At 38.0% G+C, this 72089-nt stretch overlaps 1 protein-coding gene across 1 annotated transcript; it reads right to left on the bottom strand.

Annotated features, from left to right (window-relative positions):
• Nucleotides 1–25199: 25199 nt before the first annotated feature.
• LOC149222448 (long chain acyl-CoA synthetase 4-like) lies at nt 25200–28889 on the bottom strand. Its single transcript, XM_089383112.1, has 4 exons — nt 28775–28889; nt 27525–27692; nt 27231–27341; nt 25200–27121 (listed from the first exon to the last, which is right to left on the bottom strand). The coding sequence occupies exons 2-4, from the start codon at nt 27633–27635 to the stop codon at nt 27002–27004; spliced, it is 342 nt and encodes a 113-aa protein (XP_089239238.1). The 5' UTR covers nt 27636–27692; nt 28775–28889; the 3' UTR covers nt 25200–27001.
• Nucleotides 28890–72089: the final 43200 nt, after the last annotated feature.

The raw sequence follows: 72089 nt of genomic DNA, 5'->3' as shown, positions 1-72089 counted from the left end.
ATCATTCAATATGAGAGTGTGTTTGATTTTTTTGGACCACTTTGGGTAGTTCTTATTACCAGTCATCACAATGCCAACAATGGATATGATATAATGCATTTTCAACAAAGTTTTGAGCTTCAAACCATGATTTGAGTAGGGATCAAATTCACTATAATAATTAGGTTATTATCATAGAATTTATCTTGACTCCAAAGATAATAAACCCTTAAATTTTTTATAGTTTCTATTGGAAATGCTTCTTAGTCCATGTATAGTCGTCATATTTTTATGAGTAAATGTATCTAATGAAGGGTAAAAGGTGAATGCATGAGTGATTAGTTAGAGCAGGTACCACTGCTCCAACCACATCTTCAATGTCTAAATATGCATGAAGATTTAATGGAAAGACGGTTGGAATTTCTTCTAGAAACTCCTTTCTTCTTTGTGTGTATATGTTTTCTTTTTGTTGCTATGGTGTAGCCTAGGATTGTAAGTTAGGCTTACAACATGTGGCATCGTTTCCTCCATCCGGCTGGGTGACAAAACCAATAAAAGACGGAGTGGGTTGAACCTGAAAGAAGAAAAAAGAATGAACTTGCATGAAGAAAATGAAGACGATTAATCTACGTGTGAAGATATACTCAAGAAATATGTTGTCTAAGAAAATATTTTCTTCTTGAAAAAGTGTTTGTGAACACTAAAGCTCGTTAAAGATAAATAAAGTTCACAATTTCTTTTAAGGATATGTTTGTGGAACCTAGATGTTGTGTGTAAAACATTGATATTGTATTGAAGCCCACTTCGACTTTAACTATGCATGTTGTGAACCTGCAAATGAAGGCAAGTAAAGCAAGGGTAATAGCTGTAATGCAGCATAGTCCCTACCTCTGCCACTAATTAATTAATTAAAGGTTGTGTAGAGCACAAAGAAAACTATGCACAATAAAATCTCTCCACATTATGAAAGCTCTCCGCATAAATATCTCAAGCAGCGAGACCATCGTTCTTTGTGACATCATTGTCTCTTCAGAATGCATGGCAAGATAAATTTTCCAGACTTGTTAACCAAACATTAAAGGAAAAGTCATCCTTAAATGCTAAATACTCTGAACATTTCCTGCAATTTGGTCAGTCAATTTGCATTGAATAGTGCAAGGCATTGAAAATGAAGGTTGAACCCATGTAATATCCCTTTTGGGAATTTTTTGGTATTTTTTCTGATAATTTCCTTTATAAAATTTTATGCTGAATTTTTTTCCAAAAACCCACAATATTACACCAAAATGCACTAGTAAATAGGAACCCAAAAATTATACAAGCACGGAAAATACATTGATAATTTGCAGAAGTAAACCCAAAAACTCAAATAACATCAGAAAATGCAGCATAAGGAATGAATCAACTTCATTTATTATAATATAACACGCATAGTACATATGGAAATATCTATGACAAAATAGAAAATATGATAGCTGAGTGGACCTCCAAATATTCTGTTGTTGTTCTAATCTTGATCTCTCAAAACTCCACAATGGCTACACTCTCCCTCCAACAACAACTGCCACTGAATCAACTAAAAGACAATAAAGCACCAATTGAGGACCTGAATGATCCTCACTCCAATATCCCTGAAGATCTATGAAACTACTAGATGAAGTCTCCTGAAGGAGAGTTGGGTTTTCGTCCAACACTCAATAACATACCCGAGGGTTTCCGTCCCGGGGCTAGAGAAGTTGGGAACTAGGTTCTCCAAACTTCATCAATAGAAAATATCAACAATCCAAGATGTCCCCCAGTGACCTCCCCCTCCTCTTTTATAAATTTGATTGACCCCTCTAGAACCTCCTATTTCATTATTATTTTAATCATTGAGCACATTTCCTTTTTTCTATTTCAATTAATATATATGCACATCTATATGTGTGTGTGTGTGTGTGTGTGTGTGGGAAAATGGTAAATTGGCCACCATGCCTCGTCAAATCACTAGAAATCACTTCTAACCATTCCAACAAGCTATTACACTTAGGTGTTCCATCAAGTATTCCTCTCGGAATGCCACTTTAAGCGTAATTAATTGAGTTAGGCCCAATAATAACCTTGTTTTTCGAAAGTTGTCGGAATGCAACGAAAGGAAAGGAAAGATGTGCAGATGATGGAATATGCCAATCGAATACCATCAGATCCCATAGAAACTCCTCAAAACCCCATGAAATATCTCCAAAATCCAATGGGCCCACTAATGAAGTAAACATGCACTTGTGACCTATCTGCCTCCAACCCTGAAAGTCCATCCTAACCATGTCATAAGGAACACTAGAAAAAGGAACATCTCAAATTCTCCCACCCCAACATTGTTTGCTCTCAAGCAATCCAAACTCGTGGACCGATTTGGTGGCCCAATGCAACTAAGACCCAATGCCCAGATCCCATACAATCCTTTGGGTGATGCTATGCCTCAGTGTCAACCCACCATGATCAGAGCCCTTAATGCCCGGATCCCAAACTAATGTCTGACTGAACCTGTCATCAACAAAATCTCCTGGATCCCAATGCCACCAAGAACAAGCATCAATGCTTTGTCGCTCTCACTGTGCTATAGCTCCGACTATGAATGTTGCTCTATTAACTACGTACCAACTCATCACCTCTCTATAGTCCATCCCTTGGCATAGGCCAAGGTCAGTCCCACTATGTAGACGTAGGCCTGAAGTACTAGAAATATGTTGGTCTACCTCCTACCGCCAATTGGAGCATAGAGAACTCCTCATGTCTAAGAGTCCTTACTGCACTATGCTCTCGACTGAGAATATAGTGCCACCAACAAGATACCAACTCATGATCTCTCACCAATCCATCACGTGGGAAGGATTGGATGGATGTGCACCTGTATATGGTACAATTCCACTATATTGCACCATGCTCAACTCATGCAGCTTTATCCAACTAATCAACCAGATATGTCTCGGAATCCCTGCCTCTCTCCCTATAAGTGGGAAACTCGTGCTGTATGCCCTGTCTATGTACTCCTAAAGAGGGTTGCTACCTGGAAATACTATAGTTTTTCCAGCTACCACTACATCCACCTACAACTCGTCAATGGGTAGGCCCAAAGATGGGTGCATCACTATCTCCAAAAGATCCTCCCTCATCTGACTTAAAACTCCATGCTCCACTGGTCCACTCGTCACCTACAAAACCGCCCTGCTAGGTCTCAACACTTCCTGATGACCAATGTTTGCAATTACTACCTCCCTGGTGGTTGTCTATACATTTTTCTGCTCCTCATCAATGGCTAGCCCCAAGGACATATGCTCATCCTCCTCCATCATGGGCTCAACATGAGCCACTAGCTAACTATCCAAATATGGCCCATCATGCGCACTGTGCTCCACTACGTGTTGCTCATGCTGAATGGGAACAAGTCGCTGCTCATCAAGCTCTTCTACCAAACATGGCTACATCTCTGAGGTGCTGTAAAAAACTCCCCATGTCTGGGTAATGCTCCTTAGAGGTGTCCTTGTAAGAACTCATGGACTCAACTATACAATAAGAATCCTCATCTTCAAATTCAGAAGGAGCCATCTCATCGATGTCATTGATGCACGAGTGGTCAGGTCCCCAAGGTTCCTTGCAAATGAAGAAAAGAACTTTCCTCCTCAACTCATTCTTGTTGCATGATTGTTCACCACAAATCCTTTGCAACTCCTCCTTGGCTAGTTGCCTCCTAAAGAAACTCATGTTTTGCCAAACCACCCCTTTGGCTAACTCATAGACAACTAGCGAGACAACTTGAATATTCCTCCAAATGGTTAACAATTTCATCTGTAGTTGTTTGCGAATGATGTCACCTTCAACTAGTAATGAAGATAAGATATCTCGCATGTTGTATTTTACCTCCTTAGAGTAATTGTCTGTAATGTTGGTGAAGAAGGGTTGACACATCTGAAGGATGAAATCATCCTGGTCTAGATCAAGCATGGCTACATAGGATTTGATTTTGGTCATAATATCTAGGATCACACGCCTTCTATCAAAGTTTGAGCTCTAGGTGTCATGCAACCCTGAATAACACTCTACAATCAATTGAAAGACCCCCTTCAAGATGTCATCATTGTAGGGGCGTAAGGGTGCTACTATCCTCAAAATATTGTTGAAACGAGAAGAAACTATAAGCTTGACTCTCTCACCAGATGCTCCAAGAATTTGGGTTGTACCAATGCAAGCATAGTTGTTTCCAGAGCCCAATTTAAACTCCAGTCAGATTGACCCACCTTGAAAAGATAAGATTCCAACTCTTCTAGTGTGAGATCATCTCCTGATCTTCCAGCAGATTTAGCCCTTAAATCTGACCCAAGTAGGAAAAGCCAATTCCCCACTTCTTTCTCCCTTTGTGAATCCCTCAAATGATTCCGTTGGAGCATATTATGCACTTTCCTAGAGAAGGGTTTGTTGTTCTATTTGAGTGAATGGTGTTCCACGGAGCCAACTTATGCTTTGTTCAATCTTATCAATTTATTTAGGAGTTCTGTGATATCCTTCATGGTTTAACCCAATGATGACATGAGGTTATTGTTTTCTGAGTTTGTCGAATTTCTCAATGGGGTGTTTTGACTAATAGTTCTATGACAAACAACTGTGGAATAATAATGCTCCAGAATGTTATCAACTGTCTTATATTTCTCCCGGAAATATAAATGATACCACTATCAAATCCCCCTTTAGAAATTCCCCCTAATAACCACCATTTTCTGAGTTTTTAAAAAGGGGTTTTCAGTGATGTTTATTCTCCATTCAACCAGCTTCAGAAATTTAATGCAACATACGTTATACAACAACACCTACATGATAGACATTTCAAAGCTTGAATATACATCGAGCAGAATTAGGAAGATAGAACATGGTAGCTAGCAGTAGCCAACAATATAGGCACAGACACACCAGCACTGTGAATGGATTTCGTGACCCTTCAAACCATAGATCTTGACTTGATGATGTCCACAACCCAATTCAGCCTCTCTTGACAAGCTGCTATAGGTATCTCAAAAAGCACACGAGCTGCAATTAAATTCAGCCTCAATGGACAAGCTGCTACAGGTATCATAAAAAAGAATGAAGCAATCTGCTCCTCAAGGCTGCTTCGGTTCAGTGTGGGAATAAGAAGTTCGGCCTCCAGTAGTAACGAGACTTACGCTCTCTTGCCAGAACTTAATCCTGTCATTTACTTTTCCCAAGCTCGAGTTCTAAAACAGAGAATAATCTTCGACCCTCCACGAGAGGACAATAATTCAACACCCTTGATCCATCAATAATGCATAAAAATTTCGTCAAAAACTGCTCAAACTAGTGCGGCTGCCCCTCTGACAATCTTCTCGTCCTAAATGGAAAATTCTCTGGAAAGACTTGTGGTAATGATATTAATTCCTGCGAACCCCCGGTGAAGAATAATCTGAAGTGCCAAGGCTATTTGACCTCCACTTTGAAATAATATGCCACATCTCTTCAGCCACGCTAAATTAATTTGGGCATTTGAAAAGAATTAAATCATGGCCATAGTAATAATATATTTCGACTTGGAATATGAACGTGGGCCATAAAAAAATAAATATATATTTTTATTGAAACAATAATCCGCTCCACCAAATGTAAAATTTGGCCTTCATAATATTTACGACCCCTTTGATAATTTGGGCAAATAATAAAAAATTGTCCCTACACAATATGCAAATTAATAGTTGGGCCTCTGAAATTTGATTACTCACACACTTTATAAAATATGAGTAGACTATTCATTAAATTTTTAATTTTTGGCCAAAAATTTCATTTAACAATTTAAAATAGAAATTGTTGAATATTTAATAAATCATTGGCAATTTCACATGGCTTGTGGAAAGAAATCTTCAACAATTTTGATCTATTTTGGTAAGGGGAAATTTCCGAAAACTAGTTCTCCTAAAACCTTTGGTTTTCTTTGAAGTTTTTTTGTAATAAACCCTTAGGCTCACAGGATGCACAACTCTGATACCACTGTAATATCTCTTTTGGAAATTTTGTGGCATTTTTCTGCTCTGATACCACTGTAATATCCTTTTTGGGAATTTTGTGGCATTTTTCTAAGAATTTTCTTTATAAAATTTTATGCTGACATTTTGGCCCAAAACCCATGAATTTACACCAAAATGCACCAGTAAATAGAAACCCAAAAATTATACAAGCACGACAAATACATTGATAATTTGCAGAAGTAAACTCAGAAACTCAAATAATATAAAAAAATGCAGCACAAGGAATGACTCAGCTTCATTTTTTATAATATAGCATGCAGAGTACAATTGGAAATATCTGAGACAAAATAGAAAAGATGATAGCTAAGTGTACCTCCAAATATTCTGCTGCTATGTTGATTTTGATCTCTCAAAACTCCACAACAACTGCACTCTCCCTCCAACAACAACTGGGACTGCATCAACTGTGTTGAAGATAATGGAGAATATCCTAGAATAGGTAGAGTTGCTTCACGTAACCTCGGGATAGGAATTAGTTTCTATTTCTTAGGATGCTGTTCTAACTTCCCTAAAACCATGTATTCTATTTAATGTGTAATGTGCATGAACAATATAAAGCATTCTGCAAAGCCAGACTCTCCTGGTTCAGACTCTCTTTCATAGAGCTGACCAATGGGTTTTATTTTAATACAAACATTGCCATTTTTATCATGGTATCAGAGCGTCAAGGCTGAGGAACTTGTACGCTGGCTGGTGGGTGGTTCGTTGAACCAAGATCATCGCAGTTGTAAGGCGAATAACTGCGACGATTCCGAAATCGCCGCTAGTTATGAGTGTACCTCTACGACGAGCTCACTGTAGCTCCTCCGCACATATTTTATTCTTTTATCATCGCAGGAAAGACGTGTACAGCTGCGACGACGTCGCAGAAAAGACAGGCAATTCTGCGACGATCGTGGAAGCCAACAACAAGGCTGTGGATGCGTGGGAAAGCCAAGAACAAGGCTGTAGCTGTCAGAGAAGCTGCGTGGGGAAGCCAATAACAAGGTTGTAGCTGAAAACAAAAGGTTGTCTGGAGGCTGAGAAAAAAGCCACGGTGATCTGCACGTGTGCTGCAAGATCAAACAACATTGAAGATCAGTGATCTGTCTCTGTCATAGATCTGAGGTAAATTTAACATCTTTTACCTATCGAAATTTTTTTTTTTCCTAAATCGCCAAGATGAATAATAATATATTTGAAGCATGCATGAACGAGTATAACAAGCTCGATGGTTCCAATTATGCAAATTGGAAATTCAAGATGCAGACTCTGCTAGAAGTGCAAAGTGCTTGGTCGATCACGAACGGGGATGAGCCGAGGCCCGCGGCTGGATCAACATCGGTCCCAGATTGGGAGAAACGAGAAAGTAGAGCAAGGACAATGTTAAAGATGTCAGTGAAAGACTGCATTATACCGCACATCAGAGAAGGTAAGTCAGCTAATGAGATCTGGGGAATTCTGAAGGAATTGTACGAGATCAGGAATTCAAATCGTCTTCTGTTCCTCAAGAGTAAGATCATATCCATGAAGATGGAGGAGAATGAAACAATTGCTTCATTCGTAGCAAGGATCAAGGATCTGAAAACCAAATTATCAGATATTGGTCATACAATGGACGATACAAATCTTGTAACCATTACAATGAATGGTGTCACTGATGATTATCAGATGTTCATCACTGGGATAAATGCCAGAGAGAAGATCCCGCATTTTGAAGAGCTGACAGGTATACTGATGCAGGAAGAAGAGAGGAGATCGACTCTGAAGCCCCAGAGTGTCGATCTTGCATTGATGGCGAAGAAGAACTTCTACAAAGGGAAAGGAGGTCCACAACAGCAAAACGGAGCAAGTTCACATAAACGGCCAAATCTGACTCAAGGTATGCATCCCAATAAAAACTACTCTGAAACTAAATGTTTTTATTGTGGAAAATTGGGTCACATTGCCAGGGAATGTAGGAAAAAGAAATATCATGAAGAACAACAGAAGCCGAAAAGACATGCAGGTCATCTCGCGAATGGTGATCAGGTGCAAAATTTAAGATTGTTCATGGCAGATCGTGATGAAAATGTTGATGCAGACATCTGGTATGTAGACTCAAAAGCGTCAACACATATGACAGGGAATAAGCACTAGGTCGAGGATTTTTAAAAAAATCAACAAAGGCGCACAGATCTACCTAGGTGATGACAGAAGCCATCAAATCAAAGGGTGTGGGAAAGTTTTTGTTATTCTACCTGATGGTAATATCAAACAAATTTATAATGTAATGTATGTGCCTGGTATAACAAAGAACTTGATTTCTGTATCTATGATTACAGATCAAGATTTGAAAGTTGAATTTTTAAAATCTAACTGCTACATTAAAGATCTGCTAGATGGCATGAAGACAATTGCTACAGGGATCCAAACAGGAGGTCTGTACAAGTTGGATGTGAGACCTGCACCGGTTCAAGCATTGACAACAACGAGCCTAACTACAGAAGAGCTTTGGCATCAGAGATTCGGCCACATCAACTACAATGATTTGCTGTTATTACAAAGGAAGGAAATGGTAAGAGATCTTCCTATGCTAAAGCAAGTACATAATGACTATGATGCCTGTACTTTAGGAAAAATGCATAGAGAAAAATTCCCTATTAAAGTTGAAAAGAAACAAAGGGATATATTGGAATTAGTGCACACAGACCTTTGTGGTCCCATGCAGACAAAATATTTAAGAGGTGCACTATATTTTCTACTGTTTATTGATGACTGTACGAAGTTTTCTTGGGTGTATTTCTTAGAGTCATACATTCGAATACTTTAAGCAATTTAAAAATATGAATGAAAGACAAACAAGGAAACAGATAAAAATTCTCCGCTCTGATCAAGGGGGAGAATACAGGAAGGATGAACTCATCAGATATTGTGAAGATCATGGAATTTTGCAGCAATTTACAGTACCCCATACTCCACAGCAGAATGGAGTAACAGAAAGAAAGAACAGAACACTGGTGGAATGTGCCAGAAGTATGCTTAAAGGTAAGAATCTTTCAAATGGTTTTTGGGTTGAAGCAGTGAATACTGCAGTTTATTTAAAAAATAGGAGCCCTACAAGAAGTCTTGAGTCTAAAACTCCTTTTGAGGCACTATATGGATATAAGCCTGCAATAAAACACTTAAAGATATTTAGATGTAAAGCATTTGCCCACATACCAAAGGAAGATAAAAGAAAATTAGACTTGAAAGCCATCAGAGGTACTTTTATAGGGTATTATTCGTCATATAAAGATACAGATTATTTAATCCCTCTACTCACAAGATATTTGTTAGTAGAGATGTTAAATTCCATGAGAAAAATAATGAAAAACCTGATGAGAACTATGATGGATGGGACATTCCGTACTTTGAAGAAGAAGAAACAGAGAACAATCTGGGTCAACAACAAACAAAGGCAGAGGATGAACAGCAACAACAGCAGCAACAATAACAGCAACAGCGGCAGTAGGAAGAAATAAGGTTTGAAACCACTACCCCACCACTCAGGAGATCAAGTAGGAAAGCTCAAATGCCTGCAAGATATAAAGAAAATGCTTTTATAACTAGTATGATGAATGTGGTTGGACCGTCTAGTTATAAAGAAGCAAATGAAAGTAGTGAATGGAAAACAGCCATGGAACAAGAATATGATTCAATAAACAGAAATAACACTTGGGAATTGGTAGAACTTCCTAGAGGAAAACAGACCATAGGTTGCAAATGGTTATATAAACCGAAAATTAATGCAGATGGAACTATAGAAAAACTGAAAGCTAGGTTGGTTGCAAAGGGGTACTCACAAAAAAAAGGGATAGACTATGAAGAAACCTTCGCCCCTATAGCTAAATTGATCACTATCAGAATGTTAATTGTTTTAGCTACTAAGAAACAATGGATGATGCACCAACTAGATGTAGAGTCTGCGTTTTTGAATGGAGAACTAAAAGAAGAGGTTTATCTAGAGCAACCAGAAGGATTTGTCCAGAAAGGAAAAGAACATTTAGTCTGTAGATTGAAGAAAGCACTTTATGGACTAAAACAAGCTCCCAGGTCATGGTATGATAAAATTGATTCATTTTTTCTACAAGCTGGCTACAATAGAAGTAAGAATGACCCTAATCTTTACACCATGAAAGATGAACAAGGGTGTGTAGCGTTGATTTCATTATATGTAGATGATTTGATAATTACAGGTGATGCTACATATCTAATTGATGAAATCAAGCAACAGATGTCACAGATGTTTGAGATGAAGCACCTTGGTGAACTCAGATACTGTTTAGGTCTTGAAATCTGGAGAGATTCAGGTCAAACATTTCTATCCCAAGCAAAGTATGTCAAAGGCCTGTTAGAAAAGTTTAGGATGGATCAGTGTAAGCCTGCACCGGTACCATTGCAGTAGAACATCAAATTGCAGTGTGAGGATGGCTCAAAAGCAGCGGATGCAACACTTTACAGACAGCTGGTTGGGAGTCTAATCTACCTAACCACCACTAGACCTGATTTGGCTTATGCAGTCAGTGTGCTAAGCCAGTTTATGTCTAAGCCACTTGAAAGCCATTGGAATGCAGCGAAGAGTGTTTTGAGGTATCTACAAGGTACTGTAGATTATGGAATTATTTACACTGACTCTTCTGATGTTAGATTGGCAGGATTTGCAGATTCAGATTGGGCAGGAAATGTAGATGATCGCAGATCTATAACAGGTTATGCATTCAGCCTTGGATTCGAGGTGATCACATGGAGCAGCAAGAAGCAAAACACAGTCTCTTTGTCCTCAGCGGAAACAGAGTATCAAGCCATGTGTGCAGCAACGTGTGAGGCAGTTTGGTTGCGGAGATTTCTCTAGGATGTTGGGGAAGAACAGACAGACGCAACAACAATCAAATGCGACAATCAGAGTTCAATCAAGCTTGCCAATAATCTGGTGTTTCACAAAAACACTAAACATATTGATACTCAATTTCACTTTGTCAAGGAGAAAATGCAATCTAAAGAAATTCATCTGGAATATTGTAATACATGTGATAATGTTGCAGACATTTTCACTAAGCCTCTTGGAAAAGTTAAGTTTCAAATGTTTAAGGAGACGTTAGGCATATATGTGAACCCATTCTCCATTAAGGGGGACTGTTGAAGATAATGGAGAATATCTTAGAATAGGTAGAGTTGGTTCACGTAACCTCAGGATAGGAATTAGTTTCTATTTCTTAGGATGCTGTTCTAACTTCCCTAAAACCATGTATTCTATTTAATGTGTAATGTGCATGAACAATGTAGAGCGTTCTGCAGAGCCAGACTCTCCTGCTTCAGACTCTCTTTCGTAGAGCTGACCAGTGGATTTTATTTTAATACAATCATTGTCATTTTTATCAAACTGAAAGACGATGAAGCACCAATTGAGGACCTGAATGATCCTCACTCCAATATCCCTGAAGCTCTATGAAACTCCTGGATGAAGTCTCCTCAAAGAGAGTTGAGTTTTCATCCAACACTCAACATCATAGCCTAGGGTTTCCGTCCTGGGGCTAGAGAATTTGGGAACTAGGTTCTCCAAACCTCATAATAGAAAATATCAACAATCAAGGATGTTCCCCAATGGCCTCCCCCCTCTTTTATAAATCTAATGGACCCCTCTAGAACCTCCTATTTTATTATTATTTTAATCATTAAGCACATTTCCCTCTTTTTATTTCAATAAAATTGTTCTTTTTAACGTGGAAAAATGGTAAATTGGCCACCATGGCTCCTCAAATCACTGAAAATCATTTCTAACCACCCCATTTTATAGATCCTCTCATTCAGGTTCCAACTAGCTATTACACTAAGGTGTTTTATCAAGTATTCTTCTCGGAATGTCACCTAAGCGTAATTAATTGAGTTAAACGGAAAAATAACTTTGTTTTTCAAAAGTTGGGTAATTAATTGAGTTAGGCCCAATAATAACCCTGTTTTTCAAAAGTTATCGAAATGCAACAAAAAAAAAAAAAAATCAAAACAAAACAAAAAAAACAAGTTGTGCAGATGATGGAATATGCTAAGCGAATGCCATTAGATCCCATAGAAACTCCTCAAAACCCCATGAAACATCTCCAAAATCCCTTGGGCCCGCTGATGAAATAAGCCTACTGTCCTGCTCCAACCCAGAGAGTCCACCGTAACCATCTCATAAAAAACACAAAAAAAATAAACATCACAACCCAAAAACAAACAAGATATGTGGATGATAAGTGAAAACCAAAATCATAACAGAGTTCATATGAAAAATCCACAAAAATGCAGACATTCTTATAAAATCATGGATGGAGACACCCTTACGCTTACACTATCCAAGGAGACAATCCAGTTGGTAGAATTCATGTGACTGTTTTTTATAACAACGTTATGATTCTTCTTTGAATAACATATTAGGTTTTGTGCGGAATCGACATGGTACACCAGCAATTCAAGTAGTTGACTGTTAGAATTGTGACCTCTGTAATGGTGATAGACACCCTTATATTGATAACAATTAATGTTTTTCAGTTATTTTAATCATCCTATCCTTTAGTTATTTTATTTCAGAAATGTGCTCATGCCTGCCTGGAAGTATTATTAATTATCTCATTAATAATACTTGTGTTATTGCTACATATATTCTTTAATTATTTTGGAGAAAATTTTTTGTGCAAATATTCATTATGCAGAAGAGTATTGTGCAGAAATTCAGCTCACTGTGTAGACCTCCGCACATTGAACTTTTGCAGTTAAATGCAGATTCTCACATTAGATTTTAGAATTTAATGAAGTGATTTTTTTTGGAGACCTCCGCACATTGAACTTTTGCAGTTCAATGCAGAATCTCACATTAACTTTTAAAATTTAATGAAGCGATTTTTTTTAGGAGACCTCTGCACATTGAACTTTTGCAGTTCAACGCAGATTCTCACATTAACTTTTAAATTTTAATGAAGTGATTTCTTTTTAGCAGAATGTGGCCAAGAGAGTACGCCACCTTAAGCTTACATTATCCAAGGAGACAGTACGATTAGTAGACTTCATACCACTACGTTATGATTATTCTTTGAATAGCATATTAGGTTTTGTGCGGAATCGACACCAATAATTCAAGTAGTTGACTGTTCGAATTGTAACACTATGAGCATAATCAAATTTAGAAAAGCATATAGCAAATGTAATGGTACAAAGCAATGCTGGCGAAAATAGGAAATCCATTACATGGAAAGAGACATGATGCCTTGACCCTCTTACGCATCATAAATGTTCTAGAATGGAAAGCTTATCCTCAACCTGATAAGCAAACAAAGGAACTTGACTTGGAATTGAGGCCCCACACACTTCCATCATATCTAACTAAGACAAATCACCTTCAACTCTCCAGTCAAAAATGTGCATTAGCTGATCCCAACTCTTCATTGCATGGGGATGTCTGAACAACTCACTCATTGGCCACTCATTTTCTGAGATGCTCTCCAAACTACCTGTGATCATGTCGTGAAAAAATACAAATTTAATCAATGCAAAATATTGAAAGATTTAAGTTTAAGAATGAGGATCATAAATGTTAATAATATGGCCGAGGTCGATGAGACATACAAGCACAACACCCCTGACAACTTCCCATGTGATTTTTGAGTTAGCCTCAACTTTCTCGAGCAACACATGGACAAAATATTTAACATAAGGCTCTTCCTCTTTCTGGTGATTCAAGGTCGAGGCCATGCTATGAACAAGGTGGTCATCTATTATTTTCTTTGCAAATTCATTCAATATTAATTTTGAAAATTCAAAAATAAACTTTCGTAATTATGTTTTTATTGGTGCAAGAATGAATTATTTGTTGGGCTTGGAGTATGCTTTAAAATTCTTTCTGTTTGGCTAAGAGCTCATTTTAGTAAGGAAACAGGTTAAGGGCCCAAGACCCAAAGGCATGTGGCAGGAGTGAAACCTTGCCCTTTTAAGACCATCGACTTAGGTCACGGTGGTTTTCCTTGAATAAGGATGATGAGTCAGCCTGCATTCATGGATAACAGCTAGAGATAGATGTCCTCACTGCTAGTTTGACCACTAAATTATGATAGATTTTTCCACCTATAAAAAAAATGAATTATTAGTAGTATTCAAAAATAATTATATTTCTCATATAAAAGAGCTCATATTCAAGCTGATTATATTACAGGATGATGAGTTCAGACTAACCCAGATGAAATTATAAGCATAATTTATAGATGATATATTAAGAAGGCAGGTTGTTGCTACATAATGGTGCAAGAATTCACATCTATCTAGCTTTCGGATTGCCCGGAGGCCCTGTTGTGGGGTATTATGCACTACCCAAAAATGTTCGATGAGGAAGAAAATCGGGGTCTTTTTAAACCCGTTACTGCAGAGGAAATACATGGCATCCTTCTCTCTTTTCATGGCAATAAGAGCCCCAGACCAGACGGTTGGACCGTTGAATTGTTCACTCATTTTTTTGATTTGTTTCAGTCAGACCTGGTTAACCTCGTCGAGGAATCCCGGGTTCTGGGTACTGTACACCCCCTTCTAAACTCCACTTATATTGCTCTCATTCTGAAAAACCCATTACTCATACCTTCTCTGACTTCCGACCCATTTCTCTCTGTAACCTCGTCTATAAAATCATCTCAAAGTCTATTGCAAACCACCTGAAACCCATTCTCTCATCTTTCATCTCCCCACAACAATTTGGTTTTCTCAAACATCGCCAGATCCATGATGTTGTTGCTACGGCTCAGGAATGTCTACATTCCATCCACTCAAAGAAACTTGGGGCAACAATCATGAAGGTGGACCTCAAAAAAGCTTTCGATTGCCTGGACTGGGGATACTTGAGATTGGTCCTCCATAAAGTTGGTATACAATCCCCAGCCATTGAATGGATCATGGCCTGTGTTACAAATGTTCAGTTTGTTGTTATCATCAATGGATATCCGATGACTTATTTCAAGGCGGGTAGGGGCCTTAGACAGGGTTGTTCGCTATCTCCTCTCTTATTCATTCTTGCTTTGGATGGTCTGAGTCTACACATATCAGATGTTGTTGCCACCGGACATTTTCTTCCTCTTAAAATAGGGAGAAATATTCGAATCTCTCATAGCTTTTTTGTGGACGACGTGCTTATCATGGGGCTCCTCAATAGGTTTGCATGGCTCCACCTATTTCAAATTTTTAATAGATTTGGAAATGCTACTGGCCTCAAAATGAACCAAAGCAAATCGGCTATTATACATGCACAGGGGATTTCTCATATCACTAACTATATTGCTAATTTGTTTGGTATTGCTTCTGAATGTATTTCTGTTGGTTTAAAATATCTTGTTTGTAATATTCCTAACCCAGAATATTCCTCAAACCCCAGCAAAAACTCCAACGAAATATGTGCAAATGATATAATAACCCAGAAGTGATAAAATAACAGTGAAACAGCGTACAATAATGCAAACCAGACATATAAGCAGATACACAAGAAATGCAGCGAGAAATGCTAAGCCATTTTATTATACTGAGCAATAAATGAGTACAAGAGGTGATTAGACATATGGCACCTCGACTTGCACAAGGAAAGTGAAGAAATACTCTCAGAATGACAAGAATGGCCTCTCTGCGTGGATGCTACTGCTGTGCTGTTGTTGCTGCTAGAAAACAAATGATGATTTGGGGTTGCTCCCCTCCTCAGAAAAAGCTGAAACTCTGGATTCGGGCTCTACTCAAGAAACCCAGAAAAACCCAGAAAGCTTTCCTGGAATGGCCTCACACTGATCTGCGTCCCAGCTGCTGGGAAACTGTCATGCTGCTGCTGCTGCTGGAAATCGAATGAGGATTTGGGGCTGCTCCCCTCCTTAGAAAAGGCTGAAACTCTGGAATCGGACTCTACTCAAAAAACCCAAAAAGCTTTTTTAAAATCGCTGACCCCGAAAATCACCCCCTTGGGGTTCTGCGCAATTCCTCAAAGACGCTGATGAAACTGCTGTTGAAATGCTGATGAAACTGCTACTGAAATGCTGATGAATCTACTGCTGGAATGCCAATGGAAATACCTTGCCCGAGCAGGCACTCGAAGTCCCCAAGGGCTAAGGGTGAGATTTCAAAACGGAGACACTCAATGCACTAAACAGTGCTGCAGACTAGCTAAACAGCCAGTGTGCTCTAAGTCGAAATGACTATCACAAATTCTCATAACCAGAATGATCCAAAATGAGGGGGCTCCTCTCTATTTTATATTCTCTGCCTCTCACAATCCCTAGGCTCACCTCCTCCTGCGTGATTCCCCTCTTTCCATGTGTTCTTCCCTCCTGCGCAGTCCCTCCATGTGTCTGCGTGGGCCCCATTTCTACATCCCCCTTTGGCCCCCTTGGTTCCCCCTTAAGTCACAACGTTGTGCTACCTAGGAAGTGAATTTTTATTCTAAAGTGAGTTATGTTCCCCCTTCCTCACTTTTTATTTACAAATAACTATAGAAGGCAAAAATCGAACAAAATCGAATATTCCAATTAGCCATAGCTAATTAGGAATATTACAGTCTCCCCCGGCAAAATGTTGCTTGTCCTCAAGCAACTGAAGTGATGGATGCTGCAAGATCTTCTCACTCTCCCAAGTGGCATCCTCATCCGGCAAATTCTTCCACCTCACCAAGAATTCCCGGACCGTCCTGCTCCGCAGTTGCCTCTCCCTAGTATCATTGTAGCCTCCGGCTGCAATACCAAATGCCCCTCGTCATCCATGGGTGGTAGCTCATCTGTCATTGTCACCTGCTGCCCCAATGCCTTCTTCAGGCATGATACATGAAAAATGTTATGAATCTTGCTGCCTTGGGGTAGCTCCAACTCATATGCAACCTGTCCAATCCTGCGTATCACCCTGTATGGCCCATAAAAGCGGGGCTTGAGCTTCTCAGCCCCCTTCTGCTTCAGCGATGACTGTCGGTATGGCTGTAATCGTAGGTAGACCATGTCCCCTACCTCGAACTGCCTCTCCACCTGACCCCTGTCGGCATACAGCTTCTGCTGGTTCTGCGTTGTAGCCATGTTATCCTTGAGAGCTCGAAGGACATCCTGACTCTCTTGGATCCAAATCTTGGCTCTAGGAGCCCTGCTATCACCAAACATCACGTCGACAAAAGATAAAGGATGATACCCATATAAGGCATAGAATGGTGACATACCAATGGACATGTGATGCGAAGTATTGTAGCAGTACTCCCCTAGATGCAGCCACTTCAGCCATGCTTGCTGCTACCCACTGACATAGTTACGCAAGTAGCCCTCCAGCCACTTGTTAACTATCTCCGTCTGTCCGTCCGTCTGTGGGTGATAGCTGGTACTTGGTGTCAACTCCGTCCCCACCAATTGGAAAAGCTCCTGCCAAAACCCGCCCATGAAACGACTGTCCCTATCACTAACGATGGTCTTAGGAAGACCATGTAGCCTAAAGATCTCCCTGAAGAACATCTCAGCCACCTATGCTGCTGTATAGTGTGCGGATATGGTAAAGAAATGTGCGTACTTCGTCAGTCGATCAACGACGACAAAGATGCAATCCTTGCCATGTACCATGGGCAACCCTGTGATGAAATCCATCGAAATACTCTCCCATTTCCCCTCTGGAATCGGAAGACGCTGCAATAATCCTGCAGGATGGCTCATCTCTCCCTTGTTCCTCTGGCAAACATCGCACTCCCGGATGTGTTGGAGTACATCCTCCTTGAGGCCCTTCCATGAGAACCTCTCCCTAATGGCCCTGTAGGTTTTGGTAAAACCCTGATGTCCTGCCAATGGGGAATCATGTGATGCCTGGAGTATCTTCTTCTTGAGCTAAGACCCCTCAGTCAAGAAGATCCGGTCCCTGTAGTAGATGATCTCATTGACCACCCTATACCTGTCATCTGCCACCTGCCCATCCAGAACCTCACATGCAAATCTGTCCTTGGAGTACTCTACTAAGAGTCGAGCCCTCCAATCTGTATCCAAGCTCATAAGAGACGACGTGGCTGGTCTACGTGAAAGGGCATCTGCTACCACGTTGTTCTTACCTTTGACATACTCAATGTCAAAGTCATATGCTTGGATCTTACTGATCCACTTCTGCTGCCTCTCCTGTAGCTGCTTCTGCTCCAAAAAGAACTTGAGGCTGTTGTGATCAGTCCTCACCCTGAACCTATTGCCTACCAAATACTGTTGGTACTTAGCCAATGCATGCATGATGGCCAGCATCTCCTTGTCGTATATGGAATACAACCTCTCGTGTGGAAGGAGCTTCCAGCTCTCAAATGATATAGGGTGACCTCCCTGCATCAATACTGTGTCGATCCCCTCTCCCGACGCATCACACTCCAAAACAAATGGCTGCGTGAAATCTGGAAATGCAAGCAACTCCTGGATAGCCCACTCAATCTCATCCCAATAGGCCTTGGGGTGCCTATAGGGGGTGGTAATCACGGCCTATATGCCCTGCTCAAGCTCGATGGTGTGCTCAAACCCCCGATCTGGTGGCTGTCCTGGTGGAATCTCCCCAAACACTATGGCATACTGATCAAGGATAGACTGTATCTCTGGGTGTACCATCTGCCCTGTAGTTCCTGCCTCTGATGCATGCAGCTCCACTGCCCACTCTATGTCTCCCTTTCGGAAGACTGCCTCCATCCGATGAGTCGAGACAATCTGAGGCGGATATGTGTGTTGTCCCCGTATCTTCTCATGCCTCCCTATCTTCTCATCATCCCACTCCATCTCCAGGGTCTTCCAATCTGTCGTGGCCTTCCCTAGAGTGATAAGCCACTGAACACCCAGTATCATGTTGGTGTCTGGAATATCGACCACGAAAAAGTGGTTAGTCAATGTGTAGGTGCCCATCGTCACTGAAAGATCTGGAACATAAGGAGCACACGTCATGGTCTGATCTCCTGGGACCAAGACTGAAAACCCATCAAAGCTCTCTGTCTGTATACCTCTCCGCTCAACCATCTGGGCATTGATGAAGTTGTGGGTCGCCCCACTGTCAACCAAAACTGATACTCTCTGGCCACGTACTGTCCCTCGTACGCGTAGTGTCAGATACTTGGGAACTCCCCGCAACACTGCAAGGGCCCCTCCAGTGGGTGCAAAAGATGCACCACCTGCTGCTGCTGGTGGAGGTGGCAAAGGTCCCTGTATGGCATGGCTATCTCCTGCCTCCACATCCTCCTCGTCATCCTCTTCTCCACTGCTCTCGGAGAAGACCTCAATAAAATGTGCTTTACCAGCAGCACATCTATGTCCTGGTGCCCATGGCTCCTGACAAGTGAAGCACAACCGCTTCTTCTTCAGCTCCCTCCTGGCATCATCGTCAAGCTGTACTCATCCTGGATTCCCCTTTGGAGGTGGAATCCTCACATCCTTCCCCTTAGACTGGAAAGTCTATCTCTGGGGGTAAGGTGTCCGGGTCCTGGGTAAGACATCCTGTAAGTCCCGGGTCCTGCTGATAGCGTCCTGGAGCGTAGCTGGTCTAGTGGATCGGACTAGACCCCAAAGTGGCTCTGCTAACCCCTCAACATACATATAGACCCTCCGTGCCGTGGAGAGGTCTGGCACCATCATGGAGACCCTCAAGAAATCTGCAATGTAGGTCTCTGGGCTCCCTGTCTGTTTGAGCCTCGTCAGCTCAATGAAATGTTGCTCTGGATCCCTCCAATCAAATTGCTCCATCAGTCTCCTGGTAAACTCGGCATATGACGTCACTATGGAGTGCCCCAATGTAACCATCCCATGAAACCACCAATCCTGGGCCTCGCCATCCAAATGCAACGTTGCCACCTTGATGGCCTCTGCCTCCGACATCTGGTTAAGCTGGAAATAAATGTCCAGCTTCTCCACCCAAGACTTTGCCGAACTGTTTGATGAGCCATCAAACATAGGCAAGTGGAATCTGCTCGCTGCACGGTGGGTGTCGCCATCATGGTAATGCTGGTACCCTCTATGATGATCGCGGGGTCTGTTATCTCGTTGGAGCTTAACAAAATCTCTGAATGAGAGGGCTTCCCTGAACTCTTGCCCATAGGCCTGGTACTCTGCAAAATAATTGCCCATATGCTCGGGCTCTGCCTCCTGCTGGGCTGCGGCCCCCGTGTCTGCTCCTAAGAAGGTGGGCATGGTAGAGCGTGTAGGGGCATGTGAGGCCCCCTGCTGTGCAGTATCACGCTGCTCTGGCAAGTGATGGGATGCACCTGATCCCTCACCGATCTGAAAAACTCGTGGGCTCTCCCGCTGTCTGGCCTCTACTGCCGTGAATCTCTGCCCCATCACCTCAATCTACCTCGACAGATCTTGCACTGATTTGAGGAGCATATCCACAAATCTCTTCCCGTCCTCGTCTGCCATCTGCTCTGCGTCCACTACTGGCTCTCTTTGTTCTACGTCTACCACAGGTTCCTCTTGTTTTGCGTCTGCCACAGGAACACAATCTCCCTCTCCGTAGGTATTCTCCAACCTACGCCCAGTGTCTCTGTATCTCTGACCTCTATAACAGATATAGGGTTTTTCCCCCGGTGTCATAGATTGCTAGCTCCATAGGCTGAGCCAGATCTATGCTCTGATACCACTGTAATATTCCTAACCCAGAATATTCCTCAAACCCCAGCAAAAACTCCAACCAAATATGTGCAAATGATATAATAACCCAGAAGTGATAAAATAACAGTGGAACAGCATATAATAATGTAAACCGGAAATATAAGCAGATACACAAGAAATGCAGCGAGAAATGCTAAGCCATTTTATTATACTGAGCAATAAATGAGTACAAGAGGTGATTAGACAAATGGCACCTCGACTTGCACAAGGCAAGTGAAGAAATACTCTCAGAATGACAAGAATGGCCTCTCTGTGTGGATGCTGCTGCTGTTGCTGCTAGAAAACAAATGATGATTTGGGGCTGCTCCCCTCCTCGGAAAAAGCTGAAACTCTAGATTCGGGCTCTACTCAAGAAACCCAAAAAAACCCAGAAAGCTTTCCTGGAATGGCCTCACACTGATCTGCGTCCCAGCTGCTGGGAAACTGACATGTTGCTGCTGCTGCTGCTGGAAATCAAATGAGGATTTGGGGTTGCTCCCCTCCTCAGAAAATGCTGAAACTCTGGAATCGAACTCTACTCAAAAAACACAGAAAAACCCAAAAAGCTTTTTTGAAATGGCCGACCCCCGAAAATCACCCCCTTGGGGTTCTGCGCAATTCCTCAAAGACGCTGATAAAACTGTTGCTGAAATGCTGATTAAACTGCTGCTGAAATGCCAATGAATCTACTGCTAGAATGCCAATGGAAATACCTTGCTCAGGCAGGCACTCGAAGTCCCCCGGAGCTAAGGATGAGATCTCCGAACGGAGACACTCAATGCACTAAACAGTGCTGCAGACTAGCTAAACAGCTAGCGTGCTCTAAGTCGAAATGACTATCACAAATGCTCATAACCAAAATGATCCAAAATGAGGGGGCTCCTCTCTATTTTATAGCCTCTGCCTCTCACAATCCCTAGGCTCACCTCCTCTTGCGTGATTCCCCTCTTGCCATGTGTTCTTCCCTCCTGCACATTCCCTCCATGTGTCTGCGTGGGCCCCATTTCTGCGTCCCCATTTGGCCCCCTTGGTTCCCCCTTAAGTCACAACGTTGTGCTACCTAGGAAGTGACTTTTTATTCTAGAGTGAGTTATGTTCCCCCTTCCTCACTTTTTATTTACAAATAACTATAGAAGGCAAAAATCGAACAAAATCGAATATTCCAATTAGCCATAGCTAATTAGGAATATTAATTGGTTTTCATTTAAAGCCCTGTAAGTACAGGATCTTGGACTGGCAATGGTTAGTTGACCGATATTTTCGGAAAATTTCCGGTTGGGAATTTAAATGTCTCTCTATGGGAGGGCGTTTCACACTTGTACAAGTGGTGATAATGCAATTGAGTGTCTACTGGGCACATTTATTTCATTTGCCTTCATCCATTATTAAGAAGCTCGATGGAATCACTACACATTTTATCTGGTCGAAGCTTAATCACATAACATTGCCAAAGAGGATGGGCGGATGGGGCATCCTCGACTTGTGGCGATTTGGGCACGCCCTCCTCCTCAAATCCATTTGGCATGGGATCTTCGGCACTGGCACATGGTGTCAAGTTATTAAACAAAAATACTTGAAAGGCATTGATTTCAAAGTCTGGATGCGCATGGGTTGTATTGGACAAAACTCGGGCTCCGCCATATGGCGTAGTTTCACAAAGATCAGGAATACATTTCTAAGGATGCTTACATGGCGACTTGGCACAGGACACCACATCATTATTGGCCGCGACTACATTTGGGGTCTGGTGGATCTAGACCCATTCCCAGCCCCTCTCATTCAGTGCCTAAATAATCAAGGTATTTTCTTCTGGCACCAACTCATCACTGCTTGGGTTAATAACTGTCCAGTTTGGAAACAATCATCAGATCTGAATCTACATGGTTCAGTCGTAGCAGACTGGGATAACATCTGCATTCATATGAGACTATCAGGCATCCACAGAGAAGAGGAATGTGATACGATTGCCTGGGAAGGTAAAATGAAAGAAGATAATATCAAGGTTGCGGATACTTACAATAGACTCTGTTGTTTGCAAACAAATCAACAGGGGGATGGTTGGTTTGCTAAATTTTGGAGTCCTCACCTTCCGATTAAAATCTCCATTTTTCTCTGACTTGTATGGAAGAATAAAAGTCTGACTTGGGAAAATATTCAGAAGATAAATTGGTCTGGCCCTGGATAATCTCGGTACCGCATTTTGGTGACATTGAAAATTGGCTGAAATGGTGGAGCACCCAACATGGCATACGACGCCTCTTCCCAACTATTTTCATTTGGGAGATATGGAAGTGGAGGAACAACATCATATTTAACAGCCACTGAGAACAGGGGACATATGTGCTGAAGATTATCATGAACAAAATTGAGGCTGCTTTACATGGTGTCTCCACACAAAAGCCTCCTCGACTACATACAAATCCTGTGATTGACTACCCGGCAGGCTATTTTGATGGTGCATCACAAGATCGCATTTGTGGATGTGGCTTCATCTTATACATTCATCCAGAGCTGTCATACCATGTCCACTGGGGGGCAGGACTGGGCACCAACACTAAGGCAGAAGTAATGTGGGGTCTTCTGTGGTTCACTCATTTCCTGGATATACAAACCATACATGTTTATGGAGACTCAAAGGTAATTATTGATTATGTGGGAGAAAAAGGCACAATCTACAAGTCCTCTCTTCAGGGCTGGCTACAACAGATCAAGACACTATGGCGCCCCCTAAAACAATCCTCCATACATCACATATGCAGAAATTTCAATATGGAGGCGGACAGATTATCCAAGTTGGGCATACGACACTATGGCGCCCCCTAAAACAATCCTCCATACATCACATATGCAGAAATTTCAACATGGAGGCGGACAGATTATCCAAGCTGGGCATACAGGAGGCGCTGGATGGTCTCCATGTGAATATTAAAATGGAGGAAACCTGGCATGATGCTGGGATGATGCCACTACCTGGATAAACAACCTGTATATTTTGTTGTTTAGCATACATGATGCACCTTTCTCACTTTACTTTTTATCTTTTTGAATCTCTGTAGTGAATGATACAGGTCTGGATATGAATGAGCCATTATGTAGATGCATCCTGTACTCGTATTAGTTTTTGACTATCTGATAGGCTAATCCGACTCAATATGCTCTGAATTACATATATGATGATCCATGGATCTACTGGTTCTGAACTAGATGTAATTGCATTAAATCTATGAATGAATACACTGTTTTTTTCTTCTGGAAAAAAAAAGAAAAGAAAAAATAAAAATGCATTCGCTTGAGAAAGGAGCCTCCTATTCTAGTTCTTGTAACAAATGATTGTAGCATAAAGATATATCATAATCGGTTCCTAGGAAATTGAAACTGAAGTTAAATTTTCACAACTTGTAGAACAAACATTAAGAAATTGTTAGAGACAATTTTTGACTTAAGGCATTGTACTCATATATGTGTATTATTGACATGAAGGAGATCAATTTTTTAATTAAAATTAGTATAGATCCATCTTAAATAAGGATCTAAGATGAACCCAAAGGGATTCCTTTTTTTTTTTGGCAAATATGATATGAGCAAAATTTCAACTTTGATGACATACATCATTACACATCATAATAGGTTGTAGAGTGAGCAGTTACACATCATACTGAGCTGTAAAATAAACCTCTAAGCTCAAATACCATAAAAAAAATATAAATGTTTTTCTTCCTTTATAATCCATAAAAATTTGTTTTTTAATCATCCCAACAAACATCAAAAGGTTTATGTCCTCCTAATTTGTGGACAAGGCGGTGGTAGGTGGAATAGCTATGCAGAATGTGGAGGCCTCGACATTTCATAAATGCCAGACTACACATCTCCACATCTTTTTCCATCAATTTTCATGTCTTATGGAGTTAGAGAGCCACCAATTTAGACATTCGCATAACCATGAAAATTTTATTGGACTTCATAGTTTTATACCATTTTCCTGTCTTATGGAGTTAGAGAGTTGCCAATTTAGACATTGGCATAACCATGAAAATTTTATTGGACTTCATAGTTTTATACCATTTTCCTGTCTCATGGAGTTAGAGAGTTGCCAATTTAGACATTGGCATAACCATGAAAATTTTATTAGACTTCATAGTTTTAAAAAAGCAAATCATATTACTGGCTCCCATTCGCATAACTATGACATGAAAATTTTATATGAGTTTAAGGTCTAAATTATAATTAAACAAGGGAGGCTGCGAGGCAGCAAGTCCCTGCATTGAGTGTGGTAGAAAAGAACTGTTGATAACTGCAGAATTGATGGAACGCTCTTCCATCTGCACTGGGGGCTGGAAGGGCTGGAAGGTACAGGGTACAAGTTGCCTTAATGGTGAACAATAGTAGCATAATATGACAATTGTGGAAACTTCCAAGAAAATTGAAATCCAGCAAAGAATAGCCACCAGAAAATGGCATTCTAGTAATAAAAATCAGAAAGGAAAGTACATTGTGTTAATAAAAATCTATCTTCACAGAAAGACCCTTTTTCAAATTCTAGTGCTTTCAAATTTTGCTTTTACATCTGCAGTGTTTCCGAAAGGAGAGCACATTTGTTCGATTTAAGCTTCATGGTCTATCTTCCAACTGATTTTTCAGAAACCTACTAGCCTTTGTAGCTGTGCAATAACCACATACAATGCCTTGATTTTGTAGGCACGGGATTTGCACAGGGATCCACTTTCTATAAGCCTACTAACTTACCGGCAGGCTTTGTCAGCCTAGGCCATATTGTACACCCTAACTGTTTGCCTCTGCAGCGATGGGTTCTTGTGGCCAAGGAGACTAATGTTTCTGCAAAACTATCATCTCAATATAAACATTCCAACAATGCATTGGAAGCCCCTACTGCTCCTTTGTTATTTTCGCGAGACTGTGAAAGGACTTGTGAAACAGGACAGCGTCCAGCTCTTGCTAAACCACTGAATTATACTTTGGTTTGGATAAAAGGCCTGATGAAATATATTTTCCAGTCCTAGCAATTGCAAACCAAAATGTAAATTCATTAAATAGACATTTGAGAGGGGGCTGGAAGGGCTGGAAGGTACAGGGTACAAGCTGCCTTAATGGTGAACAATAGTAGCATAATATGACAATCCAGTATTTCACAGAGCATCCCACATGAGAGGATTGGAAAGAGCACAATGATTGAGGAGAGAGATTCAGCTGCTGCCCAGCACTGAAAAGCAAATAAAAGACATGATTATAGTCTTGTGTGACATTAGTATTCAACTGGTAACCCCTCCAAAGTCTGCTGACAAAGCCTGAGAATGCAGATAATACAAGTCACCAAAAAAAGTGTATTCTGTCAAACTGAACTCTGATTCGTGGATGATTGCACAAACTTCGTGTAGAAAAGAACTGTGTAAGGATCCGGTAAAGGGTAAGGATCTGGGTACCTGCAATTCAAAAATGTCAAACTTCCAAGAAAATTGAAATCCAGCAAAGAATAGCCACCAGAAAATGGCATTCTAGTAATAAAAATCAGAAAGGAAAGTACATTGTGTTAATAAAAATCTATCTTCACAGAAAGACCCTTTTTCAAATTCTAGTGCTTTCAAATTTTTCTTTTACATCTGCAGTGTTTCCGAAAGGAGAGCACATTTGTTCAATTTAAGCTTCATGGTCTATCTTCCAACTGATTTTTCAGAAACCTACTAGCCTTTGTAGCTGTGCAATAACCACATACAATGCCTTGATTTTGTAGGCACGGGATTTGCACAGGGATCCACTTTCTATAAGCCTACTAACTTACCGGCAGGCTTTGTCAGCCTAGGCCATATTGTACACCCTAACTGTTTGCCTCTGCAGCGATGGGTTCTTGTGGCAAAGGAGACTAATGTTTCTGCAAAACTATCATCTCAATATAAACATTCCAACAATGCATTGGAAGCCCCTACTGCCCCTTTGTTATTTTCGCGAGACTGTGAAAGGACTTGTGAAACAGGACAGCGTCCAGCTCTTGCTAAACCACTGAATGTGCAAACAAAGTTGGTTGCAACTTTTTGGTAGAAGTATTACAAGCAGCATTGAGTTGATTTTGCAAGGAGCATTGAGTTGGTATTACGAGCAAAATTGGTATTAAAATTGTAAGCACTGTTGGTGAGAGAGGAAAACAATGTTATTAGGAATGACAATCTGCAACCAGAGGCACCTGTCTCCGACGCTATATCAATCTCTCTCCTCTAATTCAATCGGTCCACACATATAGCAGGCCATCGTTACAGTTATGGCAACCATTTTTGAGAAATTTAAGAGTATGTGAATAAATAACATGTTAAGCAAGATATACACTGAATTATATTTTTTTCAGTTAGACACTATAGATTTGCATATAGGACCTGAATATATGCGATCAAAGACACGTGGGACACCACAGAAGACCGTTGGTTTTAGTTCTGCAATATCCTCCACCAAAAGCTTCACATCCTGCGGGAATAAACAAGCATTACTGTGAAATCAAGAAACTAGCACTAGATTTTTAAGTGCATAAAGATGGTGGACAATTGAGAAAAAAAAACAACACAAAGCAGTATACCCCGCGCCAGAAGCCTATTGAAGCACTTTTTGATATGAAAAATTCCTCTATCACCCGATCAAATATATGTGCTAGAGGAAGAAATGAGAGATAAACATCCTTCTCTGTGAGCTGCAAGGTTTTGCAAAGAAGTTTTCCAGCGCATAAAAATCATGAGTTAAAGCAAATGCCATGACTGCTAGAACCAACTGATAAGTTCTCAAAATGTTTGATATATTAGGAATAAATGAAGCTTTGATCTATGAAGTTATTATATCAACTACAAAAACTAACCATGTAATTGAAAGAATTTACCTCTTCATTCTGACATTTAAGAAAATAACCAATTCCAGTCACCATAGAAACAATGTTTTCATTTGTGATCAATACGCCTTTAGGTTCACCAGTTGTGCCACTAGTGTACATTATCGTGCAGATATCGCTCTTTTTGGGTAATAATAGTTCAAACCTCCTTTCCTCACCCTGCAGAAGATATAAGAAAAATGGCCTTTATAATTTACTTTGCAGTTGCAGTAAACTACTATGTAAAGATCGTTGAGCTTATATATTTTTCCACCAACCACATAAGAAAGACATACAAATTTAGAGCAAATCAAACAATACATGATCAAAAGCAGAAATTCACAAACTATTGATTTCTCAAGGAATTCAGACCTATTTGGTTCAAATAACCTTTTTACTTTCAAAAATGTTTTGATTGACTCTACTCTATAATTCCAATGTCGAAGAGATCAGAAGCTAGTAATAAATTTTTTGTACATGTTCCGACTGGTGGCACAGGCTGTCAGAAAACTTAGTTTATGGCAGACACATATCTGACAAGGAAAATTGTCAAAATTATAATTAGAAAGGTTGTATCAAGCACGAAATAAAGAGAGTTGAACTAATAAGTGAAAACAGAATGTCATAAGGTTTCCATTCAAGAAGAAAGGTCTTCACCGTTGTCTGGAAGACATCCAAACTTTTCTTCTGATGAACAATATAAAGTTGCAATAGCCACTTTCATTTTGCCAGTGGGATACAGATAAAGCATAGCATTTCCTTCTACTACCATCTTGTATCACCTTTCCCATGAGCTTGAACTTGAGATTCAAGGGTGAGGAAATTTTAAAGAGATTTCATGAAACAGAAAGAAAGAAGATGATAGCAAAGTCACTTTGCAGGCACTGGGCTTAGAAGTTAGATCTATCTTAATCCTGGATCTAGCAAGCACCAAAAGGGGTCAAATCCCTCAAGGTGGAACATTTTGAGAGTGCAAACACCTGAGGTTTTCACCTTAAGGGATCTCATCTAAGCTATAGTTTATTTTTCAGGCCAGCTTGAAAGAAAAAAAAAATTATTGTTTTGATTTTTTAATCACTATTTTATTAATCCTACCTGGACTGTAGAACGTGCCTCTTGGTGCAACAAGGAATAAACCAAGAATTTAATAAACAACACAGGTTAAAGTAGAATACCAATCCAATAAATCATATAGAGGCATGCAAATTATGAAGCTACAAGTAATCATCAAATGAATAATTTTAAATGCATATGGGATATACCAGCAACAAAAAGTCATTCCAAGTATAGACTTTGAGTCCTAGCCGTTCAATTTCTTCTCTCTGGGAATCTGTGATTTTGCCAAAGCTTACAATTGTTGCACTCAAAAGTTTGATATCAGACTTACTTTAAAAATAAATATCAACAAACTGAAGAGTTCTAAATATGGTCAGATAAGAAGGATGAAATGGTAGGATACTCAGAATCACCAGAGTTTAAATGGGTTTGTGCTAGTGTCCCTATTCAATGCCACTAATATACAATCTAGATTCAATGCATCCTTACATGTACAGTGAATAACACAAAAACAGAGTTAGTAGAACACCTCACCCTCAATTTGATGCATCTTCAAGCTTCGCAACTTCAAGGCTTTGCATATCACATCAGAGTTTTCCAAGTTTAAGTGGATCTGTGCTATGCAACCTCAACGTTGTGCATATCACATCAGAGTCACCCAAGTTTAATTGGATCTATGCTAGTGTCCACACTCAATAAATTCAATGCACTATTTAGATTTAAGACACTGTTACACAGTCATGCATAAATGAGTTGATGGGTCATTACATCCTCTATTTGAACACGAGAATTTATGGTGCATATCACAATTTAGATGGGTCTATGACAGTGTACATATTGGATGCACCCAATGCAGCATCTAGATTTAATACAACTTTACCCATATATAAGTTTATAACACATTTAACTTTACCCAATACACCATCGTTTTAACTGTGAAATTCCTCTGTTGTTTTTTCAGGTGCAACAAGTTCTGCCCTTCAAGGGTTTCGTTTCAGTTTTCTCTAGTCTGTCCTTTGACTGTACTGGACTTACCCTAACTATGGTTTGAAAGACCTTTCTGAAAGTTAGTGTTTAGCGTTAAAGACCTTCTACACAATTGCTTGGAAAGCTGATTGAAGAATTATCAGAGCACAATTTTCTTTTCTGTTTACTGTAACCAATATTTGAGTATTGATGAAATTCCGTAGGCCAGTTCGCACCAAATGTAATGTTGACAGAACCCTCCTTTCGGTTGCCGAAGTTTCCATTGTAACATTTGCGAATGTACATTGGTTCAAATCACCATGTTGCTTTTAATTAATTGGTAATGGAAATAAGAGAAGATCAAATACCTAAGAATCATACAGAATTTCGCGGAAATTTTGATCTATAGAAAAAATATTATGATATCCTGTTTAATCAATGATTACAAAATAAGCAGAAATTTGAAAACCACTGCAATAGAACACCAATCGAGAAAATGTACCAGGTTTTTGAAAAGGTTAACAATATATGCAACATAAGTTGCAGAGACATGGACTCCACCGCGGAATGAACCAGGCCGGGGAATGAACAAGGCCGAGATTAAGGCGGGCCTCAAGGAGGGCACGAGGCTGAGGAATGAACAATGTCGAGGTTAATGAGGTTAATGAGCGGCTTATTCTGTTGATTATGAGCTTCGTGATCGAGATGCAGCACTTGAAGCAGCGGCTTATTCTATTGATTATGACCTTCGTGATCGAGATGCAGTAGATCCACCCACAAATCTTTGCTGTTGTTTATTCAGTCTTAGTTACTAGTGCTAGATATACTGTTCCTGGGTATTTTGTACAGGTTAAATGCTCCATGTCGTATGCATTTATTATCGAAATTCCCCAAGATGCATCTAGTTTCTAGGCTTAAATGCTCCATGCAAAAAAACACATTGGACGGTTTGTGTTCCGGCATTATGTTCAATTCCGGGCAATTTCTTCCGGGGAAAAATGAAATAAGAATATAGATAATAATCAGTTGAAGAACCAGTTTAAGCATCACTAGTAATAGTACCAAGAGCGCAGGAGCGGAACCAGTTTAACCAGTTCGAGCCACACACTATCAACGAAGTTCAAAAGGATAAGGTTGGTTTAGTTTCCAAGTATTTATTTTCACAGATTTATAAGCTTTCTTCAGGCCAACTAATTTTACCTTTCATGCATTTGTCCTATGCGAGTGGTCCTGCCATGCTAAAATATTGAAATAAGATCAGCTTGGAACAAATGACTAAAATGTGAATCTAATTTTCACCTTCATTTTTATGATATTTGAAATTCACAGATAAAACATTTGATGTAGTACCTTGTTCTAGTAGATGATGACGTGAGGTACAAAGTCCTGCAACTGTAACAAAAATTGACATGAGGTACAAACTCCTGCAACTGCAACAAAAATTATTGTTTTCAGCTTTAAACTAACAAAAAATTATTGTTTTCAGTAATAAGCTAATTGAAGTTCATAAAATCATCTCCATATTTATGATTCCTTCTAATAAAGTCCTGCAGCGGCAACAAAGGCATTCACAGGTAGATTACCTATGAAGCCAACTAGCACCTCGCCTAGCAAAGGCATAGATGGGAGCAGGTTCTGATGTCTCTGCTTCAGTCTGGTGGGTCTCTTGTTTTCGTAGCAACTGGTTAAAAGGAAAGAGCCTCAAGGGCAGGTGAAAAGATAGAGTTATGTGTACCTATCTGCCTAAAGATGGAAGGCTCTATATAAATGAGAGAAGACATCAGTGCGACATAAGCGGCTCTGGGTGACTGGTTTGCTGACTCAGAAATGAAACAATGCAGTGGTCGACAGCAAGTACCCTGGATAATGCGAAGATAGCTCTCGTTGCTTCATAGCTCTCCCTATTGTGCTGCTTCTGCTTCAGAGCTCTCTTCTGCCCTGGAACCTGGGTTACTGGTTAAGAAGGAAGGCTCTGCAGGCAAGTACCCTGGATAATGTGAAGATAGCTCCCGTTCCATAGACGACACCACATTAACATGTGTCAACTTCAGCCACACCGCACGAACATGTCGCAACTTCAACGATTAAGAAATGGCGTATGGAAACTTGATCTTCCCTGGCATTTCCAAACTAGGCTAGCATTTAATATTGCTAGACTAATGTACTAATGCTAGCATTAGTCTACAGTTTGAAACAATTTCGAAATATGAAAAACACAAACCAAAAATAACATAAGATTATCACCCCTCCGCCTCGGGAAGAGGCTAAATAAGACCACGAAAAAAATTAGAATATGGTCTGCGGACAACATAGCACATCGACGCTAAAAACTTACTAAATATTTTGGGCGAACTAATGTTAACTCATCGAAATCGATTACTATAGTCCCTGGCCATTGCCAGATGGCAGGGACTAAAAGTAACACATCAAAGTATAATTTTGAACACATTTTATATGTTTCATAAAAGCAATAATATTTAAGTATGGGGGATTTACGCAGTGCATTATATTAGATATCATTTTTGGGATTCAACTGCGTTAAGTAAGTCATTCAAACGTATGACCATTTCCATGAGAGGTAGTCGTAACTGACTAATTTCTCATGATTTTTTTTGAATAGTTCACTTAGCACTCATTGCATCGGGTGATGCTCACAGGGGTGAAGAAGTGGGATTGAAACTAGTGAAATGTGGAGAACGAATCGCATAGCATCAATCATCACTTCCGGGGCTTGCACCCGGTAACCAGGACTTCCCAGGAGGTCACCCATCCCAGAACTCCTCTGGCTCAAGCGCGCTTAACTGTGGAGTTTTTCCACAATCAAGCCCATGCAAACGTCTTTTAAAGAGAAAAAAGGTTTTGGTTTATGTTAAACAACTTCAACGGAAAAAATATATTTTGGACTTGCCATATAAAAGTATGTATGCCAGCCATTCCGCCTGCACTTCAATACCCCGCTTAGTGTAATACAAATTTTCATCTCTTTAAGCAAATAATACAAATTTTCATCTCTTTAATCAAATAACTGTTGCGTTAGTTTTACAAAATTTCACAGGGGTGTTACCTACAAAAAAATTAAGAGAAATCGTGAAGCAAAGATTGTTTTTCTTTATGTTCAAAATAGTTAAATAAATTATATAGAAAATATCAACAATAAATGACTGGAGTGAAATATGACTAAATTGAAGTAAAATTGAATTGTCTATGACGCCTAATAGACAACAGAATCAAATGTGATGACACTTGACACTTGGCAGATAGTGATATTAATATCTCAACATCCCCTCCTAATCTCAACTATTACAAGTGGAGATACATTTTCACCCAATGGCTTTGTGAAAATATCTTCAAGCTAATCTTTGGAACCACAAAATGCAAGTACTATGTCCCCATCATTGACAAGTTCATGGATGAAATGAAAACATGTGCCAATGTGCTTGCTCTTTAGTGCAAAACATGATTTTTTGATAAATAAATTGTTGACCTATTGTCACAATAAATAGTAGTTGGCTCCCTTTGAACATTTGATAGATATTTCAATAATCTTCTCGACCACACTGTCTGTTGAATTTGCTGCTACATATTCTGCCTCTGCAGAAGATATTGAAACGATTGACTGTTTCTTGGATGCCCATGAAATCAGATTGGTTCCAAGATGAAAAACATACCCTGAGGTGCTTTTGCAATCATCTAAACTCCCTGCATAATCGGTTTCTGTATAACCTGAAAGTGAACAACTTTTAGAATATGTATAGAACAAACCATAGTCTATGGTCCTTGCAATATACCTTAAGATCCTTTTTGCAACCTTCCAATGTGAAATCTTTGGTGATTGCATAAACCTGGAGACAAAACTTGTTGAAAACATCATATTAGGTCTAGTTGCAGTGAGATACAACAAAATACCAATTAGACTTTTATACAATGTGGGATCAACTGGTGGCATTATATCTTCTTTGCTCAGTTTAGTGCCTTGAGCAATTGGTGATTCCGAATTTTTGGACGATGTCAATGGCATATTTTTGTTAACCAACAAAAATACCATTAGCATATTGATGTATTTTAATTCCTAATAAGTATTTCATGACCCCTAGATCTGCCATATCAAACTTTGTTTGCATTGTTGCTTTGAAGTCTTCTAACATCATATTGCATGTATAAAGGAGATCATCTACGTAAAGACATACAATAAGGATTTTACCATAATGGGTTTTGGTATACAAAGTTGGCTCATGGTTGCTTTTGCAAAATCCACATTTAATGAGATAGGTGTCGATTCGACTGTACCAAGCTCTTGGAGCTTGTTTCAATCCATACAAAGATTTCTTCAATTTGTATACCTTATGTTCATATCCTGGAACTTCAAAACTAGGAGGCTAATCTACATAAACTTCTTCCTGCAATATACCATTTAGGAAGGCAGATTTTACATCAAGCTGATAGACTTTCCATTTGTGTTGAGCTGTTGTGGATAAAATGGTTCTGACAATGTTGAACCTTGCTGTTGGAGAAAAGGTTTCACCATAGTCGACACCAAACTGCTGTGAGAATCCTTTGGAAACCATCATTGCCTTATGTTTCTCAATCTCTCAATTTCATTTAGCTTGGTCTTATATACCCATTTTACACCAATTATAGTTTTGTCTCTTGGGAGATCAACTAATTCCCAAGTTTAGTTCTTTTCTATGGCAGCAATTTCTTGGTTCATTGCATCAACCCAATGTTTTTCTTTAACTCCTTCTTCAAAATGGGTTGGTTGAGTTGAAAGAAATGCAAACATATTTTGTTGCTCAAACTCATGTTCATGCTCATATATTTCTCTAATACTTCTTGTTTCTGATTGTCTTCTAAAGATGTTGAATCACTGGTGGATTCACCGCTTGAAGATGTACCATTTTCATAATGGTATGGATTTCTTGAACCTGCAATCTTGGGGGCTATGGTGGATAAAAGCCTGATTTGAACCTTCATCAACATGATCGGACCAAGATTTATTTTCAAAAAATTTAACATCTCTGCTTAAAACAAACTTCTTGGTAACTAGATTGTAAAGCTTGTATGCCTTTGAATCCTCACTATAGCCTATAAAAATATATCTTTCACTCCTATCATCAAGCTTCTTTCTTACCTTCTTAGGAACATGTGAAAATGTTGTTGGTCCAAAAATTCGAAAGTGAGATACATTTATTCTTTTAGCATCCCATGCTTCTTGAGGTACTATATCTTGGAGAATAGTTGTTGGAGATTTGTTAAGAATGTATTTGCTATCACAACTGTAACAAAGACCTTTTGCTCTTTTTTCTTCCAATTGTTGTGGTGTCAACCTTGTAGGTTGTGGAAGGCTAGGAGCAACAACACTTCCATATTTATAGTTGTGAGTGGTAGGATTCCTTGTTTCCATAATTTTGCTTTCAAATTTTCTTGCCAACCTGAATTCCTTCTCTAATGAATCAAGTTCCCCAAAGACAAACCTCATGTTGGATGTTATCCTTTAAAGTCCCTATGAAGACATCAATCCTATGCTCCTTTGGAATATCATTTACCCTTACATTCAATTTTTGGAAGTCCTCAATGTGCTCTGCCATTGAACCCTTTTGTTTGAGATTTATCAATTCGCTAAAGAAGGTGTTGCTCTTTGTATCCTCATAATGTGCTATCATTTCCTCCATGAAAATGGACCAAGTGACCATTTTCTTATGAGAGAAGAGTGATCGATAACATGAAAAATGATTGGGTTCTAAATATAAAGTTGCAATACGTACCTTTTGTGTGTTTTGCACATTATGGAAGTCAAAATATTTCTCCATCTGTAGTATCCATGTTATGGGATCCATGCCATCAAACTTCACTGGGTCTTCAATCCAACATTAGATTCTATGAAATCATGATTAACATTTCTTTTGTGCTCAACATGATTTTCCGCCATTAGGAGGCCTTTCTTGTAGCAACTTTGTCCCACCTTCTTTCAAACCTTCCATGTCTTTCTTCAATTATTCTTTCATACCATCGATAATAGATATTATCTTCCATGCCATAGATAAAACTATTTATCTTATCTTCAATCGCATTCTTCAAACCATCCATCCAATTTTGCTTACTAGGTGTTTCTATTTTCTTGATTCAAGTCATTATTTTTCTTGCTTTTAGGATCTCGATATTTAAACCACTGAAACTCTGTAATTTCTAATCTACAAGCTATGAAATTTTGGCCTATTATAGCCCTCTGAGTCCTCTTTCCAACCCCACAAGTCAGATCACGATTGGATTTTCGAAGAAAGTGTTATGCCCAACCTCCCGCGATGACCTGATTATAGATTGGTTCAGTAGAGAGAACTTGTACGACGTGCCACATGTCACTTTTTTGACCTTCGGCCCTGAAAACGATACCCAAAAAGCTAAAGTCTGTTCTCTTTCTTTCACGTATTATGAAATTTAAATCCAATGCTCAGAGAGAAAGTTATGACTATTGTCTCAAGGTGACCCATTTGAGATAGAATTCGGGAGCTTGCAAAAACCCTAACTTCCTCAATTCATATCTCTGAAAATATAGTGAGACAAGATCTGCAATTAGGTCAAGAGGTTCATCATGATTTCGATTCAAATGGGTTTTAATGTTAGCTTTTGAAGCTTCATAGAAAACAAGCTATAGCAAAATTTCCACGATGGCCTGTTTGAAGCAACAAAACCCTAGAATCCAAAGCTCTGATACCAAATGTTATGCGACCAGCTCACAAAATAGAAGAAGAGATAGATCAACAACTTCAAAATTAGCCTCTTTGAGGGGGAAACCTTCTTTACATTACATAAATGAACAATTCTTGGATGATATAAATGACAAGACCTCCTTTCTATATATAGGAGTCTAAGGGGTCACAATATAATCGGAGCCTACATAACAATAATATTGTAAGGGCACAACAATAACAATAGTGAGCTTTTATGGGGCACAATAATACCAATATGGGGATTACATGGGCACAACAATACAATGAGGGGGGTTGAACTAATAACAATAAGGGCCTACACTAGTATTATAGGGACCTAATAGATTTTACCTTCATGAGTTTTGGTATACAAAGTTGGCTCATGGTTGCTTCTGCAAAATCCACTTTTGATGAGATAGGTGTTGATTCGATTGTACCAATCTCTTGGAGCTTGTTTCAAACCATGCAAAACTTTCTTCAATTTGTATACCTTATGATCCTATCTTGTAACTTCAAAACTAGGAGGTTGCTCTACATAAACTTCTTCCTGCAATATTACATTTAGGAAGGAAGATTTTACATCAAACTGATAGAGTTTCCATTTGTGTTGAGATGCTGTGGATAAAATGGTTCTAACAGTGTCTAACCTTGCTATTGGAGAAAAGGTTTCACCATAGTCGACACCAAACTGTTGTGAGAATCCTTTGGCAACCAACCTTGCCTTATGTTTCTCAATCTCTCCTTTTTCATTTAGCTTGGTCTTATATACCCATTTTACACCAATTCTGGTTTTGTCTCTTGGGAGATTAGCTATTTCCCAAGTCTAGTTCTTTTCTATGGTAGCAATTTCTTGGTTCATTGCATCAACCCAATGTTTTTCTTTAACTGCTTCTTCAAAATGGGTTGGTTGAGATGAAAGAAATGCAAACATATTTTTCTGGTCAAACTCATGCTCCTGCTCATATATTTCTCTGATGCTTCTTATTTCTGATTATCTTATGAAGATGTTGAATCACTGGTGGATTCACTACTTGAATATGTACCATTTTCAGAATGGTATGGATCTTCTTGAACCTGCAATCTTGGTAGCTGTGGTGGATAAAAAGTCTGAATTGAAGCTTCATCAACATGATCAAACCAAGATTTATTTTCAGAAAATTTAACATCTCTACTTAAAACAAACTTCTTGGTAACTGGATTGTAAAGCCTGTAGGCCTTTGATTTCTCACAATAGCCTACAGAAATACATCTTTCACTCCTATCATCAAGCTTCTTTCTTAGCTTCTCAGGAACATGTGAAAATGCTACTGATCCAAAAGTTCTAAAGTGAGATACATTTACCTTTTTAGCATCCCATGCTTCTTGAGGTACTATATCTTGGAGACTAGTTGTTGGAGATCTGTTGAGAACATACACTCCTATCGAAACTGCTTCAGCTCAATATTTATTTGACAACTTCTTCTCACGAAGCATACATCTGGGCATGTTCATGATCGATTGATTTTTCCTTTCTACTACTCCATTCTGCTGTGGAGTATATCTTGTTTTGTTCTCCATCATGATTCCTTGTTGTTGACAAAAGGCTTTGAAGTCATTTGAGTTGTATTCTCCTCCTTTATCAGATCTGATTACTTTCAAAGGATTTCCACTATGCTTTTCTGCTTCTGCTTTGAACTCTTTAAATCTTGAGAAAGTATCTTATCTATTTTTGAGAAATTACACCCATCTCTTCCTGCTATAATCATCAATGAATGTCAGAAAATAAATACTACCACCAATGGACTATGTCTACATTGGGAAACATATATCTGTATGGATTGTCTCTAAAGGCTCGTTTTCTCTATGTGGGAAAGCTATCTTTTTTATGCTCGGATAGAACACAATTTTCACAATTACAATATTTTTCATTCATAACACGGAGACCAATGACAATTGAATGTTTCTGAAGTAGAATTAGACTCTTGAATGGGATGTGGCCATACCTATAATTCCATAGCTGAGACTCATTTATTCTTGACACATTGTGGGCTAAATACTGTGAGAGATTTTAACTTCTAAGAGTCAATGGGAACATCCTATTCTTGGCTTTTGCAACCTTTTCTATCAGTCTTCTATTGGGAGGTTTGTTATAGATATAACTTGTGTTACCTTGAAATATTGCATCATAACCGTGTTCCATCAATTTTCCTACACTAATAAGGTTATGCTTCAAATGCGGAACATAATAAACATCAGGTATGTAGTTGTGTTGATTCTGTTTAGTAAGAATAGGGATAGTACCTTTCCCTTCAACTTTAATAAAAGAACGATCTCCAAGAGTAATTTATGATGTTATGGAAGCATCAAGATAAGAAAACAAATTTTTGTTTGTTGTCATATGATTTCCATTGTCCAACAACCAAAGGTCCTTGTTGTGAGTGTCTTCAAAAAGATGGCAGGAAAGAAACATTGTTTCAAAGGATTATCCTTCATTATTAGAGAGATGGACAATACCTCTTCGTTGATATGACTGTTTCTTTCTGCATTCATCTTCATAATGACCAAATTTCTTGCAGTAATAGCATTGAGCATTAGATTTGTTCGATGTTCTTCTTCTTTGTGTTTGGTTTTGTGGAGGTCTCCATTGCTCTGTTGCATGATGATGTTCTGATCTGCATCTGCCTCGCTTTCTGCTGCCTCTATATCCTCTACCTTTGCCTCTACCAAGAGAGAGTTGTGTTTTGAAAGCTTTTTCCATGGAGTCTTTTGCCAAGTTGAGTCTTGTCTCTGATAAAAATGGCAATGTTTGTATTAATGAAAATAAAACCCACTGGTCAGCTCTACGAAAGAGAGTCTGAACCAGGAGAGTCTGGCTCTGCAGAACACTCTACATTGTTCATCAACATTACACATTAAATAGAATACATAGTTTTAGGGAAGTTAGAACAACATCCTAAGAAATAGAAACTAATTCCTATCCTGAGGCTACGTGAACCAACTCTACCTATTCTAGGATATTCTCCATTATCTTCAACACTCCCCCTTAATGGAGAATGGGTTCACATATATGCCTAACATCTCCCTAAACATTTGAAACTTAACTTTTCCAAGAGGCTTAGTGAAAATGTTCGCAACATTATCATATGTGTTACAATACTCCAGATGAATTTCTTTAGATTGCACTTTCTCCCTAACAAAGTGAAACTGAGTATCAATATGTTTAGTGTTTTTATGAAACACCGGATTGTTGGCCAGCTTGATTGAACTTTGATTGTTGCATCTGATTGTTGTTGCGACTGTCTGTTCTTCCCCAACATCCTAGAGAAGTCTTCGCAACCAAACCGCCTCGCACGTTGCTGCACACATGGCTTGATACTCTACTTCTGCTGAGGACAAGGAGACTGTGTTCTGCTTCTTGCTACTCCAAGTGATCACCCCGGATCCAAGACTGAATGCATAACCTGTTATAGATCTGCGATCATCTACATTTCTTGCCCAATTTGAATCTGCAAATCCTTTGAATCATTGACCGGAGAATCCACAGTTTTAACATTTTTGTACCAACGTTTCAAATCCCAAATGGGATCCATCATCAGGATATGAGAATGATGATGACAGAAGAGCAACAAAGAAATAATAAATAGTGATGAGGATAAAACTTTTAGAATAACAAACTGTCGGCTGAAATAATTTTTAATTAATTTTAATTAATTTTATATAATTTAATATTAATTTGTTTTAATAAATTTTTGGAAGAGCTCATAAATTAATACCAAACCTAAAGATTAAATAGGGACTAACCTAAGACTAAAGAAGGCCTAATAAATTAAAAGAAGAAATAATTTCTATATATAAAATTAAAATAATGTATTAACCTAATTTATATTAACAATTATGAATAATAAGTATTTATAATTGTTTAATATAATGATTAATATATTACTTAATTGTTATATAGAAATTATTTTATTTTAAGGAAATTAATGCGGACAAATAAATTTAAGGGCAATAACTAAAACAAAAATAGGATGATGAAACTAAATAATGCTAAAAACTAGGACATATTAATTTTTATATAATTTAATTAAAATATTAGCATTAATCAATACATATTAACCATTATAAATAATTAATATTTATAATAAATTAATATAATGATTAATATATTACCTAATAGCAAAAAAGAAACTAATATATTCTAGAATATAATGGAAATATTATACCTAGATCTAAATGAAATTAATATTAATTCTAATATGAAATTAATTTTATACCTAGGGAAATATTAATTCTAATATGAAAATGATTTTATACCTAGGGAATATTAATACTAATATGAAATTAATTTTATATCTAGGGAAATATTAATTCCTAAATAATTTAATTAGATTATTAATATTAATCATATTATATTAACCATTATAAATAATTAATATTTATAATAAATTAATATAATGATTAATATATTACTCAATAGCAATAAAGAAATTAATATATTCTAGAATTTAATGGAAATTCTATACCTAGATCTAAATGAAAACAAAGACTGAAGACACAAGAAAGGAGAGGGATAACTTACCTGTTGAGGCCTTTACCAGGGGATGCGCTTGCGATTTTTATTTCCTTGATCAAGGGAAGCCAGCTCCCGCTAATCTCCACGCCATTATCTCTGTTCAGATTATGAGGATGTTTGATAATTTCAAGCGCTTCTCTGATCTTTCGTCTCTGATGTTGCTCTTCCCTAGCGATAATTGATGCGCTTTCCAGACAGATATGGTGTTTAGTTTTTAAGGAGTGCTCTGCCAGGGCTGAAGTACGAGATCTTCCGTTCTTAATATCAGCGCCATGTTCCTTGAGTCTTGTCTGGAGGGAGCGACCTGTTTCACCAATGTAGCTTTTTCCACAGGAACACTCTATTTTATAAACTCCTTTAAGCTGATGATTGTCGATATCATCTTTAACAGACTTCAAACTTTGTCTGATAGTACCTGGAGCTGAGAAATGAGTGATAATGTTTTTCTTTTTTAGGATTTTAGCGATTTTGTCCGTAATCCCATGGATATATGGTAGAAAAACAATACCACAATTAGGCTGGTCTTGAGCCTTAGGCTCATGAGACAACAACTTTCTTTCAGCTTTCTCTATGGCCTTTTTAATTTCCTGCTCCTTGTAGCCTATACTTTTAAAAGTTAAGATTAGATGCTTCTTCTCTTCCTCCAGGTGCTCTGAGTCGGAAATTCGAAGGGCTCTGATGGCCAGCGTGTTTAGAACACCAAACTTCTGTGCAGGGTGATGGTGGGAATCAGCATGGAGGTAACTCTCTGTGTGGGTTGATTTCCTGAAAACCTTATGGCCCAAAGAGCCATCCTCTTTTCTGATGATTAGGACGTCTAAAAACGGAATGTTCTTGTTTTCTTCAAGTTCCATCGTAAACTTTATATCTGGAGAGATCGAATTTAAGTGTGAAAAACTTTTCGAGTTCTGCTTTACCATGAGTCCATTTTATATTGGTGTCATCGACAAATCGCTTCCACCAGGCTGGTTTCAAAGGATATGAATTCAGGGCCTTCTTTTCAAAGTATTCCATGTATAGGTTGGCCACTATTGGCGAAAGGGGGGACCCCATTGCCACACCGGATGTCTGTTCATAAAATACTCCTTGGAAGGTGAACACAGTCGACCTTAGGCAGATCTCAGCCAGCTTTGCAGTCCCTGGATCAGCAACTTCTTTTATAACCTGAATGGCTTCATCAAGAGGGATCTTAGTGAATAAGGATACCACGTCGAAGCTTACAAGGATATCATCATGTTCCAACTTCTCATTCTTAATAAGATTCACAAAGTCCTGGGAGTCCTTGATGAAGGAATCAGTGTTTCCGACAAGGGGCTTAAGAATTTTTGCAACATATTTCGCAAGCTCATAGGTTGGGGAACCAATAGTATTAACTATTGGTCTAAGGGGGATCCCTTCCTTATGGATTTTGGGTAATCCATAGATTCTGGGAACAATTTCACAGGAGGGGATCAACTTCTTCTTTAACTTTTCGTCAAGGTTTGAATTAGAGATAATCTTCTTTACATCCTTCACGATTTTGGGGATGGGATTGCTGCTTAGCTTCTTATAACTGCCACAATTTAGGTGATCATTCATCTTACAAACATAATCTTCTTTGTCCAGTATGACCGTAGCTCCTCCTTTGTCTGCTTTAAGAACCACAACCTTGTCATTGCTTCGCAAGGAATTGAAGGCTTTTTGTTCCTCTTTACTCAGGTTGCTTTTGGGAATTTTGGTTTTCCTCATGATGAGAGAGCATTCTTGCCTCAATGTTTCTTTATCCTCCACAGTAAGGTTACTGATCCCCTCCTCTATGCTACAAATCATATTTTCAAAGGGAAGGTTTTTAGGTGTCAGTGTAAATAATTCCATAATCTACAGTACCTTGTAGATACCTCAAAACATTCTTCGTTGCATTCCAATGGCTTTCAAGTGGCTTAGACATAAATTGGCTTAACATGCTGACCGCATAAGCCAAATCAAGTCTAGTGGTGCTTAGGTAGATTAGACTCCCAACCAGCTGTCTGTAAAGTGTTGCATCCGCTGCTTTTGAGCCATCCTCACACTGCAATTTGATATTCTGCTGCAATGGTACCGGTGCAGACTTACACTGATCCATTCTAAACTTTTCTAACAGGCTTTTGACATACTTTGCTTGAGACAGAAATGTTTGACCTGAATCTCTCCAGATCTTGAGACCTAAACAGTATCTGAGTTCACCGAGATGCTTCATCTCAAACATATGTGACATCTGCTGCTTGATTTCATCAATTAGATATATAGCATCACCTGTAATTATCAAATCATCTACATATAATGAAATCAGCACTATGCACCCTTGTTCATCTTTCATGGTGTAAAGATTAGGGTCATTCTTGCTTCTATTATAGCCAACTTGCAGAAAAAATGAATCAATTTTCTCATACCATGACCTGGGAGCTTGTTTTAGTCCATAGAGTGCTTTCTTCAACCTACAGACTAAATGTTCTTTTCCCTTCTGGACAAACCCTTCCGGTTGCTCTAAATAAACCTCTTCTTTCAGTTCCCCATTCAGAAATGCAAACTTTACATCTAGTTGGTGCATTATCCAATGTTTCTTGGTAGCTAAAGCAATTAACATTCTGATAGTGTTCAATTTAGCTACAGGGGCGAAGGTTTCCTCATAATCTATCCCTTCTTTTTGTGTGTACCCCTTTGCAACCAACCTAGCTTTCAGTTTTTCTATAGTTCCATCTGCATTAATTTTCGGTTTATATAACCATTTGCAACCTATGACCTGTTTTCCTCTAGGGAGTTCTACCAATTCCCAAGTGTTGTTTCTGATTATTGAATCATATTCTTGTTCCATGGCTATTTTCCATTCATTACTTTCATTTGCTTCTTTATAACTAGACGGTTCAACAACATTCATCATACTAGTTATAAATGCATTTTCCCTATATCTTGCAGGCATTTGAGCTTTCCTACCTGATCTCCTGAGTGGTGGGGTGGTGGTTTCAAACCTTATTTCTTCCTGCTGCTGCTGCTGTTGCTGTTGTTGTTGTTGCTATTGTTGTTGTTGTTGCTGTTGTTGTTGTTCATCCTCTGCCTTTGTTTGCTGTTGACCCTGATTGTTCTCTGCTTCTTCTTCTTCAAAGTACGGGATGTCCCATCCATCATAGTGCTCATCAATTTCTTCACTATCCTGCTCATGGAATTTAACATCTCTACTAACAAAGATCTTGTGAGTAGAGGGATTAAATAATCTGTATGCTTTATATGACGAACAATACCTTATAAAAATGCATCTAATGGATTTTTAGTCTAATTTCTTTCTATCTTCCTTGGGTATGTGGGCAAATGCTTTACATCCAAATATTCTTAAGTGTTTTACTGTAGGCTTATATCCATACAAAGCTTCAAAAGGAGTTTTAAACTCAAGACTTCTTGTAGGACTCCTATTTTTTAAATAAACCACAGTACTCACTGCTTCAGCCCAAAAACCATTTGAAAGATTCTTACCTTTCAGCATACTTCTTGCACATTCCACCAGAGTTTTGTTCTTCTGTTCTGTCACTCCATTCTGCTGTGGAGTATGGGGTACTGTAAACTGCTGCAAAATTCCATGATCTTTACAATATCTGATCAGCTCATCTTTCCTATATTCTCCCCCTTGATCAGAATGGAGAATTTTTATCTGTTTCCCTGTTTGTCTTTCAATCATATTTTTAAACTGCTTAAAGTATTCGAATGTATGACTCTTCTTACTTAAGAAATACACCCAAGAAAACTTTGTACAGTCATCAATAAACAGTAGGAAATACACTGCACCTCCTAATGATTTTTTCTGCATGGGACCACAAAGGTCTGTGTGCACTAACTCCAGTATATCCCTCTGTTTCTTTTCTACTCTAACAGGGAATTCTTCTCTATGCATTTTTCCTAAAGTACAAGCATCACAATCATTATGTACTTGCTTTAGCATAGGAAGATCTCTTACCATTTCTTTCCTGTGTGGTAACAGCAAATCATTGTAATTGATGTGGCTGAATCTCTGGTGCCAAAGCTCTTCTATAGTCAGGCTCGCTGCCGTCAATGCTCAAATTGGTGCAAGTCTCACATCCAACTTGTACAGTCCTCCTGTTCGGATTCCTATAGCAATTGTCTTCATTCCATCTAGCAAATCCTTAATGTAACAATTAGATTTTAAAAATTCAACTTTCAAATGTTGATCTGTAATCATTGATACGGAAATCAAGTTCTTTGTTATGCCAGGCACATACATTACATTATAAATTTGTTTGATATTACCATCAGGTAGAATAACATAAACTTTCCCACATCCTTTAATTTGATGGCTTCTGTCATCACCTAGGTAAATTTGTGCGCCTTCGTTGATCTCTTTAAAATCCTGCAGCCAATGCTTGTTCCCTGTCATGTGTGTTGACGCTCTTGAATCTACATACCAGATGTCTACATCAACATTTTCATCACGATCTACCATGAACAATCTCAAATTTTTCACCTAATCACTGTTAGCGAGATGACCTGCATGTCTCTTTGGCTTCTGTTGTTCTTCATGATACTTCTTTTTCCTACATTCCCTGGCAATATGACCCAATTTTCCACAATAAAAACATTTAGTTTCAAAGTAGTTTTTATTCAGGTGCATACCTTGAGTCAGATTTGGCCGTTTATGTGAACTTGCTCCGTTTTGCTATTGTGGACCTCCTTTCCCTTTGTAGAAGTTCTTCCTTGCCACCAATGCAAGATCGGCACTCTGGGGCTTCAGAGTTGATCTCCTCTCTTCTTCCTGCATCAGTATACCTGTCAGTTCTTCAAAGTGTGGGATCTTCTCTCTGGCATTGATCCCAGTTATGAACATCTGATAATCATCAGTGACACCATTCATTGTAATGGTCACAAGATCTGTATTGTCCATTGTATGACCAATATCTGATAATTTGGTTTTTAGATCCGTGATTCTTGCTACGAATGAAGAAATCATTTCATTCTCCTCCATTTTCATGGACAAAATATTACTCTTGAGGAACAAAAGACGATTTGAATTTCTGATCTCGTACAATTCCTTCATAATTCCCCAAATCTCGTTAGCTAACTTACCTTCTCTGATATGCGGTATAATACAGTCTTTCACTGACATCTTTAACATTGTCCTTGCTCTGCTTTCTCGTTTCTCCCAATCTGGGACCGATGTTGATCCAGCCGCGGGCCTCGGCTCATCCCCATTCACAATCTGCCAAGCACTCTACGCTTCTAGCAGAGTTTGCATCTTAAACTTCCAATTTGCATAATTGGAACCATCGAGCTTGTTATGCTCGTTCATGCATGCTTCAAATATGTTGTTATTCATCTTGGCGATTTAGAAAAAAAAAAATCGATAGGTAAAAGATGTTAAATTTACCCCAGATCTGTGACAGAGACAGATCACTGTTGTTTGATCTCGCAACACACGCGCAGATCACCGTGGCTTTCTTCTCAGCCTCCAGACAACCTCCTGTTGTCAGCTACAACCTTGTTCTTGGCTCCCTTTGCAATTTCTTTGATTTACACGATCGTCGCTGATATTTGCCCAATATCCGAGACTAGTCGCAACTGTCACTGATATTTGCCCAATATCTGAGACTAGTCACTGAAATACACCAATTTTCAGAGACTAGTCACAGCGGTACACTGGAAAAGTGCGACGATCGAAAAAATGAAAAATTTGAGAAGTGTAGTAGTGTATCGTCGCGACTATCCACTCAAAACCTACGACGATTTTGGTTCAAAGAACCACCCACCAGCCAGCGTACAGGTTCCTCAGCCCTGATGCTCTGATACCATGATAAAAATGGCAATGTTTGTATTAATGAAAATAAAACCCACTGGTCAGCTCTACGAAAGAGAGTCTGAACCAGGAGAGTCTGGCTCTGCATAACGCTCTACATTGTTCATCAACATTACACATTAAATAGAATACATAGTTTTAGGGAAGTTAGAACAACATCCTAAGAAATAGAAACTAATTCCTATCCTGAGGCCACGTGAACCAACTCTACCTATTCTAGGATATTCTCCATTATCTTCAACAGTCTCATGTCCCAAAAGTGATCCAGTCAATTGTTCTATTGAGAAAGTTGTAAAATATTTGGATTCTAGAATGACTGTTACAATCATGTCATATTTCTTGGGCAAGATTCGAAGGACTTTTTCAACAATCTTCTGATCTGTAATGGTTTCTAAGTGAGCTTGATCTGATTGACAATTCCCATGACTCTAGTCATGAACTGATCCACATTTTCTATGTTAGTCATCTTCAGGGTTTCGAATTGAGCTCTCAATGTATGCAATTTAACATTCTTCACTATATCGTTACCTTGATATGCAACTTTCAAAATATCCCAAGCTTCTTTTGTTATGGATGCACTAGTTATCTTTTCGAAGATAAAGTCATTGACTGTGTTTTGTATCCAACATTTGGCTATGTTCTCTTTCTTTCTGAGTTAAATATATGAATCCCTTTGATTATTGGTCATGGCCACCTATGCTTTTTGGGTTGGCTCTACATAGGCATTCTAAAGTGTATCCCAACACTCTTGGGCTTGCAGAAATATCTTCATTCTTAAAGACCAAAACTCGTAATTTTTGCCAAGCAAAATTAGGCTATGTGGAAAAGAGCTGGCGAAAACCATTATTTTGAATGTAGATGTAAACCCTTTTCTAAAAACTCCTTTTAATATTTAAAAAACACATTCCTTAGAAAGATACATTTTTTTTTAACCTTTACAAATCCAAAATTAAAAAAAAAAAACAAAAACAAAAAAACTAACTTTAATGTTATTTTAATATCAAGTCCCTTAAAAAACAAAAAAAACTTTTGAAGAACTTTTATGAGGAGCCTTTAATCACTAAACGAAATTCTTTCTTCTCATAAAGTCTTCATGCCTCATATAGACCTTTTATAATATCATCATACCACTCTTCTAGTTTTTGAAAATAAAACCTTTAAAACTTTTGAAAACTTCGAGATTTTGACTTTTGAAAAGTTTTGATAGCTTCCAAAACTCGTACCTTAGAAAACCTGAACCTTTTGACATTTCAAAAATTCTTGCACTGACTTCGTGGAGCGGTCGTTTTTTTTTAAATTTCCTTGTCGTTTGCGCAACTCCGATGAGTTTTTCTGTGGCGTTTTGCGCACTCCTTCAACTCACGAGGTGCGTAGATTCTAAGTTTTTTACAATTTTGTAAGTTGGCAATGTTTTTTGTGCAGTTTTTTATTGGCTGAGATGCGAAAGTGATGCACTTAGATCTCTTGACAGATGCACAATTGACACACTTTCTCTTCTTCACAAGTGCAAAATTCAAGTTGCTTTCGCATTTTCTCCTCGGCCTCTCATGACCCTTGCTTCTTCTTTGCGAGCCCAAATTTTTTTTCAAGTGTTGCTCTCTTTGGAGTCTTATGCGACCTAGTGCTCTAATACCATGACAAAAAATGAAGAGAAATCATGGAGCAGATATTTCTCTTCTCAGTATTCAAAATAGCTAAATAGATTGCATAGAAAACATCAACAATTATTGACTGGAGTGAAACTCGACTAAACTGAAGTAAAACCGAACTGTCTATGACACCTAGCAGACAATAGAATGAAATGTGATGACACTTAGTAGACAATGAGATTAATATCTCAACAACAACTGCTTATGGTGACAGGAAGAACAACCTCTGCGGTGGATAAGTTATTTTGCATAAACATGATCAGTTCCTGAAATATGATGTATTCAGTTTCTTCGACGTTCACAACACTATTTTCTTGTGAGGAGCTTTCACTATGCGGAGGAAGCTTCTCCACACAATAAAAGCTCTACACAAGCAAAGTTATGCACAAAAAAATTCCACACAATGAAACATAAAATAATATTATTTGGAAATTTGTTCAAGCACCTTGGCTTACATAAAATACCTACAACTGAGTCAGTTTTGGCATCAATGGGTAAAGCAATAGAATAATAGAGTTAGTGTCAGAGCACTCACCCACAGAATGACCATTCACAAATTAGTTTTTTTTTTTTTAAATGAACCAAGATTAAAACACCTCCCACTAGAGGAATTATGTCCTATTAGAACTTGCTCAACCAATCGAAAATTAAAAATAAGATTTCCAGAAAATTAGAAAATTATTTTGAATTTAAGAAAAAATAAAAACATTAAGCATTTTCCAAACTTTGGTTAAAATTGAAAAAACATGCATATTCAACCCACTTTTACCATGAAGGCGGATGCTGATTCATTACTTGTTAATCACTATTCGTGATGCTGTGCATAAATATTGATGCTACTATATTGTCATTGGTTCTTTCGTATTCCCCGCAAATTAACCCCGCTTTTGTGTTTTGGCTAGCACAAGGATTTGCAATGTAGATGGTTACTAGTATTTTCAAATTATTTGAAGGCCAATAAAGCTAAGGTTTGTGAAATTGAATTCGAGGGCATATACAAAAATGAACGGTACCATTTTGGAAATTGGACATCGTGACTTTCAAATTCTATTTGTTCTGTTCATATCATTAGTGGCTATAGTAGCTCACATGGAAAGAGATTTTTTAAGAAAGAAAGAAAACAATAGCAAAATCTACGGAGAGATTTCGATTGACTGCAATGACTTTGAGAAGTGTCACTCTTTTCAAGCGAGCGAGGAAAATAATGTTGAAGAAAATTTGCCACAACGGTATCTTTATTTCCACTTAGCTTTGTAAATGGATTACCTTCTTAGTAAATATAGGTGTTTTCAAACATGTAGTTTAAGGAGTTGACATTTTCCTCTAAAAAATAATGGAAATTTTTGTACAATTTTTTTTGGAAATCCGGGTTACAGCTGTTAATATTCAATGATACCGAGGGTTTTTGATGGGGTTGAATCCATTTCCACCATTAAAAACAATTCAAACACACACAAATGTTTTTTTTAAATAAACCATAAAAATGACCATATTTTGTTGCCTCGGTAGAAAATGTCGTTTAGTCTTGTAGTAAATTATTTTTGGAAATGGGTAATGATTGGGGGACATCATTGTTTCTCAAGCCAATGTTACTACTAAGTTTTGTGGGGAACATCGATTTTCTACAGTGGGACTATAATATGCCAAGGCTACTTGGATATTAGTTGGTGTTAGTCTATGGAATATATATATATATATATATTTGGGCATGACAAGTCGAGCAGAGATTCATTCTTTTATTGTTGCCATCTAGAACATCGCACAAGGAGTTACGTGTGTCAAGTATTGAGCACGTGAATAAAAGTAAGAATGAAATACTTGATACATAAATTAACCACTTTTCCATAGTTGACCACTCTGGATATACTCATGCTTACACCATTTAAGTTTATAGAGGAGTGAATAGATATTACTCTTAAAGTTGGTCAATAATTTGTAGTTTGGCTTCATCGAACATGAGAACTACATTATCATCACGAGCATGAATTAATTCAACTGTATTGTTTAGTTCACCCTATAAGTCACTGCGAAAAAGGACTCTCCAAACTAAGTTCTAATGGTTTGATGCGGTTAAAGAGGAGATATAACTAGTTGGACAATTGATTGACTGATGTTTGGACTTGACCTACCCTAGACAATATTTTTTTTAAAGAGTTGACTTGCTTAATGCATGATGGGAAAACCAAGGTAAATTCCACCATTTGATATTAAAAAATGTAAGGCATGTAGGTTTTAACCTTGTACAAAAATTACCTACAAACGAATTTTTAAAATAGAAAAATATACAATGGCGAGAACATAAAGCAAATATACAAAGAGACTTTCCCCTGGATCCCAAAACCAAGAATACCAGATTGATTTTTCATTATAATCCTTTCAATGTTACAATACATATATATACATGTTGAAGTATTCATAAACCTCAATCCACTAATCCTAGATTAGAACATAATCGTAGTTCCCTGACTAAATCTACAAATACCATAGAAAAAAACCACTGTGCCAAAAAAACCATGCACAAAACCATGGGTAGGTCCACCCACCATCTTTGGGTCCGCCCCCCATCCTTGGGTTTGCCCAACTATTATTGGGTCTGCATAATTTATTTATTTTTTATTATCCGGGGAGCTGCCCCAGACCCCATGATGCGTGGAAAGAATATAACACACACCCAACAAAGAAAAGTTGACCATTTGACTAGTCGACATGTGAAACGATCGACTTACCTCAAATCGAATTTTGACTTGGGTCATGAGGACTACATGGCTGATATTGTTCGCTTGTCAATTAAGTTGACTACAAGTACATTTTAAAACTACTATAAGAAAAATTGATTGTCGCTTAAAATGACATGATATATGCATGCATTGTGCAAAATAATAGTGTGGCACTTACACTACAGGAAGTCTAGAGCTGTATGTTGGAGATCGAAGGATCATTTCTTAACTTGGACCATGAATAATTAGCTTTGTGTCCTTGCTATATAATAATACAAGAGGAAAATGACATAATGGAAACATGCTACTTGAAGAGGAGCCTTATGTAAATAATTAGTCGAATAAAATATCAAACCAACCTGGTGGACAACTGACTAAATAAGATTGATTTATACTTTTATTATTATTATTATTATCAAAACAAAGATTACAATGAAGTTGGACAGTGAGGAGAAGAATCCCCTTAACCAACTTAAATTTAGATTTCTCTTGCAAATATTTGACAAATTCTTCCCTTGTTAGTGGTTTATGATATAAACTTAATCTATGACCATTAACAAGGAAAGCAATTTGTTCATCATCAATAGTTTTGATTTTGATTGCTCCATTATAAAAAATAGTGTCAATCTCATAAGGACCAATCCAATGAGTTTGAAAATTTCCTTGAAAACCTTTGAACTTGGAATCAAAGACAAGAGCCCAATCACCTTGCTTGAACTTTTTAGCTTTGATAAACTTGTCATGCCACTTAGATCTTTGCTACTGAACGATGCGAATAACATCTTTTTGGATCTCATCCAACTCATTCAATTGTGCCAACCTTTGTTTCTAAGATTCTGAGAGATCAAGGCCCAATTTGATTGTTGTTCTCAAGGTCTCCACTTGGAATTCAATTGGAAGAAAGACTTGCTTTCCATAGACAAGCTCATAAGGAGTATGTCTAGTTGTGTTCCTCCATGTAGTTCGGTATGCCCATAATGCTTTTGGAAGCTTTTCTGCCCAATCCTTTCTATGCAAATGCACAGTTTTGGTAAGAATTGCTTCAAGAACTTTGTTGGTAGATTCCACTTTCCCATTGGCTTGTGGATGATATGGAGTAGACTTCTGATGCTTGATTTGTATTGCTCCACGATCTTTTGCACCAACTTTGATGTGAATTGAGTACCTTGATCTGTTACAATTTCTCTTGGAACACCAAAACGAGTAAATATATCCTCAAAAAGAAATGTAACTACAACATTTTCAGTTGCAAATAAAAGAGGTTTAGCTTCTACCCATTTTGTAACATAATCTGTGCAAACAAGTATATACCTTTTCTGTTTAGATGGAGGATTTATTGGTCCAACAAAATCTAGAGCCCATTTTTCAAAGGGTTCTACAAGTACCTGTGGTTGTAGAGGCATCTCATTTGATGGAATGGGTTTCCCCATTATTTGACAACTATCACATATTTTAACATATTCTTTGGCATCCTTAAAAATGGATGGCCAATAATATCCCAAAAGAAGGATTTTGTAAGCAGTTCTTTTACTGGCAAAATGTCCTCCACATGGTTCATCATGACAAGATTTTAGGATTTTAGGTACTTCATCTTCTCAAACACATCTTCAAATAATCAAATCAGGTCCAGTTTTGTACAATTCTCCATCTATCCAGGAATAAGGTGCATTGGTTTTGATCACTTTTTGCTTTTCTCTAGCTGATAGTTGCAAAGGTAACTTTCTTGTAGCCAAATAATTAGCAATATCTGCAAACCAGGGTGTTTTAGTAGATATTGTGAAAAGATATTCATCAGGAAAGTTATCTTTTACAGGAACATCCTCATTATTATTCTACATTCTAGAAAAGAAAATCAACAACTGTATTTTCTTTTCCCAGTCTATCAAGAATAGTAATGTTGAATTCTTGTAGTAATAACAACCATCTTGTAATTATACCATTAGTGATTGGTTTTTTCATTAGATATCTAATGGCAGAATGATCCATATGAATAAAAGTTTCATAACTAGTAATGTAATGACGAAATTTATTAATGGCATGAACAACAACTAAAAATTCATTTTCTGTTACAATGTAATTTAACTTTGCGGGAGTCAAATTTTTACTTGTATAGTAGATGGCATAAGGAGTTAAATCTTTTTGTCCCAAGACAACTCCTAGATTTGTATCTGAAGCATCAATAGAAATATGGAAAGGAAGAGCCCAATTAGGTCCTCTTAAAATTGGTTCTTCAGTAATCTTTTGTTTCAATGTCTCAAATGCTTTCTGACAGTTAGAATTCCAAGAAAATTCACAATCTTTTGTAAGGAGTTTGAAAAGTGGAGAGGCTATTTTTGTGAAATTTTCTATGAATCTCCTATAATATCTAGTAAATCCTAGAAAACTTCTTACATCCCTTTGGCAAACAGGAATTGAAATTTTAGAAATAATTTCTACCTTAGATGTATCCACTTTAATTCCATCACTCGAAATACAGTTTCCTAAAACAATCCCTTCATTGAACATCACAAAACATTTATGATGGCTCATTTGCCTCTTTACATCTAACAATAAATTTTTCCAGATTTTCCATAGCTTCTTCAAAAGTATCACCATACACAGTAAAATCATCCATGTACACTTCCACACAATCATGAATTAGATCAGGAAAAAAAATACCTAAAACTGCTCTCTGAAATGTGGCAGGTGCATTACATAATCCAAAGGGAAGAACCCTGTAGGCATATGTTCCCCATGGACATGTAAAAGTAGTTTTATCTTGATCTTCTAGTGCTAGTTGGATTTGATTATATCCACTAAAACCATCTAAGAATGAAAAATACTTTTTCCCTGCCAAGGTATCTAATACTTGATCTATAAAAGGTAGTGGAAAATGATATTTTAAAGTAGCTTTGTTTAATTCTCTGTAATCAATGCACACTCTCCATTTTCCATTTTTCTTAGGAACAATCACTAAAGGTGACACCCATTGACTATCTGATATTGGATAAATGAAATTCACATTAAGTAATTTTTGTAATTCCTCCTTAACAATTTCTCTCAGATTAGGATTCATCCTTCTCTGAGGTTGTCTAACTGGTTTGGCATTTTCTTGAATATAAATATGATGCATACAAGTTTTAGGATCAATCCCTTTCATGTCAGTGTACTCTCATACATAAGTAGAAGAGTGTCATTGTAGCATCTGTATCAATTTTCTCTTTTGAAATTCCTCCAAATTATTGTTAATATTCAATGTTTTATCTGGAAAAATTTCTACTTGAGAATTGCCAAAAAGTTTCATAGAATGTAAAACCATTTGGTGAGGTGATAAATATTCAATATTACATTGTTCCTGAAAAATTTTGATCTTGCTCACAGTATGAAGAAGAATCATTATTATCCATTAAATTTATCAATTGATCTTCTTCATCTAATTGTGAAAAAGTATATACTGGTTGCAAATTATTAAAGTTTTCATTATCGACATCTATCCAAATCTCACTTTCTACTTCAGTTATTATTTTTGTATGAAGATACAAGGTAAACTTCTTAGTGGAATTTCGATCAGAGATACATATATCACCAGATCTACAACTTATGAAGGCATCAGCTATAGCTAGCCAAGGTGTACCAAGGATCAATGGATGACCTCCTAAATTATCCTTAGGAATTAAAATAATGAAATCTACAGGATATTCCCAAGAATATAGAGAAACAAACACATCTTCTAATACTCCATCTGGTTTGATAACAGATCGATCTGCTAATTGTAATAATGTAGGAGTATATTGAAGATTAGGAAGCTTAAGTTGCTCCATTGTTTGTTTACTCATGATATTAATGGCTGCTCCTAGATCAATTAAAGTGTTTGGAATCTCAACACCATTGATATGAATTTTCACAATAGGACTACCAGGATCTAGATATTTTTGAACAATAGGTTTTCCCATCATGATATCAACAATTTTTCCTACCAATTGGATCTTTTTGATATCTTTTATTTTTCTTCCTGGTTTTCTAATGCATAGCTCCTTGATAGTTTTTGCAAATATTGGTATTTCCTTTATAGCCTGTAATAAAGGAATTTTAATGCAAATATTCTTAAGTTCATCTAGCATATCATAATTTGGTAAAATAATTTTCCTTTCTATTCCTTTATCAATTTTAAGCCTTTAAGGAAAAGGTGGATCTTGCAAAGAAACAAAAGGTTGTTCTACTAGAGGAATTGTAGGAGCTTTCTTTATTTGCTCATCCTTTGATAGTATAGGAACATATTCCTTTAGGGGAATGTTTTCTTGATCAAGATTTACATCTTTCTTAGGAACTTCATTCTCTTTAGATTTTTGGATGACAGTTGTTGGTGACTTATTTGGTAAAACCCTACCAGATCTAAGTTGAACATCATTTAGACCTAATGGGGTAATCATACAAGCTTGAAAATTTTGTCCTTCGACATTATAAATAGCTTGTTGATTTTTATTGTTTGGATTTGGAAGTGGTTGGGTAGGTAGTTGATTGGGTTTTTGAGGGAATGGTAATGAAAGTTGTTGATTTGGATTTTGAAATTGAGGAAGTTGAGTTGGTTGAGGAGGATAATATTGTGGTGGAAAAGAAGGATATGGTTGTTGGAACTGAGGATATTGAGGATATTTTCCATAAGGATTTTTCCAACCTTGAGCCCAAGATGGATTTTGAGATTGTGGGGGCCAAGGTTGCCATGGCATGGGTGCAGTCCAATTATTCTGTGGTTGTGCATATGATTGAGTATTGAAACCTTGAGTCATATTTGATTGTTGATTTTTCCATGGTATTTTAGCAATAAAACAAAGAGATTCAACTTGGTTTGCCTAAGCTTCATCTTGAAAAACAACTTTAAGACCAGGTATTGAAGGGCATTCCTTTGTATTATGATTTTCAGCACATATGACACAAATTTCTATACTATCAAGGGGACATTCTCTTAAGGCATGTTTCTTTCTACACTTGGGACAGAAAATAGATAATGCAACATTCTCAACTTTTTGCTTGTTTTGTATCTTAAGGGTATCTAGTTGTTCACTAAGACTCCCTAAGATATATGTTTTGAAATTATCAAGCAAATTGCCTATTTCAACTCTACTTACTATTCCAGATGCAAACTTATTAATTATGGATATCACAGGATCTCTTGGATTTTTACCATTCCTAGCCTTACCCCTAGAGATATGTTTACATAAATAACATATTTCTACAAATGAAAGTTGTGACACATCTCCCTTGGCCATTAAATTAACAAGATCAATCTATTCATCTTTGATGGATTTTAACAAAAGAGTGTTTAGTGTTTCATTATCCAAATGATATATCTTAGCTCTTTTGATGTTGTAAGCAAATCTTTCAACTAGATCTTTAAGTCTCTCGTCCTCTTTTTGCATCATCTTAAAGACTTCATCCTTGAGGTTATGGGGCATACAGTGATCCTTGTATTTTTCTAAGAACACATTTTTCATTTCATCCTGTAACCACCCTCCTCCCACATCTACCCAAGTAACTGTACAATCGGGGTAAACATGTGATGAGAGGCTACTATGATATGATTCAACCTCCTTTGTGACCTTAAGGAAATGGAATCTATGGAAACACATCAACCATACCTTCCACATCAACAACGACACTCCTAGGAGGCATCCTGCCCCTGGGTCCCACTTACTTTTAGACCTTTTGACCTCTGGACTCTCTCATGCTATGGTCATACCAACGTCCAGGGACCTCTGGATGCTCCCACAGACCTGCATGCCTACGTCCGGGGACATTTCCCAGCATACTTGTGCCAGCATCCACGAAATTTAAGGCACTTTTCTAGCCCAAAATTCCAACCACTGCCCAAAACTTGTTGTAACTTCCAGAATCCATCAAACACGTGATGATAAGGCTAATAAACCAAAAATAAACTTTAGGACTAGGCCTGACCATCCCCAACCGGGATTGACATTCTGTCAAACACTTGGCATCAATGCAATCTACAGGTCTAGGATACAAGACAGAACATGAATGACTAAAAACTCTTATGAAACATGACAAGAAGGATCACCACATTCTCCCTTGAACTGTTATAACATCAATTAGGTCTTGCATCCATCATTTTAACAATTACAAGTAAATACATGAAATAACCATGACATGAACCAGTCAATTAACCATGCTTATAACCATCATAAAACCATGGAAATAATAGATATATAACAGCCATTAAATCCACATATAAACAAGTACAAAATCAAGAGAACTTAACTTTTATTAACCATAGGAAAATCTAACTAGGTTCGGGACTTCCACGTACCACCCAACCATAGACATGGCTGAACCAAATATTTATTTCAGCCAGTCACCCTCGTGCCATATTCCAAGCATGAATGTGGGATCTCATGGATAAACCAATTCAAAGTGAATCCAGAGGTTAAACCACCTCCACCCTTACCAAATTGTGATCACACCAAAACTGGTGCTCCAATCACAAAACCGAACCGAACTTGGAATGCCATCCGGAATCCATCAATATCCTTGAGGAATTTTTTGTCTCCTTGTCTCTCAAGCTTTAACGCAATCCAATCCCGGATCACTAGGCCCTAAACTGAGACACCAACCTCTCAGGCTTTACCATAATCCACACCGGATCACTAGGCCCTAAACTGAGACTCCTCCCTTGGGCTTTACCGTGTATCCTGCCAAAACCAGTCAAGGGATTCCTAGGCCTTTGGGAATGAACCTTGAGACCACCTCCACCCCGGATTCCAAAATCCATCCGGCAATTCCAAAGCTCAAAACCGAGATAAACATCCCAACACACCATGGCATCTGGAAAAGTCAAGGCTAGGCTGAAAACCACTATCATAACCCAACAAAACCATGCCACCGATAACAAGAGAACCATACACCAACATGCAAAGCCATGCATGTCAAAACCAGCTAGGAAATCACACATGCAATATGTTACCTGCAAGTATTCCTGCTGAAGTTGTTTGATCCTGCTCTTCCTTGCTTTATCTTTCCTTTCCTTTCCTTTCCCTTTGCTTGCTTTCCCTTCCTTGATCCAAAGCTAGAGTTCTCCAAGAAAACTCTAAGTGACCAAAAGTGAGAGAGAGTAATGAAAGAGCTCCAAAAATGAACTGACAAAAGGTTACCAACTGATCCTCAGAAGCCTTTTTATTAATGAGGCCTCTATTTTTTTCATTTTCCATTATTTTCCTCCATTTTCCTCCTCACATGCAACCTATGACCTTTCACCTCCATTTTCTCCTATTTTCCTTTATTTTCATAAATAAGTGTGCCAAAAAATTTGTTTTGCATTTTAATGCCTTTGCCTTTGCCTTTGTCAATTTCCTTTAGCCATAAACACATCTAGTGATGCCCAATAGGATACCTTTGCCCAAAATTCAGCTTGGAATACGTGTCCCTTACCATGGTCTTATTTTTCCTTTATTAACTTTTATTACATGGAATTTTCACCAGGGCTATTACAGAACCCTCCCCCTTGGGGAACATCGTCCTCGGTGTTAAACCACACCAAGACCTCACAAAAATCGCTGAAAAGCAAACATACAATGAATAACCTGCTCAAAACCAAAACATCATGACAACATGACCAGATAGCAACCATACCACTTACTGGAGATTTATAACATAACTCATTACGGTATTTACAATAACCACATATACACATGCACATTTGCTAAACCATCAAATAAAAGGATATGATGCATGCATCCAAAACAAGAGAATCCAGAGGCTCACACCTCCACCCTGAAAGTAATATCAGGATTCACCTCCTTCCCAGGAAGTCCATAATCCACTGCCATAGTCAAACTACATCCAATGTCCAATGCTATAATTTTGTGCCACGTTTCCCCTCAGTGAACAGTTACCGACTCATTGTTCCAAGGTGCACTCCCAATGTGCATCTGATTCGATCTGGCAATGCTAATGACCAAAACAAATATATCCCTAGTCTTCCCTTCTCTACTCCACAGTCCCTTGGACAATCTGGTCACCCCTTCCATGCAGTCACTCACCTTCCAAGTTCCCTGACATCCCCTATCCCGGGCGATCCATCCCTTTGCAAGGCTTCCTCGCATTGGAAAGTCAAACAACCAAGGCATATACTTACCTCAAACCATCATACCGGTCATAACATGCTCATGGAAATCAATGGACACTATTGGGTACCAGTGTCCCACAATGGCCCTGCTCCTGAAGTGCTTTACCAACATACTGTTGCATGTTCCAATTCCTTTTGTCATTGTTGCTAATGCTTGCAGTCGATTTCAACCACCCAACCGAGCATTTCCGTGCTTCCTGTACCAAGCACATAACTTCCATTAGATTAAAATAAATTAAAATAACTTCAAATCATACCTCATTGGTAGCTCGTCAATAAGGTACACTTGCAATCCTGTTTACTTCCTGTCACAACAAGTCAAACTAGCATCTTTGACCAAATCATCATGTATAAATATATCACATCAGGTTAGCTCAAAACACAACCATCATAGATCAAAATCATAAATCACATGTAACCATCATAAACCATAATCATAATTCACACGCATAATAAAACTGAAATAAAATATTGATACTTATCCTTTAATCAATCCTTAACTCCTATCTTTGTCTTTATTTCGTACGCACTCCGCGTCAGTTTCCACACCTGAAAAACACCCAATGCTTTCTCTTCAACCACGTGCACATGCACACAGTGTGCATCACACACATACAACACCATGCAATACATGTACCTATACCTGACATACAACGCATACACCTACACCCAGTGTACAACACAATGCAATACATACACCTACATCCGGTGTACACCACAACACAATACATACACCTACACCCGATGTACAACATAATACATATATGTACACATAGTACAACACAACGAATACAAATGTCATGATACCATGACTACACCATGCACATACATAATATCGCATGTACAGAACACAACATGTATGACATGCACATAATATCGCATGTACAACATGTACATAGTACCACCTATACACAACACCACCTGCATAACGTGTACACTATAGCATCACATGTACACGGCACCACCTGTACAACATGTACACAACGCCACATGTACATTGTACCACCTATACAATGTGTACACAATGCCAGACGTACATAGCACCACATGCACGACATGTACACGACACCACATGTACATAGTACCATATGCACGACATGTACACAAAACCACCTGCACACAACACCATATGTAGAACATGCACACAACGCCACATTTTCAATCATGCACACAACACCATATGTATATAGCACCACATGTACAACATGCACACAACACCACATGTACATAGCATCATCTATACACAACACTACATATCCAACATGCACACAACACCATATGCACACAATGTCGCATATCCATCATGCACACAATACAATATGTACACAACACCGCATATCCAACATGTACATAGCACCATCTATACCCAGCAATGCATATGAAATATTCACACAACACTATATGTACCACCCTGTACATAACATTGCATAAATAACATGTACACACACTATATATACACAACACCGCATGCGCACAACATCACAAATGCAACATGTACACATATACGACATATGCACAACAATAGTACCACACATCCAAAACCACATTGTCTCTACCAAGAAACCTTGCTTCCAGTGTCTCTCTGCCATCCATGCTTATCCTAGCATGTTGTGCATCACGTTGTTTTCATTTCGCTGATGTATCTCTTAGCATTAGCCTGTCCATAACATAAACATAGACATAATGTAATCACATAATATCATTTCATATCCACATGATACTGACCTCAAATATTTTCGATGCTACTCTTCCCACTTGATTCCTCATGAACCATGAATCTCTTCATGCCATTCACCTGCATAAGCAATCATTCCTCCACAAGAACGATTCCTGATGACCCTGTTAGACAGTGAAATATATATATATATATATATATATATATATATATATATATATATATATATATATATCTATATATATATATATATATATATATATATATATATATATCTATATATATATATATATATAGATAAATATATATTAACACAAAACAATCATGATCTTGTTAGAAAATGACATACATACATACATACATATATACATATATATACATCAACGCAATCATGATCACAACATAATTACCAGATATCATAAGGTCAAGGTTAAGATAACTTCCTTTATCTATGCAACACATGTACAACATCGAGAACAACAATTCCCAACGTAGCTAAGGCATTTGATGCCTCAAATCTATTTACTTTACCTTTCCTGATTACTTTTCTCATGACTGTCCTGCCATCGTCCATTTACACCAATGGACCCAACCAATCCAACTAGTTGTTATACACTTTCCTTCAGCTGCCCTTATACATGCACTGAGCTTCATCCAGGCCTTACATCACCTGTTGGGTTTCATTCAACTCTCCCTAGGCTCCATTAACTTTCCTCTTTCCCAACCAATTCCCCAGACCCCAAACATAAAAGGCAAGACAAGAAACAAACAAGAAGAAAACCATGGCAAACCAACAACAATACGACACCACAACCAAAGTGGCATGGCCATGCACAAGACACAAACAAAACCGCAATTAATCACAACAAATCACCAAAAGACCAAAATCACAAGACTAACAATAGACACCATGACTCAATCCCCATGGTTCCTAGTGCTTCCAAGGGAAATCTCAACCTGACCCTTCTTCAAGATTCCATGGCAATTTCTTTTCTATGCAATCCCTTGCATCATACTGCCATCAACACATACCTGTCAGTGCTTAAATAAATGTAACAATAAACTAGTTACTTTAACTTGTTGTGTCAAGCACGTTGCTTGCAACTAAACACATCCACACTATCTCTCAAGGGACTCAAATTCCCTTGACATATCCACCTATAACTAGAGACTAGCTAATATACCTGTCAAATACAAGTTCATGAATCTAGCACATATCCACATAATGTCAGACAATATTAAGGTTAAGAAGACTTCCTGTATGCAAAACACTCATTCGTTTGGAATTAGGGTTTCCAAACATAGCCAAAAGAATTCTTGCCCAATTCCTTTCTTTGACCTTTTCCTTGTTGCAATTGAGTGTTACTATGCACTGTCACATCACCCAACTGTTAGTTATATAAACACATCAACTATTACCTTGTCATGCTAATACCAAGCATGTTTCCTGCATTGTTTACACATGTCAAACACATGTTCCAAATATCAAGACAATCATATCTATCAATTTGAAATCAACATTTACCAAGACTAGCAATCATGTCATAATTCATAGTCAACTCATAGTCATTAGACATAATACTACAATTGTCACCTATTACACTCAAGTACATGTCAGTTATCTCAACACATATGTATTAGTATAATCATCTTAAAACACAATCGTTCATTCAGACAATCTTACAAACACATACTCATATCATGCAAGTAATCAAACATTCAGACAACAGATAAGCGACATAATAGACACCAACACTCAAACACCAATTAAACGACATAATCAAACATTCAAGCACAAAGTAGATGACATAAGAAAGCTCATACCTTAATGTATCTTAGGGGAGGTTATCTTGTATGCACAATCAATCCAAATTAGCATGATATAACTTCACGACATATCGACTCAAAAATAAATAAGGTCATGATATCCATAATAGTCACTAGCTAACATGTTCACATCATAAACTCATAAACATTTGTAATTTATGCATAGCAATCACATATGTACGATTAGTCTAGATTAGTACAACACAATGTCACAAATAAGTCAACTCATACCTGAATGTCATAACCCTAACCATCTGCATAGGCCAATCCAATTTAGTGTGCTACACATAACATCAAGATCTTAATGTAATAACCCTAATAATCAAGTTAATAGCATATAACAACAACAAGTTATATATCATGTTCATCAACAACATATAACCTAATCATCAAGATAACTATCATATAACAACAAGTTAACCTATAACATACTCATCAACAACATATAACATAATCATCAATTTATCTAACATAAAACAACAAGAGAAATGCATACAACCACAAGTTACTATCATTCATGACTATCCAACACATGTGCATATGACTACACTAATCAACTAGCATCTATCATGTATGTAACCATAACATCAATAGAATGAAAGGCATACACATAACCATAATGCATATAACAATTTGTAACCTACATACCTGCATGCCCAACATACAAACCTGTATGACGACATGCTCTTGCCTCGAGGTCCAATGCTGCAACTTCATTTTGATGATCTGCATCTCCTGCTTTACCTCATTCAACACATTAACATCATAACATACCAATAACATCATGATGACCTAATTGCATACAATGACCTCACAATGCATGTTTGACCTACTATACATGCATAACTATAACCATGACAATGCATGCATAATAACATATAGACACTGACATGCATAACAAATGCATATACAACCATACACTCATGATGACACATCCCACAACAACACCATCAACCTTCACATGATGACATCACTACAACCATTATAAACACAATGTAAATGCAACACACACATGGACTACAAGCATAAGCAACACATATGCAACTGACATGAATGCATGACCAACATACTGCCCATCCAGTCCAAGGGGTGAACCATGCTCTAGTACCACTCTGTGGTATAAGATATGACCCAAAGAGAGCACAACCCGCTATGATACCACTTTGTAACCACCCTCCTCCCACATCTACCCAAGTAACCGACCAAAACATGTGACGAGAGACTACTATGATATGATTCAACCTCCTTAGTGACCTTAAGGAAATGGAATCGATGGAAACACATCAACCATACCTTCCACATCAGCAACAACACTCCCAGGAGGCATCCCAGCCACTCAGGCATCTTTCCCTTGGGTCCCACTGACTTTTAGACCTCTTGACCTCTGGATGCTCTCATGCTATGGGCATGCCAGCGTCCAGGAAGCTCTAGACGCTCTCATGCTATGGGCATGCCAGCGTCCAGGGACCTTTGGACACTCCCACAGGCCTGCATGCCTACGTCCAGGGACTTTTCCCAGTAGACCTGTGCCAACATCTGCAAAATTTAAGGCACTTTTCTAGCCCAGAATTCCAGCCACTGCCCAGAACTTGTTGTAACTTCTAGAATCCATCAAACACATGATGATAAGGCTAATAAACCAAAAATCAACTTTAGGACTAGGCCTAACCATCCCCAACCAGGACTGACATTATGTCAAACACTTGGCATCAATGCAATCTAAAGGTCTAGGATACAAGACATAACATGAATGACTAAAAACTCTCACCACCTTCTCCCTTGAACTATTATGACATCAATTAGGTCTTGCATCCATCATTTTAACAATTACAAGTAAATACATGAAATAACCATGACATGAACCAGTCAATTAACCATGCTTATAACCAACATAAAACCATGGAAATAAAAAAGATATAACAACCAATAAATCCACATATAAACAAGTACAAAAGCAAGAGAACTTAGCTTTTATTAACCATAGGCAAATCCGACCAGGTTCAGGACTTCCACGTATCGCCTGATCGTAGACATGGCTGAACTAAATCTTTCTTTCAACTAGCCACCCCCGTGCCATACTTGAAGCATGAATGTGGTATCTCATGTATAAACCAATCCAAAAACAACCAAGGGAATACATAGGTTAAACCACCTCCACCCTCACCAAACCGTGATCACACCAAAATCGGTGCTCCGATCACAAAACCAAACCGAACTTGGAATTCCATCCGGAATCCATCACTATCCTTGAGGAATTTTCCATCTCCTTGTCTCTCAGGCTTTATCGCAATCCAATCCCGGATCACTAGGCCCTAAACTGAGACACCAACCTCTCAGGATTTACCGCAATCCACACTAGATCACTAGGCCCTAAACCGAGACTCCTCCCTCAAGCTTTACCGTGTATCCCACCAAAACCGGTCAAGGGATTCCTAGGCATTTGGGAATGAACCTTGAGACCACCTCTGCCTTGGATTCCGAAATCCATCCGGCAATTCCAAAGCTCAAAATCGAGATAAACATCCCAACACACCATGGCATTCGAAAAAGGCAAGGCTAGGCTGAAAACCACTGTCATAACCCAACAAAACCATGCCACCGACAACAAGAGAACCATACACCAACATGCAAATCCATGCATGTCAAAACTAGCTAGGAAATCACACATGCAATATGTTACCTGCAAGTATTCCTACTAAAGCTACTTGATCTTGCTCTTCCTTGCTTGATCTTTGCTTTCCTTTCCTTTCCCTTTGCTTGATTTTCCTTCCTTGATCCAAAGCTAGAGTGCTACAAGAAAACTCTAAGTGACCAAGACTGAGAGAGAGAGAGTAATGAGAGAGCTCCAAAACTGAACTGACAAAAGGTTACCGACTGATCCTCAGAAGCCTTTTTATTAACGAGACCTCTATTTTCTTCATTTTCCATTATTTTCCTTCATTTTCCTCCTCACATGCAACATGCGACCTTTCACCTCCCTTTTCTCCTATTTTCCTTTATTTTCATAAATAAGTGTGCCAAAAATGCCTTTTTTCCTTTTAATGCCTTTGCCTTTGCCAATTTCCTTTAGCCCAAAATTCAGCTTGGAATACGTCTCCCTTACCCATGGTCTCATTTTTCCTTTATTAACTTTTATTACATGGAATTTTCACTAGGGTTGTTACACATCCCATGTTCTAATTGTATGTGTTCCTAATCCCATAAACCATTTAAGTGCTCCATCTTTAAGAGTTGTTGGAAACAATTTCAACTTTTGAGGATCAAGAAAGTAATCATAAGTCCTACATAGAACTTCAAACTCAAAAAGAAATGTTTTGGGATCCTCATGTCTTAAACCATGGAAATTAGGGAGAATGGAGGGTGAGATGTTCTTCATTGTAGTTGTGGTATCTTCATCAAAGATGGGAAATCCATAAGGATCTGGTTCTCCCCTACCACCTCTACCACCACCTCGACCTCCACCTCCTCCTCTGCCTCTTCCACCTCCAATCCTAAATTCACCACCATCTACATTATGCACTTCTCCTTCTCCTTCCCCTGCCATTGTAGATTCTTCAGAGCTAATATAAGGTTCTATAATAGGATTATCTAGCTCTTCTTCTGGTTCCTCTACTAATGGTATGTTAAAATAAGTTTCTTCTTCTTCTTCTTCACTAGGAACCTCTAGTTCTTGTCCTAGAAGTTGTTCTCATGTTGAAGAGAGGAAAATTACTCCTTCTGTTGGGGATGTGGGTTCATCAACTATAGCTTTGGTAGAAGAAGTTGGTGAATCTCTAGATTGGATTTATGATCTATGCACCTCAGGAAGTCTATGTCTACCTGCCAATGATGGGATGTGAGTATGGTTGGATGGTGTGGCACTACGAGGTCTAGGTGGAGTGAGTGGTGATGTTGGAATTGAACTTCTACCTCTACTTATAAATCTACCCCTAAAATCCCTTTCTCTATGCATCAATGTGTTTTTTTTTTTTTTATATCATTTATCATTTTCTATTAAATTAAAAACTCCTAAAATGATATGCAAGAATGGAATCCTATATACACTTCCCCGACAACGACGCCAAAATGTTTGGTAAATTAATTGTTCTTAATTTACTTTATTAATTGTCAACCAAGATTCGTGTACTTGTGAAATGTATGTGCACTATATATGCTAGGATTCTTCTTGTGAACTAATTGCTTCTAGAAATGAAACTAGTTCTAAGTATGGACACAAATTAAAGAGTAATTACACACATGTTCTTTCATTCTAAAGTTATATTAAATCCTAATTAACTGAATTAAAAACTTCTTCTTTGCAGAAAATTGAAAATCTACCTTAAGTTGTAGAATTCAAAACTTCCTTCTATGAAAGTAAAATGCTGAAAAAGCCAAAGTTCATGAAAAAGACAATCTAATTTTATTTTGCAGAAATCAAAGCATTCTAAACTAACTTGAAAAAGAGGAGACTCTTATGCTAGATTGCAGTGAACAAATCCTAGATTAATTGTATGAAGGAGAAATTACCATAAAAGATCTACTTACAAAAAACAAAACAAAAATCTTTACAACTTTAAGAATGATTACTTGTGTGTGTATTTATACTCTAAAGAATGTTTCATTAACAATTAAGAAATCAAACTATGAAATGATCAAGTGTTGGAAAGAAGATGCATTCAATAACTGAAATCTTTTTAATGCCTTTTATGTTTATGAGGACTATGCAACCAAATGAAAACAATAAAAAAAGTAACTATAATGGAAAACTCTTAAAAGGAATGATAATGCAAGAAATAAAAGAAAAGTTATGAATAAGGCCTCACAACTCACACGGGGCCCTCCCATAGTGCAGGTTTGATTAGTGCTCAAAATCTTCTTTACGCACACATTTGAAAGCAACAGTGATTTGTATTATAAAACAAAGTATCAGCCTTCTCCACAAAAGAACTATAAAACTTAGTAATAAAAAACCTTATGTCTCTTGTCTCGCTTACAACATTTATACAAATTATAAAATGACTTTGAAAGAGTTTTAAGCCGATATGCAACCAAATGAAAACAATCAGAAATGTAACTGTAATGGAAAACTCTTAAAAGGAATGATAATGCAGGAAATAAAACAAACTTATGAATAAGACCTCACAACTCACAGGGGGGACTCCCATAGTGTAGGTTTGATTAGTGCTCAAAATCTTCTTTACACACACATTTGAAAACAACAATGATTTGTATTATAAAATAGAGTATCAATCTTCTCCACAAAAGAACTATAAACTTAGTAATAAAAACCTTATGTCTCTTGTCTCGCTTACAACATTTATACAAATTATAAAATGACTTTGAAAGAGTTTTAAGTCGATATGCTATGAATCATTTTGACACCTACGAGACCGATTTATCTTAGAGTTCAATCTCTTTATGACTTGCTATTGAAAAAGCAAGTCATAGGAGATTTTATCTCGATCTACAATCTTGATAGCTAATCCAATCTTCATTCTCGCTCGCTTGATGTTTGTTAATTTTCTGCTACCTGTGTTTGATTGCTACATGCATTTCCCAAGTTTGACTTTGCCTTTGACTTCAAGATTTCTTTAACCCGCATAGCTTGCCAAGTGATGCCAGTAGGTGGTTATCCATTTGGAAGCCATTTGTCACATTTTGGTAGTATTTTTCCTTTTACTGGAGTGTTGCAACCTATCTAACAATGGATTTTATTGCGGAAACAAATATCAGTTGCAGAATGTTTGTAATTTTGTAGTTGTAATAATATTTTCATCATAATTCATTAAGAAGCAGAGATTCTAATTATGGATGATGAATACCTTTTTGAGAGTTGACCTTGACCTTAAACATGTTGTGTTTGCTACAAAATGGTGATAAGAAGGTGAAAGAAGATGAAATAAGAGGGCAAAAAGGATAGTCAACAAGAAACAATTCCATACTTCAACATGTGTGACACATATATCTTCCTCCCTGAGAAATCTTCCTCCGATGTACTCATGCCAATAATTTGACGAGGACTCCTGTTCTACAAATAGACCGATGTGTTGCGTGCTTCAGCCCACAAGTGCAGAGGTAGGCCTTAGTCATGCAACATCACCCTTGATGCTCCCATAATACTAGGGTTCTTCCTCTCAGCCACCCCATTCTGCTGTGGGTTGTGGAGTGTTGTCAACTCTCGTCGAATGCCTTCCTTTGAACAATTATTTTTAAACTCATTCGACAGGTACTCACCTCCATTATCACTCCTGAGAGCCTTCACCTTCTTGTCGGTTTCTTTTTCAACCAGTGCATTCAATTCAATGAACTTGGAGAATGTCTCATCTTTCTTCTGCATGAAGAAGATCCAACACTTATGTGAGAAATCATCTACAAAGATAACATAATATTTGTGCCTGGCAGTGGAGGCTGTCGAGAAAGGTCCATAGACATTAGAGTGGATCCTTTCAAGGATTGCATGTGATTTGTTGTCCCAATCATGGAAAGTGGCTTTTGTGTACTTCCCCAAGCCTTACACCCTTTGCATGTATCCTACTACTCAAGTGCTCCTTTGGGGAGGCCTGTGGTAATCTATTGCATAATCTTTAGGGTGCCATGGTGCAGATGGCCAAGTCTCCTATGTCATAGTTCACTAACATCGTAGCTCTGCACCTTCTATGCCTTCGTGCTTAATGAAACACAATCTTCCACATGTAGCTTGTACAACTTCTTCACAAGAACCTTGATCTGCTTCACTTGTCCCGTGGCTATGTGTCTTAGGAATTATTTCCCTTTGTTGAAGATTGCATCATAACCACGATCTTCCAACACTGCAACAGAGACTAGATTCTTCTTTGGACTCGGAATAAATATCACATCCTTGAGTTTGAGAGGGGAGACTGACTCCCTCTGAAAGGTGACTGTACCAATCCCAGTCACGTTGTACCTTCCATCATCTCCCATCTCGATATGCATATGGAGATCTTTCTCCTCCAAGTCACTGAAAGTTTCTCTTTTCCCCATCATGTGGAACAAGGCACCCAAATCCAAGTGCCACACTCCCCATCACTTGGCTTGCCATGCATGCAATGAGAGTGAAGTCAAGCTCGAACTGTGAATCCAAAGCTTCACCTACCGCTCCTCCTGAGGTCTTCTTACTTGCCTTCTTGTGTGGACACTTTGTGGCATTGTGCCCGAGTTCATGACAGTGAAAGCACTTGATTTTGGACAAGTCTTTCTTCTTGTCCCCTTGACTAGATTATGCTTTGGATTGCAATTTCTTCCCTTTTCCCTTCTTTTCCTTTCTAGCCAAGGCATTATTTTCTTCATCCTCACACTTGGATGAAGTCTCGTCTCTGGTATTCCACTTTATTTCCTCCTGTACCAAACCAGACCATAAGTGTTCCCAATCTAGTATTTTTTCCCTCCCATTCACCGAATCTTGGTAGTTGTGTCAGCGCTTGGGAAGGCCTAGAAGGGTTAGGCTTACCAGATCATCTTCTACAGGAGTAACTCCAACGCTACCAAGTTCATCACAACATTGTGTGAACCTGCTCAAGTACTATGGAATGTTGTCGTTCTTCTACATCTTGAAATTTTGAATTTTATCCTTGAGTGCCAGTTTCCTGTGGTCACTAATATTCTGGAACAAATCTACCAATGCTTGCCACATTTCATGCAAAGTCTCTTTCGTGTGGATATTTGAGACAATGTGGTCTTGTACTCCCTCCAATATGATTATCCTCACCTTGGATACACACTTCTTCCATTCTACTAGATTTTGAGTATCAATTGTTGTTGGTTTCGGGATGTCATTATCAACAAATTCCTTCAACCCATTATCTTCCAACATTGCCTCCATGCGGTCCTTCCAAGAAACATAATTCGAGCTTCCCTGAAGGGCATACTCGAGTCTTAGTCCATAGAAAGCCATCCTTCTAGCTCTGAAGAATTGATCTTGCAAATTCAATCCTCCTGCAATAACAACTTCGAAATTTATGCTCTACTGTGAATCCTGCTCTGATACCATGTAGAAATTATTGTGTAGATTTGAAATTGCTCATGAAATTTACTAAAGCATAAGACTTAAATCTACTCTACTACTCTATGGAATTTAATTCATGATCGAGAACACAAATCATAAACATGCAAGAAGATTTATCACACATACACAAAGATTTATCTAGGGGAAAGCAATTGCTCAAAACCCCTTCCTATCTGTATTGCATTAATCAAATAATGGAGATGAAATACACATGTTGCTCAAGCTTGAGCACAACCTGCAAGTGTATAGTCTATCCCTCTGCTTGATTGATTGACTTTGCCTAACACTTAGCCAATTTTCAAGTCCTCCAAGCTCCTATTTTCTTGCGATGTTCCTTGAGGAATTAGGCCCGTATTAGTTGGGAAATTCCCTCAATTGGATAGCGCAATTCCTTTAGGCTCATCCTCTGAATGTATGCACCACCTATACACTTCAGAATAGTCTACAATGGATAGTAAACTGTCTTGGAATCTCTATCTCAACTGGGTAACTCGAATTCTCTGCATGCATCAGTTATTTTTAGCTAATTGATTAGTTAATTGGTTGATCACTGAGTGTGGTTGAAGTTACACTTCCACAACTTGACTTGCCACTAGTTCCTCCAACAGTTAGAACTAGCTTAAAAGACCATAACTCAATTTAACTGAAATAGATTGCTACAAATTAGCAATCAATCATACTAAATTGAACTCTAGCTTCCCCAACTCAAATTAACTGAGTGATAAGTGCCATGTCACCTCAGTTAACCACCTCTAAGATTTCTACTGAAATGAAAATTCGAATTTTCTCTAGTTTGACCAAGGCAAAGCCAAACTGATATTTTCTTGCTGCATTTTCAACAACAACCATTTAAATTAAATGGTTGGTAAATTTCAATAGGTATCATTATATAATAATCATTAAAATACTTCATCATACATCTAAAGTTGCTAATATATATATATATATATATCAAAAAATCATAAGAATTAACTAAATTGTAAGTTTATTTAAAATGGTTATTATTATTATTATTAATGATAAAAACAATTAATATTTTTTTTCCAAGGAAAAAATCGAACTTTTTATTAAGATTTATAAAAAGTTACATAGTATATGAAATTAAGCATTCAGTGGATTGTATGATTTTTCTAATCATAGAGTTTTTCTGAAATGGTGTTGGAGTGTCTTCCAACTCTACCATCTCACTTTAACTATCATAATATCACTGATAATTTAACTCCCGGGTCTCCTCGTGGAGGAAAACAACCCAATTAAATCAGCTGTCTGTGAATCATTTATCAAGAAACCCAAAAAGCAAAAAAACCATTGTTTTTTGAGTCTTAAGGGGTGTGGGCCGAGCCATTCCCGGGCCTCCTCAATGAGGAAAACAACCCAAACAGGAATGGTTTAGCTATATGTCATAAGTATTTGAAAATATTTTAAGCATTGCAATAAAGTAAAACTATTCTGCTATTGACATGTAAATTAAAGCGATAACAAAATAACTGCCAGAGACTAG

This window comes from Pinus tabuliformis, chromosome Q (assembly GCF_031772625.1).
Source record: "Pinus tabuliformis cultivar Carrire ecotype Pingquan chromosome Q, CPIR1, whole genome shotgun sequence".
In the NCBI taxonomy this organism is placed as follows: domain Eukaryota; kingdom Viridiplantae; phylum Streptophyta; class Pinopsida; order Pinales; family Pinaceae; genus Pinus; species Pinus tabuliformis.
This window is presented reverse-complemented; position numbering and strand designations above follow the sequence as displayed.

Excerpts from the sequence above, each read along its gene's own strand:
- LOC149222448 (XM_089383112.1), bottom strand. The coding sequence starts at position 27,635 with ATGTACACTAGTGGCACAACTGGTGAACCTAAAGGCGTATTGATCACA. Across the intron at positions 27,342-27,524 it reads TTAAATGTCAGAATGAAGAG|CTCACAGAGAAGGATGTTTA; the intron begins GTAAATTCTTTC and ends AAAACCTTGCAG. Across the intron at positions 27,122-27,230 it reads CAATAGGCTTCTGGCGCGGG|GATGTGAAGCTTTTGGTGGA; the intron begins GTATACTGCTTT and ends TTATTCCCGCAG.